The 71,392-nt window shown below is 41.6% G+C and overlaps 5 protein-coding genes across 9 annotated transcripts in view; 1 reads left to right on the top strand and 4 right to left on the bottom strand.

Moving 5' to 3' along the window:
• Positions 1-5,472, bottom strand: part of tcf3b (transcription factor 3b) — a 24,688-nt gene extending 19,216 nt beyond the window's left edge. For both annotated transcript variants that reach the window (XM_029500188.1, XM_029500189.1), the window contains exons 1-2: positions 4,969-5,472; positions 1,778-1,874 (exon numbers count right to left, since the gene is read on the bottom strand). In XM_029500188.1, the coding sequence (XP_029356048.1) occupies positions 1,778-1,852 (75 nt within the window). In that variant the 5' untranslated portion in view covers positions 1,853-1,874; positions 4,969-5,472. The remainder of the gene's footprint in view (positions 1-1,777; positions 1,875-4,968) is intronic.
• Positions 5,473-13,126: 7,654 nt separating this feature from the next.
• On the bottom strand, positions 13,127-34,749 carry zbtb7a (zinc finger and BTB domain containing 7a). Of its 4 annotated transcripts, XM_029500092.1 has the most exons (5): positions 34,613-34,728; positions 32,076-32,144; positions 25,317-25,880; positions 23,407-24,287; positions 13,127-21,413 (listed from the first exon to the last, which is right to left on the bottom strand). In XM_029500092.1, exons 3-5 carry the CDS (start codon positions 25,800-25,802, stop codon positions 20,978-20,980), a joined length of 1,803 nt encoding a protein of 600 aa, XP_029355952.1. In that variant the 5' UTR covers positions 25,803-25,880; positions 32,076-32,144; positions 34,613-34,728; the 3' UTR covers positions 13,127-20,977. The 4 variants fall into 4 exon arrangements, with proteins under 4 accessions (XP_029355952.1, XP_029355950.1, XP_029355953.1 ...); XM_029500090.1 differs by lacking the exon at positions 32,076-32,144 and having other exon boundaries at positions 34,613-34,749; XM_029500093.1 differs by lacking the exons at positions 32,076-32,144; positions 34,613-34,728 and adding an exon at positions 33,419-33,438.
• A 2,545-nt stretch (positions 34,750-37,294) lies between these two features.
• Positions 37,295-45,449, bottom strand: map2k2a (mitogen-activated protein kinase kinase 2a). Its single transcript, XM_029500774.1, has 11 exons — positions 45,361-45,449; positions 44,950-45,160; positions 44,206-44,352; positions 43,971-44,048; positions 43,386-43,437; positions 41,160-41,284; positions 40,353-40,566; positions 40,127-40,191; positions 39,940-40,001; positions 39,164-39,209; positions 37,295-39,050 (listed from the first exon to the last, which is right to left on the bottom strand). The coding sequence occupies exons 1-11, from the start codon at positions 45,447-45,449 to the stop codon at positions 38,940-38,942; spliced, it is 1,200 nt and encodes a 399-aa protein (XP_029356634.1). The 3' UTR covers positions 37,295-38,939.
• Positions 45,450-48,340: 2,891 nt separating this feature from the next.
• Positions 48,341-59,698, bottom strand: pias4a (protein inhibitor of activated STAT, 4a). The gene is made up of 11 exons (XM_029500387.1): positions 59,648-59,698; positions 57,361-57,742; positions 57,151-57,235; positions 57,014-57,055; positions 56,724-56,814; positions 55,843-55,971; positions 53,844-53,949; positions 53,532-53,605; positions 53,265-53,425; positions 51,946-52,097; positions 48,341-51,814 (listed from the first exon to the last, which is right to left on the bottom strand). The coding sequence occupies exons 1-11, from the start codon at positions 59,672-59,674 to the stop codon at positions 51,540-51,542; spliced, it is 1,524 nt and encodes a 507-aa protein (XP_029356247.1). The 5' UTR covers positions 59,675-59,698; the 3' UTR covers positions 48,341-51,539.
• A 3,215-nt stretch (positions 59,699-62,913) lies between these two features.
• On the top strand, positions 62,914-64,689 carry foxq2 (forkhead box Q2). The gene is made up of 2 exons (XM_029500096.1): positions 62,914-63,393; positions 64,315-64,689. Exons 1-2 carry the CDS (start codon positions 62,914-62,916, stop codon positions 64,687-64,689), a joined length of 855 nt encoding a protein of 284 aa, XP_029355956.1.
• The last annotated feature ends 6,703 nt before the right edge of the window (positions 64,690-71,392 follow it).

The following is a 71,392-nucleotide window of genomic DNA, read 5'->3' as shown; positions in this document are numbered from 1 at the left end:
TTTAGGCTTTTTTGCCGAACAAAAACACATACATTTTGAAATGAAAACTTTCAGACGTATACTTCGGCAACACTTTGGTGAGGCCATGAGCTCTGTCAGCAAGCCACTGTGGGCTTTCCCACAGTGTGGTTTAAATATCTGCAGTGTGGTATCTTTCAGTGATGTGCTCTACCATTCAAAGCAAACCTTTTGGAAAGTAGGACATCGTAAAGCAATCTGCCACTACCACACACCCCCCCCCCCTCTATTTATTTATTTTTATTTATTTATCTATTTATTTAAAGAGCAATCTAAACCAATCCAATAACCAATTTGGAAACCATCTTTGTTTCCATTACATTTGGTTGCAGATATCTCAGACATGTTTCACTTTATTCCACATCCAATCAAGCATGCATTTTCTTGACAAGCCAGCAAATAAACATTCAAGAGGAAATTTGTTTGTACAATGTTTGACAGTTCCTCACCCATATTACGAATGTCACATTTAGAAAGAACATCTGCTGATACAAACTGGCAGCTGATCAATCTGAGCTTTTCTAACACAAACCCAACTGTCTAATGAGAACCTCCCACAAACCCCCTTCACACCAAGGAGTATTCTTCTTTCATGGGGTAAGATTTCCCTTAAATACATATGGCGTGGCAGAAAATGACACTACATCAACAAAGCGGCTGAGTGAATAGTGCAAGTCTCTATAACAGAACTCTACCAATGATACACATCAAGGCATTTTCAGAAAATCAGTAAAATAAAGCTAGTCCTGTTGGCCTATTGTGCTAAAAACCTCAACGCCTCTTGGAATGACATCAACACATTAATATTAATCAGCTGTAGTTTTATCAAAAGAAATCTCATGGGACATTAATTCTGCTGACAATATTTATTAGGAGTCACAGTTTGGAATTAGCTATTGTGCCCCAAATGTAACATTTACCCAAAGCTGCCAATTTAGCCTTACTAGTGCTTCAATTTACTTAGCAAGACAAAAATAACACAGCTCCATTGGGCCAATGAGATGTTTATGTCAGCGTAAAGCTCAACAAAGGCTTCATCCAAAAAAAAATAAATAAATAAATAAAAGCAGACAGAAAGAAAAGGAACACAGGTAAATAAAGCAGAACAAAATACCTTTATCCACTTTTTAGACAATGTCTGGAGGATATATCTGAAAGCATCAATGAAAATGTCTTCCTAAAGACTAAAAAAAGAAATGCAGAAGCTGCCTGCTTATACGTCACGATTTTTACCCCCCACCATCCCTTCAGACTGCTAACGAGACGAAAAGGGGTGAAATTTACATCCACTCCTGCTGTCATTCTGGACTATTTACATTTTACAGTGGACATCAGATTTGGTTTAGTAAGGATCCGTTTCCTTGTTGCTGTCTCTCTGCATCAGCTACATAATGGGTATTCTATATTTAAACCCTGAATTTATTTGCACCAATCACCCAGAGGTATAGCAATATTTTACCTGCCATGCTTTGATGTAACAGGCACTACCTCTGCATGCCAAGAGTGAAAAATAGAAATGCCTTAAGATGATACAAACTATTGTTACAAGGGTTTCAGATTTTCTGGTTCAGATTTTGAGAAATGAAGCCTCCTACTGAGTTTCCTTCCATGCCCCTTTCCCAACTTCTCTCATTCAGACCTCCATCTCCCCTCTGCCCCTACCCCAACCTGTATCGCACTCTCTTTAGCTCTTTCGCCCAGTGCCACCCACCTACGGCTGCCACCCAGAACCACCCAGACTGCTCTCCCACTCTCTTACCGCACTGAAATCCAGGAGGTCGCTGAGTTCCTTGTCAGTTCCCACTGCAGCCATTCTTTGCTGCTGTTCGTTCATACCCTTCAGTCTCTAATAAACCCTATGAGAGAAATTTGCAGATACAGGATTTTAATGGCACTAGCAAGCACAAAGAGAACTTACATGTAGTTTTTAAAAAGGAAAAATAAATAAATAAATAAAACACTGAGGATGATTGTAATGAATGCTTCAAACTATTTTAGCTTTGCTATATCACAACCTTTAACTTAACCTGTCAGGTGATCTGTGTTAGCAGGTCCCATAAGACACCAGTGCAAAATATCAGCATTTTTCATAAAAAGTAGGAACAACCTTCTCACTGCTAATGCATCCCATTCATTTTACTAATTCAAAAACACATTTTAAACATAAAAGTAGATCGCAGTCATGGACAAATAGGAAAAATAGGATGTTAACACACAACAATCAGACATCGTCGATTGAGTCTCAGCCAGCTCGAAATGTGCAGCTCAAATTACGGACCACGTGGGGATACAGACCGATGCAAGAAAACAGAGAGCAAGGGCTACTTCAGACAGACTTGAAGCAGGTCTACTTAAAAATGATAATTTCTCTGAGACACTGCCTTTCCATCCGAGCAGTAAAAGCGACACTGCCACAAAATGATGAATACTCTGCCTTCAGTCAAATTGCTACCAAGTAATGACTTAAAAAATTGTCTTTCATTTTACGCAACACTGGCAAATAACACAGCCATATGTCGATCATTGCTACATAAAAGAGAATGTAATGCATTTACAATTACAGACATAATTGGGACTATTGTTAGCCCAAGGAAATAGTGGTGAAAGGCAGAGCTAATGACTATATGCAAACACGTCATTACCAAATTACCATATGTCAACTCAGAAACAACCTTGTCAAATGACACAGTAAGCATGAATACTGGATTTACCCTGTGTTTTGCATTCCAACGCAAGCCTGAGGCCGCTCTCTGATGCTGAGCAGCGGCTTTGCAAGCTTCACAAGGAACTAGTGGTTAGGAGAGGCATTGGAGGAATAGAAGCACTTGGACACCAACAGGTGGTGTGCTTTTACAGCCTCTTTTGTATCACAGCACTAGCATAAATTGATGCAATCAAGAAACACAAAAAGACGCCTTTAAGAGAAATGCAACTTATGTAATGTAAACAAAGGGAAGACACTTAGAAGGCTTGAAATTATGCCAAGAAATAGAAATCTTCAATTTAGAACCACTTGCGAGGAAACGATTTAAAAAGTATTAAATTCAGCAGATCTTCTGCTACATTTATGAAAAACAACAAGTTGCTTCTTGTGTGACAAACCAATCCAACTCAAATTAACTCAGGCGAGCAGAACCAATTTAACCTTGAGACAAGGAAAGGAAGTGAACACACACACACACACCGCCCCAAGTGTAAACAGGTTTGGCTGTCATGTCCTTTTCCAAACTTATAGATAGGATAGCCAACGTAGGACCAAATAGGTCATACACACTAAAATAAACTTAACATTCTCAGATACAATTTAACCACTGAGATGAATGGATCAGAACACATGGAGGGGCTTAATGTAACAAAATGGCATCTTCAGCTAGTGGTGGATCAATATTTGAAGCAGGCAGATTAGGGGTCTTTGTCACCCCACACAAGGCAGGGAAGGCAGGTCGTTCTCCACAAAAGAGGCCGCACTTCCACAAAAACAAAAACACTCAGCTAAACAGATGAGGAACATCAAAAAGTTATTAAAAATACATTTGAGTGTAAAGCCGAATGAAATTTTGAGGCCTGTGTCGGTTTTTGAACCCCCCCCCCCCCCCAAAAAAAACAAAAAAAGAAAAGAAAAAACACAACACATCAAATTAATTAAAACGCAATTTTAAAAAGTACAATTCCGTGCGCACAACTTGTCTAGTTTCCGTCGATATTAAACACGTCAAATGGTGACATAAAAGCTAAATAAGTAACTATTAACATATGTTTAGGGTCAATGCTATTACTGCTGGAATAAAAACGGGCTGCCATTACTGAACAGAAAAAGGCATATTCAACAGTTGACCCAAACACTGGCCGAAAACACACGGATGGTTGCGTCCTGTGCCAGAAACACAATTATAAATGATAACCACTTTGGCTCAAACAGTTTATAACAACGACAGTAAACATCTAGGGCACCACAGGATGTAGGCTGGCTCATTATTTGATCATCTCCGCTAGGCCACATCCAGGGCCGAGCTACTGCGGACAACTAATCCATTCTGCATTTATTCTGAAACTATGTTGACATCATCGGCAAAACTACACCAAAAACAATACACAATCTCTGGTTGTGACCCCGCTTCGCGTGAAAACAAGATTATGCGTAAAAACAAGTGCAACCGTCCCGACCCCCCCCCCCCTCCTCCGAGAATAAAGAGCAATGGGTGAAAACTTCATGCAACAAAAATACCGAGCTCCTTCTTCCACATATTAGGGTTCAAGTCGTGCATTATGAGGGAGCTGGGTGGTGGAGGAGGTGGGGGTGGGAGCAGGAGGAATTTCCTGCCAAATGTGTAATAAAATAAAGTCTAGCTGGTGGCCAGACACTTCCATAAAGGAATGTTTTAAAAGGCTACCAAATGGCTTTTATGGAAACTTTGTCTCGGGCTCGTGTGGAAAATAGGCGCAGGCCCCACAACACAAAGTTTAGCTAAAAATGCTCGGCAACGTTACACAACGTAAAGATTTCATATTTCACACACAGAAACACACACTCTCTCTCACACACACACACACACACTCACACATACACTACGGGCTAGAGCTAGTGGCGGACACACGGTGGAAAAAAAAAACAACCCAAAAAATAATAAATAAAACGGAGCTTGTGAGGCAGCACTAAGATTTAGCGTTAGTGGAGTCTGTCCTTTTTTTTTTTTTTTTTTTTTTGCAGAACAAAGGAGTTAATTTCCTCCTCTCCTTGGTCGATGCGGAGACCATCGCACACTTAGCTCGCCACCTCAAACCAGACAAAAACTTACATCCCCCGCTTTTACCACACAATCCCGAAAACTTTTCGGAAGAAAAAAATCTGCAGGCGTCGAAATAGGCTGTCAATTAAAGAAAAAAAAAAAAAAACACATCGAATTCATGCTACTTCCACCGAAACGTGAAACCAAAAGCGTGTGTTTTTACCTCTCCTCTCCAAGTGCCTGATATCCCACAGTGAAAAGAAAAGAGACTCGCAGGAGGAAAAACATAAAACTTCAAGAGAATTTCGACCTCAGTGCATGAAACGCATTGGAGCACAGTAGATGTCTTCCTTTTGTCCCGGTGAAGCCCGCTTTTCACACAGCGCCCACGTGTTTGCTTCAATGTAACAAGCCTGTGTGCAAACAAATCTATTATAGTAACTAATGTCGCGTCTTCCTTTTTTGTTGTTACAACTGAGATGATTTCATTCTTCTCGTAGACATCTTCACCACCTCCGTCCACATTGTCAGACGCAACAACGTATCCCTCCGCACAAATGTGAGGGCCTCAAACGCCAGCGGTGTCCGATTTCAAACGCCTTTGAGAGAAGAGCCGTTTTTCAGGAGGAAATAAATGTCGTTTCTTTTGTTTTTGGAGTCTTCCGGGGACCGAGTCGTCGGGGATGTCTGATTCCCGGGGTTGGGGTTGAGTACAGTATCTGCAATCCTATCCCCCCCCCCTCCAAAAAAAAAAAAAACAAAACCAAAATGCAGGAGCGCTGCGAGGACTAGGTCGTCCGGCGGAAGGCTATCGGAAGAAAGTTACCTGCGATCACACAGCAGCAGCTTGACGAGATGGCACGATAAATGCAAAGGCGCTCAGCCAATGGGAGAGCGAGCACGGTTGATCGACAGCGGCAGCGGCCAACCACGGTGCGGATCTCGTTCGTTAGCCCCGCCTTCGTCTTGACGCTCACTTTCCCTGTGTGCTCAGGGAGGCTGGCTGAGGGGGCTTCGACATGCCCGCTGACATCATTTTATCGCTGTGGTTGGTGTGCCCACTTAGCTCTTTTTTCCAAAAAAAACAATTTACCCCCCCTCCCTTCCTCCAATACACGGCCTTAAATTATTTTTGTTTTAGTGAGAAAAACAACAGCAATGCAAACAAAATTGCACTTTAAACGTTACTGTCAAACTATATCAACAGGGTTAATGTAAAACTAGCTCCTCTACAAAAAAAAACAAAAACAAAAATGTACCCAACAATTATTGTTTTTACTGATGTATTTAATTAGCTTGTACTTTTTGCTCTCAAAAAATATCAGTAAACATTAAGGAAATAGAAATGGGAAAAAATCAACACGATTATCCAAAACCAAACAATGTTGTTTTTATCGTATATGTTAAAGAAAATATAAAACCTCACTGTTAAAGAAACTGAGACAAATAAATGTTTGTCACTTAAAAAAAAAAAAAAAAAAAAAAGGAAACAAAAAGTGCCAGTTTAACTCCGAACGGCCAGTCAATTCAGTAATTTCCACACAGCCAGCCAGTTTTGTGAATGGGGTGATAAACATGAGACCAACGCAGCCCCAGTAACTGCCTGCTCCGGAGCGGAGTGGAGAGGAAGGAGAGCAGAGAGTATAGGATCACTGGGGGGGGGGCAGGGGTAGGTGCAGCGGGGTAGTTCAGAGAAAACACTTCCATGATCAACGTACATTTGCCTGTCCTGTCGAAATTCTGCTTTTCTAGATTGGAAAACGAGCAGAGCAGTCATGATAAGGATGAAGCATTCAAAATGGAATATGGTAGAGTGTGTTTAGATGAGTCTTCATGTGTTTACTAAACGTGTTTCTGCCTTTATCCAACATACACACCTCATCCCTGTGCAATTGTTCACATGAAACCAGACAATACGCGCTCTATTGAAAAGTATAGAGGACAGCTGTTGTTTGTAGCCCGAGGGCAAACCTTGTAACAGAAGTGGGAAGTTAAGATGACCCTTATTTGTTTCCTGTCTACAACCTTCAAAAAGACCATGTTATAGATGCTTTTTATCATTTTCAGAATTTTAGAAAGACAGGAAAACAAAAACCACAAAAACTCATGAACAACTTGCACACTGTTATCACTGTAAAACACTACAAAAACCACGGTGACTTCAGGATCTATTGAGTAACCATGTGGGCAAGACGCACCATGTCTTGGTTCTGAGCTGTATAACAAAACAAAGACATGGCAAATGCAAAGTCTGCATAGCTCCTCGTTGTTATGATACTCTCCGAGTGCCCTAAACTGTCTATTTGCATAGAGGTTACCAACATGACAGGGGATTTGCTGTCAATAGGACATATAGGTAAATAATCCACTGGGTGTCCCCAGGGTAAAAGAAAAGCCCCGGCACACAACATTAATTAGTGTCGTGGACCGTCTTAGGAATGTAATGGGGTTACTGCTCGGAACAAACGCACATATGGGCCATAAATACCTTCACAAACATACCATGTGCACACTCACATTTGGTTGCACATACGCAGACATGCACAGGTACTCATATAAACAAACAAAAATAAAAAGACAGCCATAGAAAGAAAAAAAAAATCACATCACACGACGGGGCATCTTGAGTTATTTATCTCACACCTATCTGAATTCCTTTCATTGAGGAACGTATGAATCAAAAGATTAGATTTAAACAGATGGAAACATCTGTTTGGGGAAATAAATTTCTTGCAGAGGCAAAGAAAATCCCTCATATTCTTGCTTTTTCCAGTAGACGTTAGGCCTTGAGTAAGAATAGTGCTGTTGTCAGTATTAGCAATGAGGCTTGTAAGCCCTCCAAGTAGTTTGTAGTAACAGCTGGGTCTGACATGGAGAGCATGTACAAGGGCAGCCAGGCTGAAGAGAGGGAGGGGGTGGCAGAAAAAGAAGAATTAAAAAAAAAAAAAAAGAAAACATATATACTGAGGGTCTTCGCCCTAATGAACAGAGAGTTCACCTAATGGTGGCACCAAGTTCAACTGAAATTAATTGTAGTCTCTAACAGATGACTGAAGATGCGCTCCAAGGCGTTATTCTTTTGAAATATGTTAAAATTGTGCCTATAATTCTTATTTACCAGTTAATTAAGGTGGTGCCACTTTCAAATTGCAGACCATTGCAAAACCTGCTTTAACATTAACAAATCCAATTTTATATGCAGCTGGTACAGAATGAGCAGCGGAGCCTGGAATAGGTGATGTATAATGCTCCGACGCTATCACGACAATGCTGCTGTCAACTATTTTGTTTGTTTACAATTAACACTCACAAACTGAAAATTAACACTGCCATAAAAGAACAGATAATGACCTCTAACAGCTCAACTTTTATGCCGAAATTCTGCTTCATTATTTGCTGTCCACTATGGGTAATCTACCAAACGGCAGCCTCAAAGCTTACAGCGTCATTATACAGTGGGGGCCAAACACAAAAACACAAACATGTCATCTATAATCTCAAAGTACATTCACAGCACTACGGACAGTTAAAGGCCGGGTGGGGATGGATGCTGTCACACATGCCCCCAGTGATTCCTTCTAGCAATTCCAGGCTTCATATCTGTAATTAACGACAGATGCACGTGGAAAATTAGCATATGTTTGGTACATTGGTGCTAATCGGTCATATATTTGTGCATATTAATCAAATATTTATCTATGTACACATATTTTGAGTAACATAAATTCACACAAGAACTAAAGGCGTGTAATAAGGTGTAATAATCCGCACTAATTAGTTGATCCTCTTTGATTTTGTTTTTATCTATAATGCTTTGTTAAGAGCCAAATAATGAAGGCAATGCCACTTCATAGATAAATTGCATATGTTACCTTTGAGTCTAGCTGTTTTAATCTCCAATCAAAGAGCAATGCTTTGCTTCCACAGTCTCACAGCTGGGTTTGTTGTTTATTCCTCAACACGCTCGCATGTTATACACATTTATCCCTCGTTGCCATCCTGCTTCGCTCGTATGAAGTCGGCCATGCAAGCCAGACCACATCACTCAGTAATATTACATACAGTGATAAGCCTGGAAACATACAGTATAGGCAGCACACATAGTGCACACGGAGCTCACTGGTGAGGCAAGCTGCTCACCTCGCTCCATACTGAGCCCCTCACAGCCTGTAATAGTAGAGGCTTAGGTTTGGTTGGGGGAAGGGCAGAGGTGCACAGGTTTCTGATCAGACAAGAAAACTAGGCCAAGACCAACAATCCCTCTCCCTGAGCAGCCTCAGCCCCTCCTAAATGCTACAACTTTGTTACAGGGCTGTGACAATCACTGGTGAGGTTGTCATTAATGGCAAAGCAACGGAGTGATTTTGAGCGACAACACGTGTATTTAGAGGCATAACGGCTTCTCATAGCCAGGCTATGATTCATGCTTCCTTGCCCCTTTGGAAGCGGTCCTCCAATAAGAGTTAGAGGCTGGGGGTAGGAGCGGATAGATTGATAGTGTTGGCTGAGTGCCCATGCTCTGAGTCTATCTGTGCTGAAGGGGAGGAGATGGGGGGAATCTATCTGTTGTGCTCTCTGTGCTCTGTGATAAACTGACTCCCGTCAAGCTTCGTCCCCCTATTACAGCTCTCCTGGCAGAAAACACCCAAACTTGCACCGACTTCTAACATGTCAAACAACAATAAAATGTGTGGAGAAGGGGAGAGAGTGATTTAAACAGGGCAGGAATCCACAAGGTTATACTATCTAATTTCAGCGATAGTTTTAGAACACAAGTGAAACGAAGCGATTGTTTTGGAACAGTTTATCTTCCCGAATTCACCCAAGTATTCAAAACAACTGATGAACGTAAAGGGACAATGGCACAATGAACCCAGGTTTCACTTCATCACAAAATGGGACCATCATCGGCAGAAAATGCAAAGTCTGCCTCCTTTATCCTGAAACTGTAATTCCCTCAGAGCTCCACAGTGAGAAAGAAAATGAGTTTGAGGGATTGTCCATGACATTAATCCCCCCCAAACACTACACTTCTAGACAGGATCCAATACACACAGACAAACACAAAGCAAATCAACAATCTATTTACTAAAGGAAAAACTAAATCAACAATCCTTTTGGCTTCTGTCGGCTCTCGTTTGACAATGGCTTTCCTGCGTGCTCTCTGGTGATTTTATGGGACCCCTCCCTGCCATCTTGGATTCCCATTATTGTGCCGTTGCATGGGTGCCCCTGTTCTGCCACCCACGCTTCAGGTACAGCGAACAAAACACCAGCTTCCTGTTTACAAAGCTGGGCAATTGAGAAGCCCACCACCTCACTGTACATCTGAAGGAGAGCGCAGAAAGGAAGCTCCACTGGTGGTCGTTTCTGAGATGATGATTTTTTTGTTGTTGTTGTTTTTGAGAGAAGAATAGAAAGGTGGGAGATATAGAGAAACCAAGATAGGGAGTGAAGTGAACAGGCAAGGAAGTGCCAAGTCCTTACCTGAGTCCCAAAATCTATTTCAATCTGAAAATAATACAACGGTCATACATTGAGGGGGAGGTGTGCAAAAAGTCACATGATAACTATCAGATCAGGAGCTGAATTGACTCTAAATCAATTGAAGTAGGCATGTCAGGGCTGCCCAGGACAGGAGGGGGAAGAGACGGAGTGAAAAGGGAGATAGATGTGAGTCTGTGTGGGGGAGGGAAGTAGCGATTGTTGATGTAGTGGGAGCACTGCAACAACAATAACAGCAGTGTGTGCATGCGTGTGTGAGTGTGTGTGAGTGTGAGTGTGTGTGTGTGTGTGTGTGTGTGTGTGTGTGACGGAGTGAATGAGTTAGAGTGGAAGTGGGGATGTGTTATGGCTCACAAAAGTGATGAAATGACATCTCCTTTGCCTCAGCACACAGCTGCTGTTGCAGCAAAGAAGACACTGTTGAGTTATCTGACCTTCTATTTTCTTTGGTCAGAGGTGTCTGTCTTCCTGTCATGTTCTTCCATAATTAGCCATATCTACACAATTACTGCACTGTGTCCATTACAAAGTGATTTCTTTCCCACTGATGCCCATGTCATTAGTCTAATTTTATTTACATGGGTGTTTACTAAGCAAAATGTAAAAATCCATCTCCTAACTTGATATAAATGTGTTTAATTTTCCAGCACTATTCCCCTAAATGCAAACGATCTGTATACGTATCATCCCGTAATTGTCTCAAATAGCCGAGTTAATAATTCAGAATGCAGCATCCACATGACAACAAATCTGATATAAAAACTTATGGATATGACAAAATTTGGGTTGAAGCGTCTCCTTTTTGTTGTTTTCCCTATTTCTTTCATCTCTTTTTCTCCTCCCCTCCCCCCTTTCTTTGCAGATTAGAATTCATTAGCAATCAAAGAGCCTCCAGAGAGCTCCAGCTCTTAATTACCCACTCATTTGCATTTTTGCATATTAATGACTGCAGGGTTTTGGTAGGGTTTTTGCCGCAGTGGTTTAAAGGCACCTCAGTCCTCTGTTCTCCGGGGAGGAGGAGAGATGGCTAGAGGCAAGACTCCAAGCCTGTCCAATCCCCCCTCTATCCTTCCTGATGGGAGCTGGACACAGCAAGAAGAAGGGGGGCTGTTGTTTGGGGGCATATGGGATGGGTGGGGTGCGGTGGTGGTGGTGCGGGGGGGCTACAGGGTTGCACAGGTTAAAGGTCAGTGTCCCTTATCAACATAAGAAAGAACTTGTCTTCTGTGCTGCCTAATTATTGTCATATTGAGCAGTTTAAACACCTGATCTGAACAAAATATACCCCGAGAGAAACTGGAAATCTATACTGCAGAGATTGCTCACGTGGGTTTTATTGAGGACGGCAGCTAGTTTGGATGAAACTCATGTCCCACAGTGTGCAGAGGCAGGGGCATTTTATATCCCTAGAGGAAGGTGTGTACTGTTGAAAATGATGCTAGTGTTCGAGTGTCACTGTTTTCCTTTACATTACAGCCTGTCTCCAACTGCTCATTGTGAGGGCAATAAGATGCTCATTTACTCTGCGCCGTAACGACAACGGCATGCATGCACATGTGCACGAGCGAGTAAGATTATAGAACCACACCTTTGTGCACAAGCATTTGGATAAACATCTTAACAGTTGCAGGTACGTGTATATACACATGCGTGCACATTCATTTGCACAGACTGGGGGAATAATACCACTAGAGACGCCAGACAACAGCTCCCAGGCATCTCCTAGCACCTGAAGTGCTGCTGTTCTTCTTATCCAATGTGTTTTGACTGCAACAATGATGTCTGAACATGGAAAATAACACCATATCCCACTGTGTTTTTAAATACCTTACAAACATAACAATTAATGACTCAGAGCCCCAAGACATCTGGCCAACAGGTCCAACAAGACTGAATAAAATATCTCATTCTTTAATATATTATTCTGTGGCTATGTACTGTAATACTGGTTTTAAAGATGTTTTAATCCAGGAAATATGCATTAGTAATTTATCTTTCATAGAAATAACAAATATACAAGTGTGTTGCATATGTGGTGACAGGATGCAGTGATAATATATACAACATACGCAAGACATACGTGTGTCACGGTGCATCTCTCAAAGCATACTGCTCAAGGAGCGGGTTTACGTCGACTTAACTGCTATTAGTGGAGCATTATAAAATGTGTGTGTGTGTGTGTGTGTGTGTGTGTGTGTAGCCAGGGCCCAAGGACTGCAGCAATGTGTGGGCTGTTGGGGTGGGGTTAATGAGCTGTTCTATGACCTCTGTCACCCCACAGGATCGCCTCAGGGAGACAGACTGAGACAAACAAGAAGACAGGGTGACAACAAGCCAGTGGTTGCAGTCTACCACTGGACTTCAGGGACAGATCAGGTTTAAAATAGGACGAGTGGCTTCAGATCAATAGATATATCTGCACACATGGCCATAAGCGGAGAGTGAATAGCCTTTGGAAGCTTTACTACATACACCGCTCTGTATGTCAGCTGGAACTGTGTCTAGACAGGAAATACTTCATCCGTAATTTATGATTTGCATGAAAAAATGGCCGCAAATGTGTTCATGTTGAGCCATCAGGGGAAATGTGGACATTAACTTGGTCTTTGCTGTGAATAGGGTGAGTGTGTGAGCCGAAGAATGAATGCAAGGGGAAGCGACACACTCACACACACTACTGTTGTGTCAGCGTTTGCCAATCCCTGCATCATAACAGGGGTAATACTGCCACCTTCTGGTCAGCGCAGGGAACTAATTTGTCACTCGTGAACTGACTACAGTGATAGAAAATACAAAACAAACCACATTTTAAAAATGTTGAGATGTCTTCCGTCGCACCAGTTATAATTAAGATACAATTATATACACAAAAATTCTGCAACCATTGTTTTTAATAGAAAGATTTTATATTCTTAAACCAGACAACCAGATGCCAGACACTTTTGGATATATTAAAAAAAGAACAAAAACAAAACAAAACAAAAATGACACAAAATGGAATTATATGGTTTAGACTGTGTGGATTTAGTGGTCTCATACACAATACAATTTCTTTTCGTCACCAAAAAGTGCAAATTCTCCCAAAAAATATCACCTATACTCATCCAAACACCCCCTACCCCCTGCAGCTTCAAACAAATATGGACTGATAGACCGCTTTGCTGAGAAAAAATAAAATAAAATCCTTGTGATGAGGAAGGGATTATTCCAAAAGCAAATCCACACAGAATCATGTAGGACAGAAAACGGCTGCTGCACTGTGTGTGTTGACGGGCTGGATGATGTTGCACTTTCTGGCCACACTCAGTTCAATTAGTGAATCCACAGCAGGTATTCTGCCTTTGGGATATACTTGTTGTGGCACACAGAGTGTATCAGCGTGGGAGGGGAGGGGGAAGCGGCGCAGGGGTATCTAACAAGCATTAAAGTTTGAACTCAGACAGAAGTGGAGCAACAGTTTCCTGGTTAAGGTGACTCTGTGTGCATTCACAATTACATGTCCAGATTGGAGAACTGGGACATATTCCACTATTTTAAATGTACATCAGAAAAAGTTCTTTAAAGAATTACCATAATAATCACAGTTACAAATCAATCTATTATAAATAGTAGCCTATTTCTTTTTGCACCAAAGTTAAATCATTTACTGAACTAGAAATTTATTGAATGCTTATTATGGTCAATATCATTCTTTCCATGCTACTGCAATAATCTTGATTTGACATAGATGTTAAGGCCAAATAAATTTCTGTTCTGATTTGCAAAAGTGCATGATGGTCATTTGGCCATTTCATCCATCCCCCATAATCATTTAAGCTCTATATGGATACCAGATCCAGCCTTTAACTGCACAGACAGGGCGTTATTGCAGACAAAGAGATTCTGCAGTGGATACAACACTGCATGTTTAACATTCAGCACAGCTAGCCTTCTCAGAAAGCTTTGCGACTGTTATACAGGTTTCTTTTCCAAGAAAAGGAGTCTCCCAAAATGAGCTCAAATGACCTTTCTCCCAACAAGATCTGAGACAGTAAGCAGACAGCAGGTAGTGGGGAGATCCATCCTATGCCCCCTCCTACCATTGTGTGACTATGCAATAAGCTGCATATAATAGTCGGGATGGTGGTAGTACAACAGAGATGTGTTTGTTTATGTTCAGATGGCGTGGTAGCTCAGACCACCTTTAATCCAGATACCAAATATTCAAGTTTTTAAGTTTTTTTTCATTTTCAACATATTATCATTATTATTTTTTTTTTTGCATTTAAATAATCGTTTGCACTGAGAAGACAAAACAAATAAGACATCAACAGGAACAACAAATTAATAACAATAGTGATAACCTTAAAATAAAAGCACAAAAAATTCAGGATGGCCTTTTCGCAAAGTGCTTTTGTTACAATCGCAGAAGCTGAAAAAAAAGGCAGTTGGATAGCGGTACACTAGGGGCCTTCCGAGCTGTCTGTCTAAATGTCTGTCTGTCACACAGTAGAAGAATAGTGACACTAGACAGACTGACTGAAAGAGCCAACGGCAAAATGTTGACCATTTCTTCCTGCCGTCTCCAGCTCAATTCCTTTACACCTGCCATAAAACTCCAAAGTGGGAATCACAGTATGAAGTTAAGGAATGTATCCTAAAATTGGTTTAGGTGACTGAAAACTGAAACTGTGTTTTCCTCCAGACATTATCCAATCCTCTCTTTCCCTCCTTTCTCTCCTGCTGATTCTCCTGCTGAGGGTGTGTGATCTTTGATCAAAGGCCAGTCAGCAGCAAAGATGTAGACTCTTGAGTCCGGAGAGAAGAAAAGCGAGGGGAGAAGAAACCAAGGGAGCATCCAACTCCCTGCCTCTGTGCTTTTCCAAACCCATTTCTTTTCAAAAATGTTACAGTCCAACTAATAAGACTGAATCTCCAGTGGCCTCCTTCCCTCCAACAAACAGTTCACTGGATCAATATCAGATGGAAAATTATACATTTAACTTTAATAACTTGACAATGAGGGAACTGCTCCTGCTTTTATCATTCTGGGAACTATTATGTTGAATATTGGTACGGACAACAAAGGCAAAGACGCAAGTAAGTAAGTTGGGGGGGTGATCAGACATAACTACAAACTGAGCAGACATTGAAACCAATGCATAGCAGTGTATTTTCCACCTGAGAAGTACTTACATAGAGACAAGAGAGATCAGCAACATTCTCTTTGTTGCAGTACAGCAGTGTGAAATCTGTGGTGACCTCCTTTGTGTTACAATTCTTATCGTATTGTGGTCATGCAATTCCTACCAGCTTAGAGGACCAACACTGAACCATTGCTCAGCAAATAGTCCGTCACCCGGGCGTTCTAAACTCATCCCTGAAAACAACATCCAGCCTTCCCCTACCACCCGTATTTAATCCTCCTCCCTGTATGCCAACCTTTGTATCCCCAGAGACTGAGAAAAACTCCAAGTGCAAACTGTCCCCACTTGGCTGAGAGCAGCCAACAGACAGCAGGCTGCCTCTCTGAAGGACCCAGGGCTGTCTGTGCAAGTGCCAGAGCCACGCTGCGCATAGTGCCATACTGCATATGCTGCGCTCAGCTTGCTGTGCATCAAGAGCCTAATGGAAAACACAAAAAAATCAGGTGTGTAGCAAAATGATGAAGCAAAGCAAACAGTCCCCCCCTCTGCCGTCACGAATAATAACAGTCACTCTGTCCTGCTTCAGCTGATTATTTACAGTTATTGTAATCATAGTTGTTGGTAATTCTGTATGCCCTTCTACGATAGATAGATTCACCAAAAACCTTTGATAACAGCGTAGGAAAAAGCATCAAGGTCAATTTTTGAAAACATTTTCAATGAAGTTCTGAGACTGTCTCTGTGTGGGCTGCGTCAGAGTGACCTTGGTCTGGGGCTGAGGCTGAGGACGCACCAGTTGTGGAGCCATAGAGGCTGATAGAGACATTGCTCTGATGTAGTGGCTAGTACAGAGATGTTAGGAATTCATTCAAGTAAGCTTAAACAGCTAAATGGTCAATTACACAACCAATCCGACTGACTTTTACAATTTGGTCTTAAGATATGGGTGGAAAATGAGAGCAAAGTAAAAAAAAACAGGAGAATGTGTGAGTTTTGTCTGTCCCCATCCACTTAAGGCACACTGAGGCTCGTGATGTTGCATTGTCCACCTGGTGGGAATGAGCCTCAGCCCCAGACTGCACAATACAACTGCAGGAATATAAAAACAATTCGTTTAGTTCTCAAGGGCCATGACTTCCCAGTCTGCTTCAGTTAGAAAACATTTCAATTAAGTTCAAAATGTAACTGAAATCATCCAATTCAGCAATGATCAAAACAACAGTGTCAAACAATAGTTTTCATTAACATTTCAAAATATTATGCATTATTTCACTGAACATGAAAAAAACATTGATAAATCCTATCTCTCAATTTAAAGAAAGTTGGAATCAATATCTCTGGCACCTGCACACATTAAATCTCAACCATTAAAACAGGACCAACTCAAATGGTTTCTGAGTGGCTTTGCTACTTTTTAAGTGCCTAAATGTTGTATATTTGGAATATTTTTAAGATAAATAGCATGATTTGCTGTTTTCACACCGTTTATAGTTTCCATTAGAAGTTACATCCAGAATCTCTTTTCAAGAGCCTTCAGTTTGAACAGTAAAACTCCATTAATCCAACATCAGATTGGTAGCTTAAAATGTCCAATGACTTGAATACAAGTCATTTTTTCTCCTTTGGTATTTGTCGTTGTCGTTGGATGGCTCCATATTTCTTTATATTCTGTACATGATTATTTCCATGGAGGGGTTGGATGGACTCCTTATGAAACCATTGAGTATTAACCACACTGCTCTGTGCTCATGGAAACTCGCAGGCCTTTCTGAGGTCTCCTGCCCTTCTCCCATAAGCAGGACAAGGACATTTAACATTAGTGCAAACTTTTGCTCTCTCAGCTAAAGCACCATTTCCAGTGCTATCAGGCTTTATATCCATAACCCCACCCAAGCACCCATTTACCCCACCCTCCTGGCACAGCAACCCAGAACCACGCGCCCACCCCCACTCATGCACACACACACACACACACACACACACACGCACGCACGCACACACACACGCGTACAGCTGTGTGAAATTGTTAGAAAAAAAAAATAGCTGTAGCACAACACATTATTTTAAGAAAAATTTGTGAAGACAGACAGAAAAACTATACATCCTTAAAACTCTGATTCTATTGTCCACAAGGATAAAAAGAGAAAGAGAAAGCAAACTCAAGTAAATATCTGTAAGACTCCACACACCTCTCTGCATATGTATTCAAGAGGAGGGCATCTGTGTGTGGCTTAGTCAGGGAGGCCCAGTCTGGATAAATTATGGACATAATTTTCTCTAGTCTACAGTAGACTAAGATTGAGGGCAAAAAGCTTTGGTTAATCAACAAACAACTAAGACATTTGGGGGAATTATTGAGGTCCAGCAAAATATATGTTTAAGATGGCTCACAGGTCTCAACAGATACATATTCTGCCACAATAAGACTACCTGGGTGGAAGGACTCCATCTCAAGTACCACTATACATAAATATCCAAATCCAGGTTGACATGCCTACCTTACATTGGTCTGCTCCTGGGAGTCAAACTGTGAAGCACTAAACCCATCTTCATCATAACAGAGAAGCAGAAATAGACACTTAAACTATCAAGACCTGGCCAGCCCCTAACAATGACCAACAAGAGTAAACGAAGAGTTCTGTAAATCTGCACCAAGAGAGCTCGGAAGTAAACAAGCAACTATCCGGTGAGTTGTTTAACAATATGGTAGTTTTGCTTCTGTGGTATACCGTGGACCTATTATCACTGCGGTTCCTCGGAGAACATGTGTAGTTATGAGAGTAGCTGGTGAACAGATGGGGTAGACACGAAGTTTGTTTATCCAAGCTTGTCCTGAGACCCTCCAGCCTGCCAGCCAGCAATGCATGCTTGTGCACACAAGAAATGTGTGCGCACACGCAACCCTTTTTTCTTCATCTGTCTCCTCCTTCTACCCCCTTTCTTAATGTTAAGGCATAAAGATAACTCGCTTGATGTTTTTTTTTTTTTTTAACTAACTTCAAGTGCAATCAGCTACATGGATTAATTCTATGTTCCGATTCCCAAAAGGTTGCTTGCACCTCTTTTTTAGATGTGAACTCATTCGCATATTTCCGTTGTTGGTTTGTTTGGGTGTTTTTTTTCCCCTCTCTCTCTCTCTCTCTCTCTCTCTCTCTCTCTTTGGCAACTTGTCATCAAAACCAGAACAAAACCAGTGAAGGAGCTCTACTTCACCACCACAGACTGAAAAAGGGAAGGACTGATCTAATTCTGAACTGGTTTGTACCCGCTTTGTTAAAAAAAGTGTCCTCCTCAATGACAAAGTGCATTCAAAACCTGCCTCTTTCTAGTTAACTTGCAAAAGGGACTTATCGTTGGACCACAGCAGATGCACTGCAGAAATGATGGAATGATGTCGAGGGAGGGCTGAACCGCGTTCTATTTCAAAAGCTCAATGTGATTCGTTGGAAAATTACACTGGATTGGAGGACAACACACGTATTGGATATTTTAAGACTAACAAATCCAGATGCATGGAGTCACTGACAATATTCGAACAGATATGTCAGCCCTGGTATTTTCCTTCTCTACAGAATACTTGGACTCAATGAGCATGAGTGTGTGTGAGAGAGAGACAGAGGAAGTGCATTGGGGCTGGCAGCTCAGGGTGCATGTTTGAACAGGCTGTGGCTGACTCTCACAGTGATGATGTGGCCAGAGGGACCCTGGCTGCCATGCACACACATGCACACACATGCACACATGCACACATACATGTAAACACACTCACGCACTAAACTGCCAGCACCAGGCATCCTAACCACAGTAACACCATACTCTAATATAATAATATCCCCTCCAGGCTGGTTCAGGGGCATTAGAGGACTACAGAGGGAGAGAGAGGGAGAGGAAAGGCCTGATCTGATCCCCTCCTGCCTGTAAACGTGGCTGAGCTGGGGGAGATTATATTTTGGAATGCAACAGAAATTGTGAGATCCCCCTCCCCTTCCCTTGTTCCCCTCCCCCCGTCAACCAGCTGCAGCTGCGCTCCTATTTGGCTTCCCAACTTCGACAGGTATTTATTGCTCTCTTCATCATACAGGTTGCCTCACGGTTGTGTGGTCCCAAGGGCAAAACGATTGGAATAAGCGTGATACATAAACCTCCTCTCACTCCCTCCCCAACACAAGCCCACTTCCTTTAAATATACCTCTCTCTCGCTCTGTTGGATATCTTTAGTAAAGCTGTGCAAACATAGAAAAAAGGTGCTCATCTATCATTTCTTCGTACTCTTTGTCACTCTCTCACTTGGCCTCCCTGCCATTCCTTTAACCTGCAATTGGTTAAATGCTACCCGCGCCTTGTCACACAAGGACAGATTCCGAAAAACTGCACAAAGTTAAGCACATTCATTCAATCGACCTCCTCATCCTTTGGGCAGGAACTATACATCTCAAGTGTTAAGTTTAGGACAAATGGGTGATTCAATGTGTTTTTTGTTTCTTTAAACATTCATACAGTTTTTTCGTTCACCCACAAGTTTCACTCTGTGAGAAATATGACATCAAGCCTAAGAGGAAAAACCCGATTGGTAAGTACACCTCAGCATTAAGAGGGGACCAATGTCATATCACCACCTGCTGTATATACATGTATACAATTATAAAGTGTCAAGTACCCGAAGCAGTCAACAAAAAGGAACAACACAAAATTTAAGACAAATCAAAAGTGAAAACAGAAATGCTAAAATTGCAGAGTTTTGAGGGATAAGAGGCAATGTAGTCAAGCCAACAGATACTTTGACGATGGTAGTGCTTTAACAACACGAACTCTCCACCCCTCATTTTCCCTAGTCCTGCAATTGATGAGCCCCCATTAAAGTGGATTTGACTCAACATGAATTTGTTTTTCAATAAGACAAACCATAGATTTTTAAAATTCAATTTATAGAGTAAGTAACACTTCAATCAAACCCTTGTCTGATTCTTTCTGGAACATTTAGAGAAGAAAAACTGTTGCATCAAAACTGTGGTGAGTTTTCCTTGCATATGCCATAATGTGGCAATGTTGTTTCTATGGTAACTGTACATTTCAGACCTGCTAAAGAATAGAAAAAGAGTTGTTTTCACTGGGAGGATTTGTCCTCGCTTCACCCGTACAGCAGCCAGAAGGTGTTTGACAGACACCTTGCTTAGAGCTCGAAGGCTGTGAGGACAAAACCAATAAAAATCTAAATCAACTGCATAGTTGCTCAATTTCTTTGTATCTATTATACATTTGCCTAAGCACATATGCCAATGTATAAAACCCCTAATATTATAAAGAAAGAAATGGCCCAGAAAGCGGACATCATGGGTGTGTGATTTGAAGCGCTCTTTGCTCTTAAACAGATAAACCGACTCAAGTGCCTGCAAGTCAATCTGTTTCCCAAAGTAAAAGGACAAAGAAATACAAAGATTAGATTTTTGTGACACCCTGATTTGGTTTATAGAGGAATAGTTAGTTGTTTCGTTTTTTTTAAGTTTGCCTTTGTGTGTTTCTTCTCCTCTGTTCACTCGCCTGTCTCACAGGCAGTGCAGAGTGACTATGGTGTCCAGCAGTGTCCTTGTTGCCCCTGCAGTCTCAGGGCCCTGCCTCTCCTGCCAACTCCTGCAGCTGAGGACTGTGTGCATGGGCTTCAGCACCCCCTCCCATTTCCGCCTCTGAGGTTGCCTCAGAACGCCGCCGTCCCCTGATGGTACGAGGCCCAGGGCCTGTGTCGGAGCTGGGGTTCAGCAGGCCCAGGGGGGGCTCAAGAAGCCCTGGCTCCCGCACTCGAGGCTTTCGGCCTCGCCGAGAGGGGATCCCGTTGCAGCCGTCCTTCTTGAGGTGGCGGTGCAAGTGATCTGAGCGCACGAAAGTCTTAAAGCAGCTAGAGCACTGATAGGGTCGCAGGCCGGTGTGTACGCGCATGTGGTTCTTCAGGTCGTAGTTGTGAGCAAAGGCAGCTCCACATTGTGTACACAGGTAAGGCTTCTCTCCTGTATGCTTCCGCATATGAACCTTGAGCTTGTCCTGCCTGGGAGGGAGAAAAATAAACAATCACAATCAATACACAAAGTAAAAAAATGTAATGCACAAGAAGACATCTGCATACACTCAGGATACCCAGTATCAGGTTTTCCTTTCAGTCAGTTGCTTACGTTCAGGCTATCTAATGTCATGCACAAAATACATAATTAACCTTAAGCATTATACATTTTCACATTAACCAGTAGCCATCTTGATATACTTTGGATGGCATTAGTACCTATTTAATAGCTGTCTTTTGGCTCTCCTCCAATAGAATTATTTTTGCAGCCGGACCAGCTGAGGAGAAGCAATAAACATTTACATCTTTATCTATGTAATTGCACACAAGAGCTCAGCTGTGGTCTGACAAGAAAGCTCAACATTCAGATGGCATTTTTATGGTTCCTGTTCTTTTCTTTGAGGAGGAAACCATGATGGATTGCAAAAATGCTTGTTTTTTTGTGAATAAAAAAAAAATAACTAAACTGCAGATGTACATTTCCAAAATAATAATAAAAAAAACCTTGATGTGAATTGTTGAAGTTGTCAATTTAGACACCCAATTCTATGCCTGTAAGCTGAATTTTGTACAAGAGTAGGTGTCACTTCCATACAAGTCATTTGCCATTATGGGAGACTCAATTTTCAATATATGAGTTCTAACAGTTACGCTTTGTTTCAAAACATAACAAAATTGGAGTTGACTTCTCTCAATCTAATATAATTTCACTATGTCCTGGAGCCATTTTTACTTTGCATTGATACGACGTCCACTAAACTTTATCAGCCTGCCTTGGCCTTTATCTAACTCTGTCTGTCGGTCCCTCCCTTCCCCCTCTTGCCCTTACTATCTCTCTCGCTCCCAAGCTCTTAAATTGTCTAACCCCTCAGCATCCAGGGCAGAGGGCTTCTCAATAAACAATTCTAGTGAAAAGAACTCTATTGGGACACACACATACACTTTCCATGTAAGTGGATTAGCTGTGATACGAGCAACGAAACCACTCCAGCCATTATAGGTCTGTACAGACTGTGACCCAAATATAAAAATTCTAACAAACATATATAGTTGAGGTTAAACAGACAATCGCACGCACACACTGGCTGTAGACTAGGAACAAAGTGGTAAACTGACAGAGGTGAATTATTTAAAGGACAGGAGTGATTTATAACTGTGCAAGGCACACTCTTAACCCCGATCAAACAGGATTAAGATTACAATACCCCTTCCCTCTGCCATCGAATTTAGCTAGAAGGCAAGTTCGAATTGGTCTTCCCCACCTGCCATGCCAGCAGAGTATCTGGGTATTTCTAGCCCACTGCATCTATTTCCAGCACCAGTCCACTGATTAATTAATTAAAGGAATGATTTCAAGGAAAATGCAGGACTCCGAAATACAGGAAAACCATTTGCACTCATGTCTCCTGCTGGAGACTAGCCATATTTATCTGAGCGGCACATGGCAGATTTCATTAGAGAGGTAAAGGAGTGACAAAGAGGAAGGGGGTGGTGTAATTACACTGCTGTGGGCAATAATCAGCATAACCAGAGATCAAAAGTTCAAATTACTGCATTGGAGAACATAGAGCACCATTCAGGGCCTGTGATCCCCCTCTGTATCAGAGCATAGCACTTTATAGCAGCCCTCCACTAGATAACACTGCCATGGCACAGCCTTCTTTTATAGGACCCCTACGCTGAAATTCCAGGACTTTGCTATGAAGACTGTCATAATAAAACAAACTTTTATAATCATCTGACCCCACGCTCAGAGCTAGAATATTCAGCTCATCATTCTGATTGGCTAAGGACTCAGACCACAATCAAGGTAAACATTACACGGCACTGCTTTCTTAATGCAAAGCTAAGTTAGTTAGCGCTAATACTCCTACTCTTGGCTTTATGGTGTTTCCCTTTGCTGGGTGGTTTGTCGACAGCGCCAAGTCCAAAGCTATTAGTACATGTGACATGGGGTAGTCACTTCATTAATTGGGCTTACCTTGTAAAGCGCACTTTGCAGATGGCGCATTCATAGGGTTTCTCTCCCGTGTGCGTTCGGATGTGGCGGGGTAGCTTGCCTGCTCCTTGAATGACCTTGGAGCATATGGGGCACTTCTGGAAGGCCTTAGAGCGCATCTTCCTCTCGCCACCACTTCCTCCTCCACCCCCACTGCCTCTCTCTCCAACAACCCTTTCTCCTCTAACTCTGTCTTGGCCTGTACTGGCCCTTGATAACCAGAGCGGTGGCACTCCCTGTGTCACAGCAACAGGATTTGTATCCTCTTGCTGCGTGCTGTTAAAATAATTCAAGTAAAATTCCATGTCTGGGTCGTCCCCATCTCCTGGTTCCTCCCCGGTTGTTGCACGCTCCTTTTGCCTCCCGATGGAGTCCATCATCTGCTGCAGAAGGGCACTAGCTGAACCCCGTTCCCTCTCTCTCACCATTGCCTCCCTACCCCCATCCTCAACTTCTGGCTCCAGGTGCCTAGGGTCAGCAGGGACGTAAAAGTGCCCATTTTGGGCAGTAGGGTAGTAGGACGACCCCAGGCTTGCTCCGTTTCTCTGCACCGCCTCTCCATCCTCCTCTTCCTCTTCATCTTCGTCCTCTTCCTCTGGTTCTTGTGTTGGAGCTTGGGCCAAGGCGAGGGCCAAGGGAGAGTAGTACTCACCAGGAGCCCCATTACTGGGGCCATTGCCGTGGTTAAAGTGCAGGTGTGTAGGCAGGTCCCTGAGCTCTGGGGTGCTGCAGCTGCTGCTCCAGTGTGCCCCCCTCTGGAAGTACTCCAGGTACTCCCGGGCCCGCACCCGGTTCCCCTGCTCCTTGCCACCTCTGCCCTTTCCCTCCTCATCTTCATCTTCATCTCTTCGCTCATTGCCCGCCTAGTGAAAAATGATGGGGAGCAAAAAGAGCAATTGAAGAAGAAAATTTAATTCAAGATAAGTTTGTGCAAGGGATAGAAAATGAGAGATGGAAGGACAAAATCAAAATACAAAAGAACACGGTAAATTCTTGAATCAAATTCTTTCAAGTACATCAGCTAAGGGGAAGGCTGAGTACGGAGACTTATATTTACATGTGATCAGCATGGGCAGATTGCTATCTGAGTATCCTGGATGCACACCCAAGGGCACAGTATGCTCATGGGTACATGTATGTGCAATGCGAATATAAAACCTAATTGGAAGAACACGTCACTAACTGCTGTGTGTATAAAAACAATACAGCAAACCAGAGCCCCACGTACACTTTCACATTCACCAAATTCTAAAAAAGTGTCTGTGTTGTGGTCTTTAACAGTTGCTCGGAGAATAAAATATTTGCTAAAGGCAACATTAAAGCACAAAGTGCAATGTTACACTCATTAAAAATCCAGCAGGCTGTGAAGTTTTTTTGTGATTATGAAAGTAAAGTATCACATGATGGAGTGAAATATGTATTTAGACACACCATATCACAGCTATACTTGAAGGTGTTGAAGTGTAGCTGCAAAATGCTGCGTCTGTAGTCTGTGAGCAAGCCCACTGACCATCCACACATGCCATTGGCTCAGAATGAGTAAGTGCTGAACTAACCCAAGGCTGTGGGCGTGTGTTTGGCATAGTGAGAGAGACTGATAAAGGCCATGATGTAAGCCTGACTATGCCGACTATTTAATGAAAGGGATGGTATAATGACCAGAAACCTCATTCCATAAGTACTTGAACCAGAATAACTAGATAACTTTTGAATTATTCCAGTTCCACAACATATGAGCTACCTTATATGAGATGATTTTGTTCTGGCACTAACTGAATTCAGCACTTGGAGTATGTTGTTAATGGTGTTGTTAAAGACATAGCAGATCATATATCTCAAAACTTAGATGCAACTTAACACATGCCAACATGAGATCAATAATGATATTGTACCGGCGGGGAGAGCACTTTGGTGTCCAGCAGATGTGTACAGACGTCCTGGACGGGTGAGATCTCCAGGAGGTGTGCAGCGGCAAGGATGTCAGCCACACTGCTGTGACTAACTGTCAATGTGGCTGTGTAGGCAAAGTCCAGCAATGCTCCCAGAGCCTCTGCTGCCACAAAGTCGATGTTGTAGATATTCTGTTGGTCAGCAGCAGCCCCTGAGGTGAAGAGCTTGTGGAAGTATGAGCTACAGGACGCCAGGACAGAGCGGTGAGCTGGGAATTCCCGGTCCTGAGTAACCAGGAGCACATCACAAAGCAGGCCGCTGAGCCGCTGCTTGTTCAGGCTGCCCAGGATGTCTGCGCTGTGCTCAGGGAAAGGGATCCCCACAGGGCCTTCCTCTGCTTCTCCTGCCCCTCCTCTTCCTCCTCCACCCCCGCCGCCTGCTGTCCCTCTGAGCCGCCTTCCACCCCTCCCACCGGCTCCTGACGACATCTTCCACCAGCCTGCCGCCGAGCCGCCTAGCACAGCCCCCACCCGTGTATCCGTCCTGCCGTCTGTCCGTCTGCCCTTCTGAAGAGAAAAGAGTGGGATAGAGGAATGGGATGAGAGACAAAGATAAATATGAAATACCACAGTCAATTCATGGCAGACTTTAAGGAAAGAGATAGAAGTGAATAATGCTGTTCAGTTAGGAACACACCAAAACGCTTCAGAACACACCCAGTACACAAGATCAAAGTTCCACATAGTACATAGTTTAAATCTAAAATCTTAAGAAGAAGGTGCGAGTGGACAGTTTATAACATACACGAGTAGACAAAATAAACAGAAACTGTCACAAAATTTTGAAAGTTGGGTTATACCAAAAAAAAAAAAAAAAAACTAGCCTGATGGCAAAAGTCACTTTATTATGGTAAAATCTGTTTTAAACTAAAAGTCTCGTAGAATTATATGGAAAACAGAAAATATACAACAATGAGAGAAAACTGTAACAACAGTATAGGGTGTTATAAAACAAGTCAGTGGTCCGCAACCTAATACGACTCAACTCCCAACTTTGCTCACGATGTTGACATTCGATAACAATTTAAAATTATATCATTCCGCTCAATCCTCTATACTACATCCTTACTTACTTATTGACTGAGTCTCCTAATAAAATGTAAACTTTAGTTTGGATGGAATTTTGTATTTTATATAGAGTCAGCATTCTCAAATTCCCCCCATTATTTCTTACATCAAGAAGGTACTAATTTAAATTAAGAAAGCTTGGAATGGGAACAATTTACATTTGCCACATGTTTGACAAGTTTGTTTTGTGAAGGATACTTCATATGAGGAAACCCCCCAAAAAAGAAGAAGAAGAAGAAAAAAAAAATCAGCCATTACAAATTAATTCAAACATTTCAGTCCTTTTTACTGTATCCATGTGCTCCTCATTATATCTGCCTCCAATTGATTTGAAAGGAACTTCACTGTCTGTACAGATTTACTAGAAAATTGCTCAATTACACAAGAGTGTTAATTTCCAATAATTTCGTTTTCTGATGGCAGTGAATATAAGTGGCATTTGGCTAGGCTTTCCGCCACCATGAGTGGGTGAATAACCGAAGGATGGTGTTAATGACTATATATTTGTGTGCAGGTAGGCCAGTTTCCTTGTGTATATGCCTACATCTACAGGGTGTGTGTACATGCACTAGAGCGGGAAATCATGCAAGAGGTCGTGCAGGACAAACAGACAGAGGGCAGTGGGAATCAGGGTGCATGCTGGGAGATGTACTGTGCTGCTTGTGTCAGTCGAGAGCCACAGGAGAGGCAGGGAGGCTGGGGGGCCGCCAGCGCGGACCCTGTAGAAGAACTCCATGGGAGGAGGAAAAGGACATGAAACAAGCAGCAAGGGAACCGTATTAAAAAGGGAGGTTTTCAATCCAGTCTGAGCTGGTTACCCCACCCTGTACTATGTGCCAAGTTTCAGGAAAGGCTGTCCCCTCGCTCACGTGTGGGGGGAGATTAAAATGATCGACTGAAGCCGGCACAGTTGGAGGGGGGTTTCGACAGAACAAGCCATCCTCGATTTCTCTTACTAACACACTCGCACACAAACAAATACTGTAGCATCACAGAGACATCAATAACGTGTGAAATACACGTGGACATGAGCACATATAGGACATCCATCCCCTCCAACCCTGCTACCCCCTTCTCCATCTGCCAGGCTGTCACAGCAGGGGATGAGGTTAAGGGTGGGGGTGGGGGTTAAGGGTACGTTGAGTGAGTTGCTCTCAAGTAGAACAAGACATTTAAATAACATTCCTGCAGACCTGCCCACCTGGTATATTTGTGTGCTGCACCTCACTAACAAACCTGCCTAACCTGGCTGCCTCTCCTCTTTCATGGGTGTTCACCTGTGTTCACCTCTCCTTTTCTCTTCTCTCTTCTCCGTTGTAAACAACAACGCCTATCTGCTTCCACACCTTGAGATCTGGTGACATATCAGCATTTGGTAAGGCCTTTAAAAAAATAGACATTTGCTGGGAGGAGATAGGAGAGCGGACATTTTCTTCGTCATCTTATGAAACTGTTAATAATTATTTCATTTAAGGCAAAGTGGTAAGGTATGGTAAGGAGATTGCTTAAATTAAAGTTTGTACAGTCAAGTAACAGACTATTTCAGATTACTGTTTGTTTGATCAATGGTAAAAGTGGCTGCACCACATCTTTCCCTTTACTGTCCATCACCTTAGCTCAATTAAATTTTGATAGGCAGCTGACCACAAAGCAAATGCAAACACTGCCAATGTCATTCACAATGCTCTGATGAAAACTGTCCAGCATGGCATGTGCAAATTTTATTACCCAACCCCTCATCTGAATATGCTGAGAGAGGGCAGGGCAAAGACAGAGATATGGCACAGGAGTGAGAGGGAGGGAGCAGAGTGCAGTGGAGATGGAAGAAAGAGCAAGAGAAAGGGCAAACACATGGCGACAGGTCATGTGCTTCGCAGGTGGAAATAGATCTCTGTGAGTCCATCCAGACCCAAGCCAACCTGCTTTTCACTAACACAGACACACAGCACCTGCAGTAGACCAGCCATTGCTGCAAGCTTGTGTAGTGCGTTATCCCCAGGACACACAGCTGACCCTGGGTCACGGCTTTGTGGGTAAAGACGCTGAGCTGAGAGGAGATAAAACACACACACACAGTTACCTGGTGTGACCTGCATGCACGCATGCACAAGCACCAACCTGATTGTCCCAACAAAGCATAGAGGGACAACTACTACTCCGCATGCAGGAGCCACCTGTCCCTGACTAACCCGCAAAGAGCACTAAGAAACAGGAAACAGTACAACAAACCTGATCCTGACACCTCCTCATGGCTTGAAACATTCCTTATCACTAATTCATGCCCATGGGTGACAAGGCCCGCAGCCCAGCACAAAGCAGCGCAGCAGCTATCCGTGTCCCTGGCGTTCCACTTCCAGGGAAGGGCTTTCTCTCAGTGCCCTGTCCATGAGCACTCAGGCCTGCTTTGCAAGTCAAACAACCGCCCTAACACAGTGCCTATCCATCCTATCTCCGCCCTCATCACCTGCATCTTATCCATAACATCACTCTACCCCTTCCCATATATCCACACACAGCTGGAACAGATATGAAAGTTAGACTGCAGGGGCAAAACAACCAACAACAGCCTTCTGTTTAGCTGTTTCGTCAGTTGACTATGCTGAGCGTGTGTCCATAATATCTATGCCAAGATAGTCACACCCAATTTGCTTGTCATTCACAGACAAATACGTTGACATCAGGCTGTGCTAGTAAAAGCAGTTTCATTTTGCTTAAGATGCACTGCAAAATTTCCACTCTCAAAGTATCTCTCTCTTTGGCTGACACATACCAGTCATTCCTAAATACAAAGGAACAAACTGTTAACCCTGTGCAACCTCTGATGTTTTCTAACTAGACAAGGTGAAGACTTCATACATTCAGTAGCTTATGTTCCATCTGAGTACTTTGTATATTTACCACCCAGAATTGTTTGGGTTAAGATTAGAGTACAAGGGAAACACAACAGCTAAGCCAGAACCAAAAACAAATGAAGTTGCTTGATATTTGACAGTAAGATGACCAATTTGGCTGGACCTGTGCTTTTGTCTGTGCTTGTGTTCCCATTTTACCTTTTCCAATCTTTCTATTTCTACTGGTCTCCATGCCAGCAAGCCTGCCTAGCCTGCAAGGCAATCACTTCCATTAGGTCAAGAAAGTTCAAGGTTGGACCAAGATGACCGTGCAAGATTATCAAAATGGGCAGGGGGCAGGAGTTCCTAGGAAAAGTGGGTTTTGAACAAGTGCCACTGTCAAGTGAGTCACTTCTTCCAGTAGTGAAAGGAAACCTGATTGGTCATATTGGGAGCAAAGCAGGAAGAGAGCAAGGGGACTGATAAAACTGAAGTTGCAAGGGTTGGTCTGAGCCTGGCAGCTTTCACTAGAAACTAACCAGGAAGTGCTGCCAAAATACAGACACAAAGCCAGTGAAAAGGTAGTGGGCGAGGCAGGGCGTTAAACTCTCAAGCTCGCTCATAACTCCTGAGTGCAGGGTGGCCTAAGAATCTGGCTCAGATGTCAATGATAAACTCAAGGGATCTCATTCAGTTACCTGGTGTAACCTGCTTCAATACGTGGAAAGGTAACCGCCCATAAGTTGGGCAATGTTAATGTGAGGAAGCTGGCAGGGGGTTTTATGGTGTCCTTATAAAGGTTTGAGTTTTGTGGTGCCAGGAGGAAGAGTGAAATTGGTAGCAAATAACTTATGAAAGTCCCAAAAATGTTCTAAAATTGTCTGAATTTTGTTTTCTTTATTGTTTGTAACAATTAAAGACACAGTGATTAAATTCTGTATTGAATTTCAAAAAGGTTTTTTCTTATTGATGTTACGTTGTTGGGATAGGGATATATTGTATCAATGGAGGGTGTTCAACTAAACTAAAAAGCACTAAAATGACAACATCAGAGATCATTAAATTAGTGTTCAGACAACATATAGACATATAGGGGCTAAGCAGTTGTCTCAGCCTGAATTTAAATAAGATATTTTACAGATTAGTATTGTTTTTATATTGTATTGTCTCTTTAGATCACTGCATATAGAGAAAAACAACTGAGTGATAACTTTATGTAAAATAAATCCATTCATTCATTTTATGTTAGCTCTTTAGAGTATTAAATCAACAGGCTGTATTTTTGTCTTTCATTTCTAATTTCAATGTGAAGCCACGAGTCTTATAAAATATTTTGAGCAGTAGCAGTTTTCAAACTCCAGTGTAATAAAACCACATCCACAGTCTGAGTTCCTTTTAGCTTGAGTAACATCCCCTGATACTGCCATACTGCCAACCAGGAAATGTAACAAAACCTCTAGTACGTCTCCAGAAGCAGCATTACTCCCCAGTGCAGCTTCGTCCAGCAAAACCTAAGCTGGCCACTTGGTCAGTCCATAGGCCCAATGTGTCCTGGCTGCAGCACTCTGTGCATGCGCAGCCCAACAGGGAAAGAGGACTTCCTGTGAGTCTGTGGCAAGCGTGTAACAGAACCCGCTCTGTTATCAGATGACCAGCTCTCTGCTTGCTTGCTCTCTCCCTGTCCCTACTGTCTGACCCCCTCTCTCGCTGCCTCTCTCTTCCTCTCATCTGTCGCTCTCATCTCATCATTGCTCCATCTCTGTCTCACACTTTACTGCACAGTACCCACCACACCACCCACTTCCCCTTTCCACTGCTGAGGAGGCAAAGCAGCATAGACCCACCCACCCTCCCATGTCTCACTATCCCATAATGCAAACCACCCATCTCCTCTTCTGTTTCATCCTGAACCAATTCACTAGATAAACATGCAGGCAGTGTCATATTGGTCATATCCCCCTGTAGATCAGTTGGCCTTTCTGCTCAATTAAAAGTTGCCTCTGGTTTGTAGTCCTTTGTTAATATAAGAGCTAATTTGCGTGGGTTTTTTTTAACAGTACAATATCAAAATTAAAAAACTCTCCATTAAATCAGACATCTAAAAGTGTCATAGAACTCAAAAGAGTGAAAATTTAAGTCTAGCTTTACCCCAACTCTGAAAAAACAAAACAAAAGCAAAAAATATCCTAGCCTCTTACTCCTCTACTTTAATTAATCAGGTTGTATTGGCCTCTCCATAATAAATGTCCCAGAAGAGAACAGAAGAAGCCCCTTTACTCCCCCTAGACTTCAGCACAACAACAGAAAAACAACAGAGAGGGGTCTGTCTGTCTGCCTAGTCAGGCTGGGAGCTGTGGTATACTGAACAGCTGACCAGGAGAGCCGAACATTAGAGGGGAGCGAAGCTGCATTTACCAGGGAAGAGACTGATGAACGTCTTGAAAATGAAAAGTATGAAAAACGTATGTGCATGCAAACATAAAGAAACAGAAAAGCAGTAGAGAAATGATGTGGTTAGGTATGAAGTACAAAAAACAAAACAAAAAAGGAAAAAAACAAAAACAAAAAACACCATATCAACCACAATACATAATATCACCACATCAAAATATCTTTGAACAAACATAATGACTATTACATGTAGAGTATTGTATGCAGCCAACATTTCACTCTAAAATAAAGCCTCAAACTGCCACGGCGACATCACGCAACCTGTCTTCTCCGTCTGTCTGAACCTGCTAGTTTCAGGCCATAGTGGTGTAGGCACAAACATACAGGAATATCAAACTGTACTCAGCCTCACCGCCAAATTGATGGGTGGTGTCTTGGACCTGCCCACAGCCACTGAAGTCCCCTGCAATTCCCCTGGAGTCTATTGTTGGTAACACAGACGCAGAAGCACACACACACAAAAACACATATGGCGTCCTAGGTTAACCTCTTGCTGGAATTTATTTGAACCAACCACATTTTTCTTTACCATCTAGCAAGTGGCGATAGAGGATAATATCAGGCCAATAGTTACTGTGTCTAATATGTTCTGTGGCATTGGCTGGATAAAAAATGCCATCAGGGTTGTCTGTTGCCACCTTCCAAGAAGCATTTCAAACACTTTCCCAGAGTTTGGGCGTCTTCATGTACTGTGTTCTTCATGTACCCTCACCATGCCCACATATTTAAAAAAACAAGTTCAACAAGTATGGAAAGCCAAAACTTATGCATCTGGTTATTGAACAAAGCAGTTACAGTTCCTGTAAAGTCTTTAAACTATGAGTGGCAAGCAAGCAACATGACAGGCAAGATTAAAATCTACTCTTGACAAGATGCTGGTGAAGGGGTGGGGGCCTGTAAGCGGACTGGGAAAAAAAAAACATGTCATGAGATTGACTGGTGTGAGTAACTGAGAAAAACTGTCATCAACCAGGAAACACGCAAGTTCACCAGCTTAGTGCACAAATATTAGGTGGTATTTTAATAAAGCATAGACACGGCCCAGGCAGCTTAGCCAGCCAGTGAAGTCTAGTTGTCAGGATTTGTTGTATATTCGTCCCTTCACAAGGAAGACAGTTCACTTACTGAGGTTTTTCAAATAAACTATTACTCAATACTCTACCTATACACTATCAGATACCAGCATGATCGCTCTGCTATGGCCTAGAAAATATTTGATGCAGTGGTTTTTGTGGAATTACTTCAGCACCCCAAAGAAGCAGTAATACAGGATGTGAAACTGTCTTCATCTTTTCATTCTACTAATAATAGCACCAGTGCCATTTAATCACAGCAGTAGATGAAAGCATAAAAGAATTCTGGACCCTAATAGGATGACGACAACACAGATGCACAACGAGTTTACATGCCCGTGAAAAGTTTGCCCAATGTGGACACAAAATTTTAAGACAACAGCTATTTATTTGAGTAATGTGCTGTGTAGCACCTTGCACTCAACACTGACCTATATGCCATTCCCTCCTTTATCTGCAAGTGGGTCAAGAACTCTGAACTCTATCAAACCCCAGCTCTCTCACTCTCCTTGACACACAGGACGATATGGTCTTTATTTCCTCTTTTTGCCTCTCTTCTCCTCTCAGTCATAGTCTGAAGACACAGTGTGTGTGTGTAAGTGGATGTTTTTGGCATGCTTACCAAATAGGCAGAAATGTTTCCCGGGACCTATCTGCCTCCCCTGCCTGTCAGCCAGCTCTGCTGCCTCCGTCTTTGGGCAGGGCTAGAGCCTTAGCAGACAGGAAACTTACGAGTGGCCCTAGTCATACAGGCAAGCCCTTGCCTGATCCCCACAAACAGACACCTAACCACCCCCCCCCCCCCCCTCTATTTTCAGACCACAACTCTGCTCCGCATCCCCTGTTGTCATTGGCTTAACAGCTGCTCACTCACCACACCTCCTTCTTGGGATAGGCTGGCGGCTGTTCACTTTTCTGGATGGCCAAGGGCAAGGCACTCTGGGATATAGAGTTCTGAAACCTCATTTGACCTGCTTTACAGTCCTTGCTGTGGACTACGAGTCCCAGCTCTCTGTGCCCTCACCACCCCCACTATCTCCAAGCCTGCTCTAACGTAAGCACTCAGGGCTGAATTATACACTACAGTATGTTGCTAGCAGGCTGCCAGGTATTAAAGTGCAGACCAGCCATCAAACAGGGCCGCGCTTCGTCAGAAAAAAAATAAAAAAAAAAACATTTTAGCCTCAACTGTCACAGCAGTAAGTAAAGATCAGAGGTGGATTCTCTTATAAGCTCACATTTGAGTGACATTTCAGACACAATCAAAACTCCTGACCTATATTATGAGTTATTCCTATTCCAAACAGTCCAATGCCACTACAACATGCTCTGCGCGCATAGCACCCAACTTGTCCCACACTGAACAATTCAATCGCCCCTGTCCCAAAAAGTTGTTGCGATTGCTTCTACCTTGTCCAATGGAATTATTTTTGGTTCCTGCTTCTCCTCGTTCGGTACCCCCCACCCTCTCTCGAAAGCCCCCACCTCCCTCCTCCTTCTCCTCCTCCTCTAAGTGCTTCCACCTGCCTGAAAAGTTAATGCCTTGAACACATCCAATAAACTTTATCTCAAGATTCCCCAGAGGTAAAGAGCAATAGAGAGGAAGTACTTTAGGAGGATTAAAAAAAGAGGAACCTTGACTGGGGACTACTGCTGCGACCCACCTCTCCTCTCCGGCCAACCCCCCCACCCTGCTCTCCTTTCTGTCCCCCTCCCTCATTCCTCCCTCTCCTCCCTCTCCTCCTCTGCCCTGCTCCCCTCTGGTCGGCAGGCCCAGGGCAGACAGCGCGGGGATGGCAGGGTGCCTTTAGCTCACCTGCGATGGCCGTGGTGGTGCTTATTGTGGGTTAGCTCAGCCCTCTCCTCTCCGCCTCTCTGGAGCTCTCTCTCTCTCCCTCTCACTGTTGTGCAGCTTAAAGCCCCGTATGCGCTAAACAAGCAGCAGCAGATCAACTCAATTCCCTTCCTGGTTTCTGGAGGGCAAAGAGGTCCCTCCCTTTCTCTCTCTCTCTCTCTCACTCTCTCTCCCTCTCTCTTAAAGAAACAGCATTCGCCCTTCATCTCCCCCTCCTCCCTCTATGAAGCAAAAGTAAAGTGGAAATTTTTTTGCGCTCATAAGTGGACAGTTGTCAAAGTCATAAACTCAATCAGAGATGACACAAATCATTAACCCATACCCTCCCACTTTGTGGTTTCACACTGAATGTCAGTCTGTGTTTCTCTCTCCGGTCACTTAGATGTCTTGTTTTAAGGTAAAACTGAGTTGCAAGACTTTTGTCTCTTCTCACATGCCTCATCCCTCTGTGCTCCTTTCCTTTTCTATGTGAGTCAAGTCACACCCACCCATCCTCTCGCCTGAGGTCATGGTGTCCCACCCCAAAAGCAAGCCATGGCACATTCAAGCACATACAGTAGGGGCTGCCAGCAACCCCCTTGATATGCTCTCTGGCTTGGCCTTGTCTCTACATAATAGTTGCCAGGCTCCAACAGGTGAGGTATCACAGAAGACATTACAAATTCAAAGAGTGCCTTATCCTCGGTTGGGAATCGCAAGTCCCTATGTGTAAATTTACAGCTCATGCACTTGATGTTGCGCCACTTCCAACCGCCCACCGCACGCCCCCTCAGTGAACGCAAGCCAGCCATTGTGCCACGGAGTGGGATGGAGCACAAGATGTATTCAATGATTCCATTGCACCATAAACAATCTCAGCACACCTCTAAATGCACCTTAAAGTCAATTACTTCATGAACACACATACGTATAAATTTATACACTGCGTTCTGCCAGTCTCATAGGAGGTGCGTCCCACTTGACACTGGCTTGACACTGCACAGATAACCTTGCAGGGCAATCATTTGGTTCTTTGGCAGGGAGAGACAGTGACACTACCTGTAACTAGAGGGCAGTGTTCAGCACTGTCTGTGTAGGCATAAGGGGGTTAAAGGTTCCAGACTTCTTTAGGACACATTAATTTTGGCATTTGGGATTTTGCTTCCAACGCGTTTTAAAAAATTAACCAAAAGTCCTTACGCCAAATATGGACTATCACATGAATACGTACTATTTAGAAAAATTGCCCTTTATTCAATTTTGCCCTAATTATGCAGTCAGAATTAGTTGTTGCCAGCCCATGGCAGTGTGAGATGATATCAGACATTTTTATGGCGGTGTCGCCCTTCACTCCAACATAATCTAGTCTTGTACAACTCCAGACACCCGACATCAGCTCTGTGTTTGTCATTACAGTCTAAATGATGGTTTTGATTAAATCTTGCTTAAAAAAAAAAAGGGTGCCAATAACAAGAATCCCTGAATAAAGATTGCTGCACGGTGGAAACAGAGGTAGTTAGAGCAATGTAGAAATCCTCCATTACCAGTCTTGCATGAGAAGGCCTAGTGAAGCAAATGTAGATTATGCTTTAGCCCTGAAATGTAAATATTAAAATATTAGAACTGGATTGGTCACATTTTTGAAACATTAGATAATTAATACTGAGACATCAGTATGTTACTCTAACATGGTGGAGATAAAGCTTGTTTGAATCACTTGAGGTGATTAGTGGCGGAATAAAACAGGAACGTTCAGAACGCAAAGTTCCTCGATCGTCGTTGGCTGGAAGTGGGATTATTTTAAATATTTCTGAAAACCTGAGCCCTCGGGAGAGTAAATACAGAAGGCAATAGTGTGCGTTTTCTCCGGGATAGGGTGGAGGTGGTGTGCAGAGTGAGAAAAGTAAGCTCTCATTTACCTTAAAAGTGTACTTAAGCACAATTCTTCCCGCTACTGCTGAACACTGAAGAGGCCTACATGTGTATGAACAAAATCACTTTAGCAAATACTCACGTAGTAACTATTAAGGGAATAATGGCGATTTTAAACGGGAAAGTCGCCATTAACCGTATCACCGCTCATTGTCGGATTAATAAAGATCCCAGACACACACACACGCACCCAAAAAAAGACAATTATGACAAAAAGTCCGTATCTTAATTGATCAAAATGTATGATTAATTATTAAAAGGTGCACTTACCATTTCAAAGTTCGTCAGTACCATTTCATAAATCGTAAGTTTATCCCCAATTAGGTAGCTGGCCCAATAAAGCGGAAATGCTGTTGCTATGGTAACGTGCTAATTAGCTGAGTCGCACAGGCAGTCAAAGATGAAAGAGCTGGAAGATAATTATTCATAACAAAACCCTCCGTTTCACTTTTATAAATATAATAACGTCTAATTATCTTTTCAAAACATTTAACCTTCCAGGGAGATGCTACTTTAGCCTTTTTGATACATTCAAAAAGTTTAATTTTGCTGGGGCAATATATAATTTTCCCCCCCCTCCATCTTATTTATCTGGAATATCCTAGAGGCCCACCATCAGCAGTTAAAAGGCTAAGACTCAGATTTCCAAAGCAGGTGTTCTCAGTGGAGCATGTAACTTTGTCAACTGACAGTGGATCTTAATAGATGTCATTAATGAGTAACAACCTGAAGTACATTCACAAATAAGTTTTATTTTTATCTTTTTATACATTATAACCATATCCAACACATTTTTTTTTATATTATAATAAAATGACTCTTCTCCCTTGTCATTTACATAAATCAAAAATTTGTATATTAAGACTGCAAAATAGTACTGCTGTAATTTTTGTATATAGCTTTGTACACATACAAGTGACAATGCATCCAGTTTGCTCTGAACGAATGCACATTGTTGGGGGAATAAGAAAGGGCAGCCATAAGCAGAGAGAATACAAGAGCTCTAGCAAGACGGCAGGCTAGCATGTAACACCACCACGTGACCAACACTGACCTGGGTTAAAATTTTGCAGTCAAACCCTTTTGTACTACTGAAGTTACACTTACAGTTGGTTTGTACCTGTTTTCACAAGCAATTGGGTTAAATCACAATGAGGAGGTTTTCAATGCCATTTAACCCAAGTCTTTTCCAAAAAAAAGCACACATCTGTTCCGGTTGTGTCCCAAGAGAAAGCTTGGAGAGCCACACGTAGAAGTACAGTGAAAAAGTAACCAATTACACTTCAGGAGAAGTTACAGACCAACAACTAAGAGAACAAAAAGTTAGATTAGTCAATGTGATTGAAATTCCATATTGACATTGCAGAGATTCAAGCTTTTGATAAAAACACCAGCTAACAACCCCCACCATGATCTTGGGAAATAAAATACACATACAATATAACAAAGATAATAAACCATGCTATATCATCCCATGAATACATTTTGATCATTGTTTTCACAATATCAAGAAAGACATTCTGGCATATATCAGGCCTCCACAGCATATGCCGCTTAGTATGTGAGACACGCAGTGTGGGATGTGAAACGAAATGTTTGTCAAGGAAAGAAATTAAAACATTCAAAATACATCGATATACTGTTCATGACTGTGCATACAAAAAAGAAGGAGGAAAAAAAGATTGAAAAACCTTAGTAGTCATGATGAGTACCCTCTTTGGTTTGTGACTGTTCACAAAGTGACTCCTTATAGGCCCATTTGTCCTGCACAGACTACTCACAAATTTGATCATTATATTGGAGGTAATTGCAAGGTCTCTTCAGATAACATTTTAGCATGATTGACTTGGACATGGGGAATTTAAATCAAAACTATCTGCATTCACCTTCAATAAAACCAATTTAGAATTTGCAAGTAGATAATTTGTTTAGATTTCTCTCTGGTCATTTTAAGCCTAACAAATCTCTACAGCAGGTTATTTTAATAAAATACAGTCCCACAAGCCATCAACTGTTGCCATAGAAAAGAGATTAATACAGAATAGTCAACAATACAAAAGAACTTTGTCAATCAACGCAAATTCAGCTGATACACTGGCAGCCCTTCAGTGCTTCACATCCTCTGGAGCAGTGTGGAGAAGTGAGCTGTGGCTATTCTTGACACTGGCATGGTGAAGCTGTGGTCTTACAGTACAATGACTCAATGGGCCCTGCTGCTGGTGAAGATATAAATGGGGGGATGGGGGCAAAACCATTTTACCCAAGAGCCAGATGAAAAAATTGCCAACATGTGTGATGGCTTGTGTGCGTGTATGTACAGTATATGTATGTGTATGCAAGCAAGACCCAGAGGTGTGTCAGGGCTGTGGGGGCTTGTTCACTCGGTGCTTCGGGTGGGGGTACTGGGTTGGTTGAGCCCCATGGTTTTGCACAACCAGCCCGCAAAGTCCACTTCTTCCACTTCTGATCGTTTGATGAATGTGTGACTCTGAAAGAAAGCCAAAAGGAAAACCTTTGTTTGCGCTGGTAGAACTGTTAACAGAAAGTTCTGATTCTGATTCAGTTATCAAACATTCAGGTAAAGGAAAGTCAGATACAGACCATCAACATCTTCAGATCAGCTCTCTCAGCTGGGTTTTTAATCAAACTGCAACCAAAAAAACAACACAATTACTGAGATGAAAAATCTTTTAGAGAAATATGTTAAGTCTCCTTTCACTCAAAAAAGCATTTTCCTTAATTTTACTTCACTTTTATGTTCGTGCTAAACTGTGCAGAATATTGTGTGCATTAGTTTGAGACTGGATAGCTGCTTTCACATCTGTCGAAGTTTCTTGGTACGAGTTTGTGATCTTACAACTATTTCGGATGAATGCTGTTCCTCAGTACTTCCATTACACAGATATAATGTTGAAACTTGAAACCTTCAGTGCCAGTACAAAGAATCTGACTTTACAGCGAAACATGAGGCATCACATGTCTAACAGTTAAACTTTTACAATAAACAATATTTGTACATTTATGGACTGAATTTTTTAATGAAGAAGAACAGATGCAATTTTATGTTTTTAAATAGGAAGGGTAACTGTGATGTGGATAAACATTAAAGTTTTTCTAATGTGAGCAGTTTGTGCTCACATTTCTAAGTGAGGAATCTTTGGGGAGTGAGTTGAATTAATATTTCTAAACTAGCTCTGTAACCACCTAATACAGAACAAGACTGCATTTCCTTCAGCTGTTGTACTTTACTGTCAGAAGACAATTTCAACATTTTACTGTGATAAACTAATTTTATACTTCTGATAAGCCCTTATTATCCCTTTTTTTGAAGAGCAGTCTAAATATAGCTCAGTCAAACATGTCATTGAATCGCTCACCATTTTGTCACAAAGTCCTGGAAGTCATTGGTGAAGACACCATGTGGCAGTTTAGGTGGTGGCTGAAGAAGAAACAAGGGGCAAAGATCAAGACAGTTACAATGCTGTGCGCTTCTGTAGGTTTAAGAGGCAGACAGTTGTGCGTGTCTTTCACACAGTATATTGTGCAACCTGTTATTTCTCACACCTCATTTACAATGTAGTCCAAAAGTTCAAAGATTGCCATGGCAGGTCTACTGTCCATCCCATGTCCTGTGAACAAGTTTGCACAATTCAACAAATGAATATTTATTACACATATTAAGCAATGTTTACGATCAGATTATATTTCAAAATGTTTGCCACTCAAAGATTAATGCAGAAATGTCGTAAACACGGCAAGTATGACTTTTGTGTGGCGTCAGGTTTCATACCGCTCACAGGCCTGCCTGGTGGTCTGGGCCTCTGCATGTTGGTGTGAGGTTCTCCCTCAGCTCCATCCATAACAACACGTCCAAAGATGGCTTCCAGCTCTTTGGTGTCTGGTGGGGGGATGGGGTAACGGCCAATCGCCAGCTCCACCAGTGACAGACCCATGCTCCACACGTCAGACTGAACCGAATAATGAGTGCCCTGCAGTCTCTCCGGCTGTTGAGAAACACACAATCTACGTCAGAGGGAGCAGGTAAAGCCAAGATACCAGGCAGGAGAGAGGCTTGGGCAGGGAGCTGGGCGGAGTAGGCACAGGAAATAGAAGAGAGGATAATGGAAGAGGAAGCAGAGGAGGGGGTGTTATGGAGAGCTTCGGTTGAGGCAAGAGGACAGAGGATGGCTTGGCAGGAAGTGAAGTGTAGCTTTGCACTGCTTTAGTTAAGAAGGAGTGCAACGACCGATATGTCATAAATTACAAAGAAAAAACAAGCGTCTCTACACTGCTGGTGTTCCATAGGTGAGTATAGAACGGGATAGGCAAACAGCTTTCGGCACTGCACCCACCAGGTGTCGAAGAGTGAGGGAAAAGAAGGACAAGAAAAGTGAGCACAGTTGCCTAGCACTTTGCCAAAGAGTCCTTTCCTGGGCACAGCCCTCAGTTCTTGGCAGGGAAGTGAGGGAGGGCCAGAGGAAGGGAAGGCAGAGGGTGGGGCTAGTGAACAAGAGCAATGTGAGAAAAGAGGAGAAGGAAAGTGGGGATAGGGCCAGAGGAGAAGGGGTGGGGGCGCAGGCGTGCAGAGCTGACTCACCGACATGTAGGAGCGCGTTCCAACAAAGGAGTTGGCCATGGAATCTATGAGCTGGCCACTCACACCAAAGTCACACAGCTTGATCTCCCCACGAGAGTTGACCAGAATGTTGGAGGGCTTCACATCTATGTGGCAGAGGGGATGTGGACAAACAAACATATGTCAATTTTAGTGCAACTCTTTTTCTTGTTGTATCTCAAATGTTGTGCAGAACACCTCACGATGAACTTTAACAGTCAGTCTTTGTAGTTGTCATGATGAAAAAAAAAAAATGCTTACATTGACATATTATGATGGAGCAGAGAGCAACTAAGATTGCTCCCAGAATGATATGAATGTGTCTACACATTAATATATTAATACATTGATACATAGGGATTATGCATGAGGCATGAATGTATTTGTTCATATATGACTATATCAATTGCACGTATTACATGTAGATGTTAACATGTTCAAGGAAAGTAAAAACTATAGCATGAAGAAATTTTAGAGATATGACATATGTTATGTTCGAAGAATAATATTTGTCAAAACAATTATTCAGAGACAAATGTTTTGACCAGAACTAGCAGTGCAGCATGAGGTCTGTGGGTGGCACGCTCAGTACCCCCAAGTTATGTTTGTGGTGCCATGTTCTTCAACCAAGGGCAAAAATGGCCAGTCTCTTGCTGAGCCCCTGTTGTAGAAACAACTCCGGTCCTCCACATTTCCCGCTCATCACTAAAAACATCCTGCAAAAATAATGGGGTATGACTGTGCCCTGCAATCTGTCCTCTGCGGTGACTGACCCCCTCCTACCGGCCAAGGACACGTGAGAACTAATGCAAAAGAGGTGGCATGAAAAAGTGGGAGAATCATGGAGGGAGACATGGTGGGAGGGGTCGACAGGGTGCGGCTGCTCTATAATCACATTTGAGAAGCTGTAATTATTGCCTGAGCTCACAGACAACTCTGTCCTAGAGTACCACCGACCCTGTGAGACTTCTCTGCTCTGCACTATGCAGGTCTGACCGCTGCCTTCACCAGTACTTTTCATAACAACACACCCATGGGTTGCTGCTTTTCTAAAGAAAATTTGGCAGCTTTTGGATTTGCTATGGCCTGCACAGATAATGGTTTTTACTTTTTTCCCATGTAACATTTCTTTGATCAACAAGTCTTGATATTTCCAAATAACAGTCAGACTTGTGGTTAGCATGCTAATTGTCTGAAGAAGTTGAGGCAATGCATGTGGAGGAAAATACATGAAGTAATTAATCATATTTTGAATAAAAAGTACATGGAGGACTGGAGCCAGTCTCATTAGTGTGGCACATTTGAAGTGGTTTCATTGACCAGGAAAAAAAAAAAAGAGTTTGGAAATATGAATCCTACATAAATACTTTGTTAGCATGTTTCTATTTGTTTCAGAACATGGGGTAATGCGAGTGGAAAATTGTGCATGAAAAGGGGAAAAAAAAAAAAAAAAAAAAAAAAAATCAGATGTTTAGACTGTAACATTCTCTGCTGGTTGCTTCAACCAAACATTGAATGGATGGGACTCATTATATTATCATTATTACAACCATCTATAAAGAAACAAAATAAACAAAAAACCCCAAAACAAAAAACAACAACAACAAAAAAAACCAGAGCAATAAATAAATAAATAAATAAATAAATGGAGGGGGACAACTACATTGCACTATTACTAAACGAGCTGGACTTTTTTTTTTGTAAATGGCCGAGCTTCCCTTATGGTATGCCAACTCCTAAACATTTTATGACAATTTCCAGACAAAAAAAAAAAAAAAAACACATCTAAATATATTTCCGTTTTAGCTTTTTTGTTACAATTTATTTATTTATTTATGTATTTATTTATTTTTTTACAATGAGCCAAATGTCAGGGATTGGCAAAGGAAACCCGATTTGCTTGCCTTTAACACTGCATATTACTGAGAACTTGAATGGCAAATAAAATTTGTATCAAAACCTTTCATCATCATGGTCACATGGTTCCTGAAGGCAGTTATCAGGAGTTAAGACAATTAATCTGAAAAGAGTGCCGATTAGTAACATAACCACAATATGAATGTACGCACCCCTACATGCTTCTCATCTGTTAGTCAATCCCCCATTATTCGATTTTCTTAATGATGTCTTTTATACTGCATTGTTGAAAATATTGCACAGTAGATTTTCAGATCAGTGTAATTTATTGTGACTAGAGTACATCTCTACCTCTGTGCATGATCTGGTGCTTCTCCCGCAGGTAGGCTAAACCTCTCAATACCTATAAAGAAAAAACACAAAAACAAAATCAGAACAGGCCAAATCTTTGACAACAATGTGTTTGTGGAAACACACACATACATTTATGAACTTCCACCTGCATTACTACCAAAAAAAAAAAAAAAAAAAAAAACAAAAAAAAAAAAAAAAAAACAAAACCAAAAAACATTACTTTAGCAATTCCTTTTTGTACTTGGGTTATTTAGACTGGACACACACCAAAGTAAAAAAAACTCACGTCTATGTTGTTTGTGACTAATGCATGACTGGTTAAGACACATATAGTGAAGCAACACCACAAGTGACACACACCCACAATGGAGGAGCAATTCAAATGCAAAAACATGTGTGGTAAGATGCTACTAAACACTAAACCATTGGACATTTTTTAATTAGAAATTAAATTAGAAACGTGTTATAACTGATAAACTTATCTTGAGTTAAGGATTAAATTCCCAAAGGAAACATTTTTATCAAAAACCAAAATGTAGAACTTATAATTTAGAGAAGTAACAGCATGAGAGAACTACATACAGCTATGCTAACTTTTCCCAGGATTTCTTCTGGGATTCTTCTGGCTTCCTTCAAGACCTGGTCCAAGGATCCACCATCCTGTGATAACAATAAACACAATTGAAATGCAACATGACATTTAAACATCTAAACGCCTTCTTATTATCTATTACTTATATTTTGGACAAAGAAACACACTAAGACTCACTAAGTCGCATTCAACCACCTAAAAGCAATTTGAGTGTTTGTCTCTCACCATATGCTCCATACAGATGCTGATCTCTCCATCGCTGTAAAAGGCCCCATAGAAGCCCACAATGTAGGGCGAATTGCATTCATGCAACACCTGCAGCTCTCTGATTATCTGGTTTCTGATGGCAGGCTTGATTTCCAGATGGATCAACTAGGGGGTGTAAATGAAAACACAAAGTGTTTGTTTAACAAAGACAAATGCACTGGATGTAGCGATTCACTCACAATATAATAGCTCAAAACAACACGCATCACAGGTGTTGGCTGACCCTAACTGACACGTGGCTTTATTAGAAATCGCAAGATAGGTTATTTTGAATTTCACATTTATCTTTTTAAAATACTGTTAACTGCAACAAAAGAAACAAGTCAATGCACAACTTGACAGCCTACATGCTTGAGCTTGCTCAAATTGTTACTGCAGACTCCATATGCAGCCCCAATCATTTACTATCTCTATTCACTTGTTCTGACTAAAATGGGTGGAAAAAAAAGACTTCCCAACTTTCTTTAAGTATTCAATACTATATGAAGACAGTTCAAGTGATTTAGCATTTTTTTTTTATGTAGATACACATAACTATATTTGTAAAATATAATTTTTCTAATAAAGCACTGAAGTATGTACAATCTGCATAGTTAAGATATAAATTGTGATTTATATAGTGCATATTGTGTATTCTTGTATTTGAATCTTGTGTGTTTTGAGTCACCTGTAAGAAAGCATTCAACAAACAGTAATTTTCACCTTTCGAGCCATGACCAAACCAGACGGTTTGTGGCGGACCTTGTTGACCACTCCTCCGTTCCCGGCCCCCAACTCGCATATGGGATCAAAATCCTCATCTTTGAGCTCCCCAACCTGAGCTTTCTGGGTGAGGAAGGCTTCCAGTCGTTTCCTCTGCTGCTCATCCAGGTCCAGCTCTCCCAGTTTCTTCTGTAAAGCCTCAAGGTTGGCTCTGTGAGTAAGAGACACAGAGAGAGAGAGAGAGAGATGACAGATGCGACTGACACATTAAAAAAAAAAAAAAAAAACTCCACGTGGAACAAATATTACACAGTGCTGATAAATTGGAATAATTTCTAACCCAGGACAGTAATGGTCATTCTCCCTTCATCGGAAGTTCAAACTATGTGAATCCAGAGTTGTGCTACTCACTCAGATGCAGCATCAATGGTGTTGGAGGTGGCCTGTCCCTCCCCAATTGGCGTTATGTTCAGGGGTACTGGTCTTCTTTTGGGAGCCATGTCGACAACTGCCCTAAACGACTTTTTCTAAATAAACCACTACTCTGTTATGAGCCGAGCTGCTGCTGCTGCTCTTTTTTTATTTTATTTTATTTTATTTTTTACTTGTTCAAAAGTCTAGAGGAGGGGAGCAACAGGGTCAGCTCTAGGTGGCTAGTGAGTTAGCTAGCTAACGTTAGCAAGATCAGTATACAGTCGGTAGCATGTCAGTAAACCAGTGTGATAAAAACCTATCGCTTCCGGGTTCTTCTTAAGTGTCACGTCGTTATCCGGCGCATTTAAAGCGTCAGGAGTTGGCACATTTCTATTTTTTTTCTGTATCTTCTGGGTTTTTCTACCGGCTGCTACTAGCCATTAGCCACCTAGTTGCTACTAAGCTAGCACCAGCTCTAGTATATATATATATATATCTAAAAAAAATCGTGCCCTGCCTCTCTCCCGTCCGAAAGAGCGGCTTCCTCGCTGCTCAGCGTCCGCAAGACGGCGAGCCTCCACGGGCTTTTTTTTTTTTTTTTTTTTTACCGGCCGCTACACCGGGGCTTCCCTCCGCAGGACGGCGGCGTCCCAGCAAACAAAATCCCTCCGGGTTACGAGCTCGGGGTGTGGGGCTGCGGAGCGACAGGAGCTTCGGTACAGGAAGCGGCAGCTGCAGCATCAGACCTGTGACACCCACAGGGAGAGCCCTGCATTAAATAGCGCGAGACTGAGGCCCGCGCGGCGGAGCGCACGGGAAGGCAGCGGGAGGGGACGGACGACGGCAGCCGTCTGAGAAAAACACCATCGGTTTGTTTTTGTTTTTGTTTTTGTTTTCTAATGATGCAAACAAAAAAAAAAGACACTTTATCCACATCTCAGCCTCCCTCCGCTGCTTTCTTATGTGTTTAAAGACAGTTAGACAACAAGCGGCGAAGTACGTTACTGCCCCCCAGTGGTGAGAAGGGGCCATAAAACACACGTTTGGTTATCAATGTACAACAAACTTCAGAGTTTCGTAAATCTGCCCGTTTGGCCTGTTTATGTGTTAACACATTTCTTGGTCAAATTCTGACGTACAACTCACTGTTTTACTCACAAGGAAGTGAGTAAAATACAGATATAGGGTTTATTTTTTTATGTTGCCATCTTAGATCCACCCTACGAAAGAGATTTGTGACCTCTGAGAGATTTACCAGGTTGTATAAATGATAGACGTGACACTGTAAGGGCAGGTAGGAGAGAGATCCTTGTATTTCTGTCCCTATGGTAGCGTGCATTATACCATTTGTCACCATATTTGTTCACTAGTATGTCATGTCATCCCCGAGACCCGGGAACAGATAGGCTGTAGAAGATGAATGAATGTAACTGCTTCATTTCTTTGTTTGCATCCCTGATGCTACTGAAACAGTGTGAAGATTTTCCTAATACTGCAAATCCTACCCTCCTATCTGTACTTTCATCAACTCACAAATGTGTCTTATCTAAAAAAGACGATATAATCTTGAGAATACAGCAGCTAAACACCTAGTTAGAACAAAGAATCTTTCCGCATTCTCTCAGTTGCTGATGCCTATTTTGATTTCCTACGAGAAGTGTGGGTAAGTCCTTGCCTTATCCCTCCAAACAGCTTCACATTTTCTAGTGTTGATGTCACAGCGTTTTCCTTTGAGATTCTCTTAATATGACTGCATTATATCACTTTTGCAGATTTCTCAGATGCTGTCAACTTCCTGTTCTTCTACATCCCAAAGGTGCTCAGTTGGATTCAGAGCTGGCGAGTGCATGAAACTCGTTTATGAAACCAACTTGAGACAACTTTTACTTTATCACACTTTACATCATCGTACTGAAGATGGGTAAGTTGTGACTAAATAAAGGGAAGCAAACTTTTGGCAAGAACATGTGGCATTCCAGTGATGACTAATATTCAGGGGCCATAACTGTGCCAAGAAAACATTCCCCACGCTGTTACAACACAACCACCAGCCTGGGTAACCAAGGCAGGTTGAGTCCATGGACTGCTGCGATTGATGCCAGCCATCTGCATGCCTGAGCAAAAATCCGAATTGTGTGAGCAGGCTGTTTTTCCAGACTTTGGCTGTCATCTGTGTCCAAGGCAGCTTAAGTTTTCTGTTACTGGATGACAGAAGTGGAACCAGATATGGTCCTCCACTGTTGAAGCCCATCTGCTTTGAGATTCAATATGTGTGCAGAGTGGTTATAAAGTACCAAAACCTTCCTGTCAGCTTCATCCAGTCTGACCATTCTCCTCTGTGGCCTGGCTCATCCACAAGGCATTTTTAAATCTACAGAGCCGCCACCCACTGGATGTATTGTTTGTTGCACCATTAAGTAAACTCAAGAGACTGTTGTCTGAAAATCCCAAGAGAAAAGCAGTCTGGCACCAACAATCTTCATTTCTCAGAATCTAGTTTTTGATGTGAACATGACCTTATAAACTCCTGACTCTTTTACAGTTCATTTTGTTGATTTTAGGCAGCAGTCCATAGACTATTTGACATTTGGTTACAGGGGTAAATGATAAAATTTAAGGATGGCACACAACTTCACTTTCAAGCTCTCTGCCATGACACCTGAACATTGTCCAACTACAACGATTCAAACTGTTGACTTCAAGTTGGAAGTTCAATAATAAAATGTGGATCAAGTCAGTGATCCAGATTGACAATACAATCATCTCTGTATTTAAAGAAACAGAATATACTATGGTACACAATTTTATTTCCATTTTCCTGAAATAAAAATATTATGGGTTAAGTTGCTGACAAGGTAATCTGAGCGACCCCACGCATTTTTCCCCAAGTAGATTTAGATATCAACTGTTGCTGTCTAGCTGAAAGCATTTGACCGTTTTGTTTTTTGTAAATAAAACAATAGACGGGATTTTAAGAACTGATTTTAATTAATTCCACACGTCAATAACAGCTGTTAGAATACAGTCATTTTAAATTTTACAATTTTATCCTCAACAGGCATCAAATGTATCCTCAGATTTGAGCATTTGGTACAGGACATAAGAATCCACCCTGAACCAGTTCTCTCAGTCGTCAGCAGCATCAGCTGCAGTTGCTGCTGCCCTCAAAAGCTTCTTATTGTCTGTTTGCCTATAGGAACAACTGGAGGCAATTCAAGGCTTAATAAAATATTATTTAAATTTTATTGTCTTTTAATATGAACATATATAAAAAAAAAAAACCCAAAACAAAACAAAAAAAAAAACAAAACACAAACATTTACATCATGGATTGTAAGCCTCTGCCCATGCTACCTTATGCATTATAATAAGAAGGAGATGCCACTACAAAAAGACCAGACCCTCAGCTCTCTCCAGCTCCCAACCTGCAGACGTATCTGGCTCAGATTCACAGAAGCAGCCTGCACCACCTCTAACGTTTAACCATAAGGCAAAAAGTAGTTTCGGAGATCCGTTCAAATAATGACCTTCTATATCTAGCAACAACTGAAGAATTTCATTTTCATGTATAGCAGTTACTTACAAATACAAATTTCCTAGTTAAAGACAGGTATTAGAGTTCTTTACATTATTTTGCTTCAAAGCGCCTTATATAGCGCCTAATATCCTTCTCAGGGACACACTCTGATGTAGTACAGGCAAAGTGCCACAGATCCATTTTCACCACTATACTGATTTTGTAACCTTTGTCAATGTGTCAAAAGGGGGGAAAAAAATGGAAGACCATATTTGACCAACGTTTTCAGTCTTCAACTCGATCGTAGGATGCACTTACCAACAGCAGGGGCCTGGATCAATGTGTAAATGTCATTTCTCTATACATTTGAGCAAGGCAAAAGAAAACCAGATTGTGTGTGATTAAACCACATCAAAAGAATGACGAAAGAGGGAAACATAACATGCATAACTTATGAGACTACTTTTCCCCTCCCAAGTGTCTTACAGTGGAGTAGGACTGCTGCCTTTCTAGGTTCACATTTTTTAAATTCCCATGCATGAGATGGTGGAAGAGATCAGCTCAATGGTCACTGATCCTGACTTAAAATGGCTTTAAAATGAAAACAAAAAGCCATAAATTGGGATGACTTAGATGAATGTGCAAACAGCTCTAGAAACACAGCAACACCTTTTTCTCTTTAAGCAGCCAATGATGCCCTTCCTGCAGGAAAACCTACGCCTGGACATGCAGCCCATTTATATCCTGTCTGAGGAACAGCAATCAAATTCTTACAATACTAGTGCAGGTGCAGAAGAATATTACTTGTAAGCCTACAGCATGTAGCAATTAAAGTCCAATTCTATTCCAGCAAATAGATATGACCTTATCTACATTGAAACAAGGCCAAGGGGGATCGTTGGTTGAAGCAGTTCCACTTGTACCAGACAGGACTATTTGTAATCCAATCAATGGCTTTAAGCTTGGTGGGGTCGCTCTCACTGACACTTCATTACGTTTTGTTGTGTCAGACATGGTGAATCCTCCACAGCAAAATATTCTTTGCTGCTTCTTTGACCCAGGTCAGATTCATTCACAGGGAAAGAAAAGGAGCCTTGAGCCTCTTGTCTCATCGCCTAGACCACTGCAGCAGACAGGACCTGCTTTCTGCAGCTCCAATATCCTGTTCATTCTGAACTACAACAATTTATTATAACTATTAAGAGAACATGAAGCAGTTAAATAAATATGAAGCTTGCGGAGAATGATGTCAAAATGCTTTATCCTGTTCCATAACTGTCCGTTACCACAGATGTTTTTCTGTCCATTTGTTGAACTGGAAAAGCCTCAATAATTCACGACTGAAATAAAATACCTTTAAGACTGGGGTCTCATCTGTTGGCCAGCTCAGCTAGTCTTAGAACACCACAGCTCCAAACTTCACCACTTAACAGAGGGAAAGGGGGGAGGCACTGAAATTTCAAAACTGTTTCTATTCAGTGAATTCTTAATGGACCCGCTTTGGCACAACTGCCGCACAGTAACTTTGATGAGTTACATCCATTTGCAATGCTGATATTAATGCTAATGAATCATGTTACAGCAAAAATAACTGCAGTAATGTTGGACAGTGGTAACCAATCACTCCAACCATCACCTACAGTTAGCTCACTTATCCACAAGCTTACTTGCCCTTCAAAGATCTAGTTGCTGCAGAGGAAACAATTGCATGGAACAATGGAGTTAGAAAATAAAAAAAGAAAAAGAAGGAAAACAAAATCTCCAGTGTAAAATTGGCTTCAGAAAGACTCAATTCTTCTGTTCTCTGCTTCTTTCTCAGCTACTCTCTGGTCAGTCTGCTAAGTTTTTATGACTGAGGTAGGTTCTCTTATCTAAGGATAAAATAAAAATGGAAAGCATCACACATTGAGGCCAGTACTGTGTGCTGCCCTTTCAAAATTAAAAGGATAAATTCCTGAAAAAACCCTTTCAAGCTTTGATTTAATTCTCTGAACAAAGAAATAACACAATAGGAAAGTTTAAATTTGCATCACACTCCACATACCTCCACATTGTCCTCCCCCGAATTATTCATGCTCTTTTTCCATTAGTTGTTTTTGACCTTTTACCAAAAACTACTGAGGAACCTCCACTTTCAAATCGCCTGTTCATCACTAACGTGACAAAAGTCAGAGACGCAAACATTGAATGGCCACGGCTAAAAGAGCCTGCAATTCAGAGTCAAATATAAAGAGAGATGGGGTGGTAGAGAGGAAACTGTCTAGAGAGGAGGAAAGGGGGTAGTAGTAGTGATGGTGGTGGTGGTGGTGGTGGTTTTGGGGTGCTTGATCCATTCAGTTTCTTTAGTAGAGGCAGGACGGTACAGATATTCACTGCAAGGTGACGATCAGCCAAAAAGAGTTAGATTTGCTTCCAGTGGTGTACAGTACAAAGAGGAATCCTAATCAATCTAGATTGAAGATTCGTTAACAGTGCCTGTTTGAGTGTGTTTGTTTTGTCTGGATACAAACATGGGCTGCTAAAAGGCTCTGATGTTTGGGCATAAGGAAGGGTTGTTGCATTTAGTGGATTACTGTGTTCCTGTCCTCAAGTTTTTAGCCCCCTGCTGCCTCTCTGTCTCTGTGTGTGTGTCAGTCTATGAGGGGACAGAGCTGTGGGGTCAGTAAGCAGTGACCAGGTCCTTGTCGTAGTTGTATCGGCCCCTCTTTGGGGCAGGACTGTCAGCGCTGTCCTCTGTGTCCTCACTGTCTCCTCCTGCCCCGCCCCCTTCCTCCTCAGATGAGGAGTCAAGAGTCAGATCCACCACTGCACCTCCTCCTGGTGCCACAGCGGGTCCTCCTGTGACTCCTGCCATCCCCACAGAACCACTCCCAGATTTGCCCGTCAGGCTGGTGCTGCTGTGAGCCGGTGAATGACCGTTCGCTTCAGGAATGCCTGTAAACAAAAGATGCCGTTAGAAAAAAAGATTAAATTACCAACAACCTCAAGCAAACTAACTACAGGGAAACACAAAAAAGGGAACAAATGCAGATGACGCAGTAAACGTTATAAGGTTTGACACATACATATATCAACAACAGGGTACTCTGGTGTGTTGCTGCGTTCCCTTTCCCTGTCCCTCTCCTTGTCATCTCTGATAGGTCGCCAGGAACCATCAGTCAGGTACTCAATCTCTTCGATGTCCTCACTTGTCTCTTTCAGAATCTCAGAAAGCAGCCTGAAATACATAATAGCAGTTAGAGTTGTTTTACAGGACATCAGAAAATGAGTTGAGAACTAAATTGGAGGATCATTGTTTAGCAGGGGTCTGCATGGGTTTCCTGCAGTTTGCAGAGATCTCTGTCTGACATGGTGAGCATTCAAGTTTCTTTCATTCATTATCATTAAATAGCAATCTATTACACTCAAGCTACACTCCATGACAAAATCATCAAAATACAAAAGAATCTTTGTTTCTATGGTTAAAAACTTAATTCGATCTGAGAATTTCACTGCCTTAAGAGCCATTTTATTTACTAACCTGGCAACATTTAGTGATTAGGCCTTTGAAAATGAAAGCTAGAGCTCAGTTAAAGAAGGGTGTTTAACACAAGCTTAACTTGGGCAATGCAAATACAGCTCAAATCCAAACTGTAACACAATACCTTCAGTCTTTGTAGGTAGTTAGGAAGCACCTAAAAGAGTCGGTTTGAATTTGAGAGAAATTACACGCCCAAAAAACATCTTCGGGAAATGATTGAGGGACAACAAGAATCTGCAATTCCTAGGAAATCTGCACTTCTCTTGTCACTAAATCCTAAATAAGAGGGTGGAGTGCAGCTCTTTTGTTGGGAAAGTCCAACAACATTAGACTACTACACAAAATGTAATATGGCCAAAGGCAGTATCCAAAAGCTCAAGCTGCAAAAGTCTGTCACAACGCGCCATTATAAATGAAATACTATGGTGCTTGTACGCCCTGGCAATTCATTTCTGGTAAATCCCCCAGCAAAAAAAAAAAAAGTATAAATCTTTTTTGTTCCTCTTAAAATGGTGGTCCATTGCCTCCAAGGCATTATCTTCCAATATGACTTTTTGCTTATTGTTCAGCCCTCATTTATAACACCACATCAGCTGTAGAAATATAGCAGAGTTGATACTTGAAAATTTGTTACAGGTAATATATACAAAGCTTTTGTAATGAAAACACAATAGATACATTCATTGTTCAGTTGTATGAAGAATACTAAAAAGGCTTTGGCATTTGTGGAGCTTTAATAGTTTTTCTCCAACTCCAGCTTCAATAGAGAGTTGTTAAAATTACTGTTACCATTTTCAGAATATATTAAAACGAGAAAAATGATGCAGTTGCGGGGCAAGTTAAAGCATGTTTCTGTCTGCTTACCCATCAATAGTGAGCAGCTCAAAGGGAGCAGGTTTGTCGCAAACAGGGCATGTCCACGTGGGCTTCTTTTCATTCATTTGCAGAAAAAAGACTGCGTCGAAACACTGAAGATGGGCACAAGTTAAAACTCGACATGGCACACCGAGCCGCATCTTTACCAGCTAGGAAATAGAAGAGAAAGTGAGGCGGAAAAAAGACAACAATATTAAAAGTCAAACCTGATTGCAAAACAAACATTTAGGAAACTTCTTGTGCAAGTATACTCACTGGACAGATAAGAGAAACCCGGAGCCCTGTGGTTGCTATTTCACTCTCTGGGTCAAAACGTAGTTTGTCTTGTACTGTACATAAATGACAGACAATCCATTATGACAAATCATTTTCTATCTATGTTGCAATGTATAACAATAAATTCACAGCCTCAAGTCCAACCAAAAAGTGCCACAAAGGTCTTAATTAAAAAAAAAAAAGGCTTGAACAAACATTATCTGTACAAACAAAAAATCAAATGAGTGATCTTTAGGATTGTAAAGTTGTAAAACTGAAAGCAGGCGATAAGGTTTTATGAGTAACACTTACTGCGTTCACGACAGCGTTCTGCACTCTCAACAGAGCAGAGTTTGAGTTGGCTGAAGAGGTCTGCTGCAGTAAAGACCCTCACTAAATACACTGCCACTGAGTACCGCTGAAAAACAGGTTCACAGCTTATGAGCAGGGAGTTCAGAGGGAAAGCAAACTTTAAAAAAAAAAAAAGTCAAATAAAGTTGGCATTGTTCCCACCCAGTTGGGAAAAAAGCTGATTGTATTAACATTAAAAATGAATTATGCAAACACATAAAATGCAGGTGAGTTTCCAGCTATAATATACTGCACACATTATAAAAGAAAGATGCCTTACAGTATGGAGTCAGAGGTTCATAATTTATCGTCATTATGAAAGTAAAGACGAGGACCTCAGTTGAGCCAGCCTGCTGTTAACCAAGTGGTAAAAAGCTATTTTCAAGCCGTCTTCACAGTAATCTGTAGTAAACACATGAATGAAATACAATACAAGGGGTCTCTGCCTATGGGTTTCTCATAACATCAGGTTTCTTTTCATACCCCTGAGCTGCTCCTCTCCTATCAGCATGGAAACTAGAGGACAAATTACAAATTTCACTTTCATACGAAAGAAGTCTTTTGATTTTCTCTCATTTAGAAAAGTCTCCACAGATGTTTAACTTGTTTGAGAGACCCATGAAAGCCTAGACTCAATGATGAATAGAAACAGTCCTAAAGCCATTCCAGCATTGTCTTGGCTTCGTTGTTACATGCTTAGTTAAACCATCTAGCCCAGTCTTAGGTCACAAGCACCCTGTAGCTTCTCTGAAACTCAATTATCCTTCCCTCAACTACACCCATGTCTCCCATCACCAAGTCAGGTGATATCCAGCGGCTGGTGTTTACCAGACAGCGTTTGGACTTCTGCCCAAAAGGAGTTAGTCCTTCAAATGCCATTTGGCAAGCTCCAAGCAAGTCCTTGAACTTCATGGCTTGTGTTTTGTCCTGACATGCAGTGTGATTTGTGGGATCTTATATCCACAGCTCTCTACCTTTATCTATGTCTAGTAAATTCAATTTAGGGCGATATCGTTGTAGTTTGTGCTCAAGCAGTAAGGCTGATTTATTTTTACTGAAATTTTAGGTTTTTCCATTTTTAGCTATTTTGCAAAGAAAAAAAAAACAAAACAAAATAAAGTCTCACTTTATTATATTCTCACCATAGGGATTTTCTGATGTCAGATTTTAAAGTAGGGTTAATGCAGGCTGCCGAATAAGAAAATCCACAAGGCTGCACGATGCCTTCAGATGTTTTATCCAAATCCCAATAACATTCTGTTTGTAACTGTATATCATCTCAAAGTTGGAGCCACAGAAAAAGATCAAAACGTTTTCACTTTAAAACTAGCTCAAAAAGATAATCTAAACACATACGATTATCTTCTGATTAACTAATTACGTCATTGATACAGAAAGAAAACTGCAAACAAAAAAAACAAAAACTATTTTACTGTGTTTCGTTTCGTCCTTCACGTTTCTCATTCCTAGTTGGGTTACATAAGAGTTCTACTCAAGAGGGAGGACCAGAGGTAAGCGTGTATTCATCAGTTTTCCAGCTGGACAACAGAATCAGGATTTTAAGAGGTCAAGAATCCAATTGATGTAATTCGGCACTTCACTGTCAAAAGACTTCTTTAGGGGCTTTGCTGGAGACACATTGGATGCTTGGGGCTATAATTAAGGGTCAGAAGGTTTAAAATGTAGCCCATGGCTCATTGCAAGTCCTGCTCACATCAGGATAACGCACACCTTCAAGGAAATGTGCTCTACAAAAAGCCTCTGTGGGGACAGAGGCCAACTAATTTGCATAGTTAGTCAAAATTTAGCTGTATCTCACTCAAGGCCAAACAGTTAAAACAAAACTCTTGATTCATGAGACACGAGTCTCTGAAGCAATGTCTCACTTGGATGTCCTTTGAAACCTACAAATGGAAGATACGGCTCTTATTGCCGTGCTGCCACCATATGAGATTCTGACCTTGCCAAAGTTCCCCCAGGTTATGGTGACTCTGTTGGTGACACTGGAGAGATGCAACCAAGGAGTAATGTTCACAGGTCGACAGGGACGACGGGGTTCCACTCCAGGCTTATTTGATGGATAATAGCCCTGAAACAGGCACACAAAAACATTATAAATTATTATAAATTAAATGGATTTTGCCATTTTCTTAGATCCCAGGTATTGAAATTCCCACTTATGATTTGATACAGTTTAAAACACTAAATAATTTAAGGGCTCTTGAGTGTGATTATTGTAAAGTCACTGTTTTATACAAAGCAAAATTACAATCAGCTTCTGATGAGTTACATGAATTTGAAAGCAAATTTTCCTCCTGTGCAGGAAGAGCATGTTTATTTGTTTTAGTAAATAGGAGAAAATAAAAGTAGAAGAACCATTTTGCCTTATGTTCCACAAATGAATAAATTGAAAAGACATTCAAATCTTAACTGTGCAGACTCATCTGCTTGCCCCTATCTTGATGCCAGTAAATAATATTTCCATATTTGTCACTCGTTTCCAGCTTTGTCTGTATATTAAACTCTGTATATAACTCTCAACTACTGTTGTACTAAATCTGTATATAAATCTCTAACTGCATATTCTTTTTCTTGTCTTGAGGTTGAGTAATCAATCATTGCAAAACGTCATGTGGCCAGTTCGGCCATGAATAGCCAGTAAGTCTCTCACACAACTCCTAAAACCAATGACTCACTCACATTTATAAAACAGGTAGCTCACTGTAATCACTGGGAAAAAAAAACAAAACAAAAAAAAACAGACAACAACAGAACTGCCCTGCTTTAGTTATGTTTGTACTCTAAATGAATGGTTATGGTCAAATAAGTGAATCAACGCACTGGTACATGACAGTAGGACTGGTTAACTTTGACAGCAATGTTGGGGGGATACTGGTCCTCCTGGACACCAATGGAGTCTGTGTAACAGATTCTGCAAAAGTGACAAGAGAGAAAGATTGCCATCATAAGAATGGCAGACAATTCAATCTATAATCATGATCATCTATGTATCTCTCAAACCTGTTTATTAATCATGATTTATTTTCCTTTCCAATTTATTCATATGCACAAAAATTCTGATTCAGAAAACCAGATTGTTAACTATCTACTGGGTTTTAATGGGAACTTACCTCAGAACCACTTGGATTGATCTGATTCCTGGACGAATTTCACTATGAAAATAAAAGGTCAAAGGTTAAAATGAGGCTCAGTTACACCTTTACACTGAACTAGTGATGAAGAGTGCTGAGAAAACGGAGTTTCTTACGTGGCATTTCTGATCTGATCTGCTTGGTTTGGTGTTAACTCAAATATGCATTGACTGTCCTGCAGTTTCTCATTGTTCTGGGAAACTGTACAAGTGCAGACAAATTTATTATAGCACAGTGTATAGCTTAATAATTTATTAGGAGAGAATATTTCTCCTAATAGAATTATTTAAACAGAAGGATAAAAGAAACATAAAGCCTGCACATACTTAGCTCTGTTGGTGGCAACAGTGTCTCCAAAGTTTGGTAGAAGGGAAGCGGCACCAGCTTGACCTCTGCTGCAGGTGTGGGGAGCGGTTTGGAAATGCCATTGAGGTAGTCTGGGCCCTGAGAGGTGGCAGTGGGGGAGGAGCTGAGGGGTGAGTAAGCAACTGGGACACCCTCTGGACGCCGTGCTGCCAGCCAGCCAGATGTTTTGGGGAAGCGCGACTCATAGAGCTGTCTGACATTTTTCAGAAGCTCTGGGCTGTACTCGGTCTGGACCAGCCTCAGTGCGCGTCCCACCAGGTCCTGCTTCAGCCCACTTTTGCTGCGGCCCATTGAGGCCAGCAGCGTCTGCAGGTCTGAGACCCGGAAACTTTTCACCATGTTCTACCAGAAAGAAAAGACAACATTTGGGCTATAAAACACAGAGAAAAAGTTTTTATCTGAAGTTAGAGTGGCAATAATATGGCAAAATAATAGTGGCATTAATAACCAAGACAGATTCATTTTGAGAGCAATGTGCAATCCTACACATATTGATGCTTGACTGAAATGCAAAGCTATTTACCAACAAAGCTCTAATAGCTTTGAATTCCTGCTACTGCTGTCTCATCAGAAACAATTGCAAAGATTTTTTCTTTCCAGAGCTGTTAGTTGTTCTTGCTTTTCTAAATATATTTGTAGTCTGAATTTCCAAGGCATTACTTGCTATGAGAGAAAAAAAAAAGAGAAAGAAAAATCACTAGTATCTAACACCTACATTCCTTCTTATATTACCCTTAAGAAGGTTGGAATAATGCACCACTGTGTATGATTTTAGGTAGCATGTTTGCAGTCTGGCATCAGAACTGTGATCTGTAAGGCACCAGTGTTGACGTCTTTGTGTGACCAAATTGAAAAATGCATTCTGACATGTTTACATCCTGTGGGGTTCAGAATGCTTGTTCTTCAAAAAAAAAAAAAAAGTGTTTAAAAGGCCCTCTTGTTAAAACCTGATATTTTGGTGCCTTGTTGGATTTCTTGCCTTACACATCCATTAAATTAACCTCTGACAGGCTTTTACAACATTATTTAACGAACGTACTTGCAGCATTTTAGATGGCATGGCAGGTGTCTTCAAGTGTTTGATACCTGCTAAAATTAGCACCTGTACTTGGCCCTTTAATCCAACAGAGGCATGGAGGGGATTTAGTAAGATACAGTACGAAGTCACACCACTCCTCTTTTTTTTTTTTTTTTTTAAGTTGCCTTGGGAAATGTTTAGCTTCTACAAATTTCACTTTCATTACAATGTTTTAAAACAGTGGAATAGATATATATTTGTGATCAATCAGATGATTTCTGGATAAACCCCCGGTTGAGCACTGACAACCAAGCTGTTAGACCATCTATATCAATCACTGCATACTGAAAGAAAATGCATGCAAGCCTTGACATCACCAAGGTCTATTTTTCCTCACCATTATGGAGCCACATTACGGGTACTAACTAAACTTCTCTATAGTATCAACTTATTAAGTGGCATCTATTATCTCAGGACATGCCAGATAAGATTAAATATACAATCCACATGAAGATGATTATTAAACGGGCAGCAGCAGCGTGGAGTATTATGGGGCAACACATGGACTGTTGTTGTGAATGGAAAAGCCTGGCCTGTCCGATTTGCTGTAATAGCTGCCAACACTGAGCCTCCATCAATTTGCACACAGCAGCTGTCCATTGAACATTAGCTGGTCGAGCTGCGCAAAAGAATTGCAGCCATAAAGACAGTAGTGTTGCAGAGTCTTCATCATCAACATACCCCCCCCCCCCCCCTCCATGTAGCTATCGGCTGGCTAGCTTGCTTAAAGGCTGGACTGTCGGCATTCAATTATGGGAACTGGACATTTTGACAGGTGCATTGCTCAATATACTGACTAGCTCACTGCAGATGAACTTCACCGTGAGACAAATAATGTGACATGTTAACACGCCGGGGAGCGTGTCGGCAGTGAAGCCCCAAATGTTTGTGTGGTTCCATCATTCATTTTCGGTGTCTCCCCTCACAGCCAGCATGATGCTAGCTCTACCAACGCACTTGTCTAGTTAACACAACCTAGCAGGCTAGCTACGTTAGCAGTGCTGGGCAGTCGGTCTCGTCGTGAATATAATATCCCACATTTCTGAGAGCACAAACTGTTAAACATAGACACACAAAGCCGCCAGGTTCCCCCCACGACCGGGCGGCGTATCGGCCGACATTCCCGCGCCCACCTCCCATCAAACCAAACCTAGCCAAGCTCTACTTGCCATCGCCTCCACCAGTTCGGCCGCCATCTTCGTGCAGCAGTACCGCGAGAGTCAGCGACGACGGCTAGTCTTTCACCAATGAACGACGGAGTCCGCTTTGATGGACAGGTGGCTTCGGCCAATCACAGCGTGGATTCACCCATGGCCCGAAGCGCTGCACGCAAAATGGGCGGGCTCAACGTTTTTTAAAGTTACAGTACAACTTTTTAAAAACACTAAGAGACAGGTCTCATGATCAAAAACAGGCCTCGGTGTCCATTAATGACACCAAGTGTCGAGGTGTTGTGATATCCAAGATGTTTTGCTTTTATAGTGACGAGGTATTGTGACTGTGTACCTTAAAAACTGTTGAAATTCAATGTGGGTGTGAAATAAGGGGCGTCAAGTGGATTTGGTCGCATGGTCCCTCAAAGTCCTCTCCGGGCATTCAAATCCAGTTCAGGTTCTGCATCCAGCCACGAGAAGTGGAGTTACTGCTTTGTCTAAAGTGTGTGCTCATTATTGAGTCAAAATGTGTAAAGAAAAATAGACACCCACACGTCAAAGCACAGACCAGACACACCATGTCGAAAACACAAATAGCACGTCAAGCTGTGCTTTTATTAAAATCTAAATAAGGATACAGGGGGCATCTTTATGAGCTCTGTGGGGATCCAGACCAGATTTTCCAAAATCTCCTCATCTGTGGCAAAGAATGGCTTCATGAACACACAAAAATCAATTGAATGAATTGCAGTATCATGTAATAACATGGCTTGTTTTGTTTTGGCTTTATATTGGATGTGAAACATCAATAAAACAAAACTGTGAGATCAAGAGCATATCTTGGTATGCCATTAAGGTGGTTGATGTAATATGTAACATATAATTTAAATTTGAAAATTTTAATAGAAACTAAAAAAAAAATTGAAATGACACTTTATAGCTGTATGTTTTGGCTTGAATTTTTATTACTTTCTTCCCCCACCCCGATCTAATGGGTCAAGGAAGTTGGCGCCCATCCTGAGTCTGGTTCTGTCGGCGGTTTCAGCCTCTTAAAGGAAATCTTTCCTTGCCACTGTTGTCAGGGGTTTGCTCATGAACGGATTTGTTGGGTCTCTTGATAATTGAAAGATTTGAAGACTTGAAAGATTTTGGTCTACACCTGCTCTATATGTAAAGTCCCCTTGATGTGGCTCTGTTGATTGATTTGGCGCTATAATAATAAATTTGATTTGATTTGATTGATATGTATGACACAGCTGATTGCAGATGATTAGAAAATAAATGTGCGATAATGTAAAGGAAGCACTGCACTTTGATTTGGGCATGTGTTTCATGTTCCATTACTTAAACAGAAGAGGGCAATATGGTCATTCACTCATTCATGCCCTCTGTAACAGAACGATGCAGATTCTGCTACATACCGAACCAACACTCTTACTTAGATCCACATGATGACAAATAATGTGGACCAATAATTAAATACATTCAGCAAGTTCCTAAATTTCTTGAATACCACAGTTCAGGGGTCAATAGGCCCAAGGTTATAGAAAAATGAAAATATGAGACACTTGCAATTTTCAATTTGATGTTAACATTTTGATACCCCTTCACAGAATCTTTAAGAGAAGAAAATTACAGAGTAAAGTATGTGAGCAATGTGTTGTATTATTTTTTTAAATATATTTTTTTTATGTTTTGGTGTATGGTTTGAATAGATTAGATATTTTAGTAAACTTAATAGTTGGCCAAAAAAGCTTCCCAACACATTCCTTCTCTTCATTGTGTATCTTTTTAAAAGTAACTCACTTTAATTATTTAAATTCCAGTTTTATCAGTGCAACTTTAAAATCAATTCATGTCCACATTCAAAAGTATAAATCACAAAAGTCTGATGTTGTGTTGTTGTCTGACCTGATCATATTTAACAATATAAACAAATACGCAGTAATTCTGTGTAAAAGTACATAAAAAAAAGCATTTAACATTAATTAATTGACATTAAATCATCACAAACGAAACACAGACTATAACATTTAAGAAGCAAAATTTAATCAGATACATAAACAAGGTCAGTAGTAAGGTCAGAACATCATTACAGAGCACAACAAAACGATTGTTCTTCAAATTAAGTGAAATGTTCCTTATGAAAAATAAACTATAATTAGTCTGCAAAGACCTTTAATTATTAAAGGTTACAATATTCAATAATACAATGGAGAAGAATAGCTTAGAAGCATTTCAGTTTTTATATTTGAGATGGTTCTTTAAAAACATCAAAGAATACATTTACCAAATTAATTTACAAGAGTTACAAAAAAACCCAGCTATCTACATTTGTGTTGTGCACTGTAAAACAGAAAATGAAAAAACACGACAGATACACAATAAGAGTAGCCAACAATTGAAATAAAGGTCACAGGAAACACAATTTAAATAAGGAAAATATTTATTTTGCTTTCTTCTTTACTGTTTAACTCAACTAATGTGACTGTGTTTTTTTTTTTTTTTTTTGCATAGAATTTGTACCATTAATTACCGCTCTGCAGTAATTGATGTAATTCTTTGGACAGCATCCGCATGGACAAAACAACCTTAACAGGATAAAACTGGCACCTAAAAGGCCTTTGATTCTACAGCATCCAGCCTTTGCACACCATGTCTTACTAAATCTCAAGTATTTAATCTCCCGTAATTACAAAGATTTGCTTAGGTTAATAAAAATAATCCGCCTCAATTGAGACCCCCTACCTGGACCTCCCCTGTGCCTTCTTGGCCCCTTTCTGTGAGGGATAAATTCACAGCCCTATAAATAGGGAGACCTTCACAACTGCGAAACACAGCTCCTTGAATCAGGCAAAAGTTGGTTCATTCTTGAGGAAGAGGTTTTGATCAGATCAGATTTACCAGGGAGTAGAAAACGTTTAATTAAACTTAGTTGGCAAACAAAGTGGCCGTATTTAATCTTAAAGACTGACGTCATTTCCACGAGTTGAGGTTGTGTTGCTCATGAGCGCATCAGGGTTAACAACAGGTGAGAGGCTCATCTTTATCTGATCTGGTCAACAGTAAATCGTCAGCGAAAGAAGCGAGGGACATCGAGGAACTCAGTTTATGAAGGGGCCTAATTTTAAAAGAAAACAGCCATGCTGTGAAACTCAGACATCATTCTGAGAAGACTTTGAGGAGAAAGGCTTTCCATTTATCACCCGATTATTATTCAGTTGTCAGTCAGTTTGGAAGCAATAAAAGCTGTAATGAGTCTGAGATATCTTAATTCAGAAATGACAATGGAGGACAGAGGCGGTCACACTGGTGTCAGAGAGAGACTGGGACTTAGCTTCACTATTGACTACCTTCTGTTCAATAAAGGAGTCAAAGGTTCTAAAGAAGACGCGACAGGAAGTCGTACGGCAGAGCAGCCAGCAAACAACATGCTAAATCATCAGAATCCGAAACCTGAAGAGGTGGGGACTCACTCTGAAATACAGAAGACACAGCTACAGAGGTCAGAGGTAGACATTGAAGAAAGGAAAGTCAAAGAAGAGGAGGGGGACCAAGAGAAGCAAGAAGAGGGGGAGGAGGGAGTGACCACCACCATGTCCGTCAGCAGCAAGCCAGAGCAAAGCGGCACGCCGGACAAACCCAACCAGTCGTATATTGCACTCATCTCCAAGGCAATCCTCGCGTCCGAGCAGAAGAAACTGCTGCTGTGTGACATCTACCAGTGGATTATGGACCACTACCCTTACTTCAAGAGTAAGGTACATTCAAACCTGAATTCTTCTGTATTTCTATTTACCTGTCATGCAGAGATCAACTTATAGGTCACCATCAGAAAACAGCTATTGTAGAAGCTTTTGTATTGACGGAGGAATTCAGAAAGTCAAATTAGATGGTAATGTGAAGTTAACACTATGAAAGGTAAGCTAAGATAAAACTCCATTAATTCTGAAGAGGATACTTCAATACTCCACTTTACAGTAACATGACATATAAACTATAACAAGTGTCTCCAAAAGGTCCAAGTAAAGTAAATACATATACACATCCATAAATGAATAAATAATATAAATAAATATATCAACAGGTGAAGATTGTCTGGGGGAATGTTTTGAAATGGCTCATCCGCTCCCAATTTGTTAACTCATAAGTACTACTGGGAGGAAAATCGAAAACACAGAACGTATATTCACCCAAAGTCTTCATCGTCTATACATTAGTTTATAGTTTGCTGTAAACAAAAAAAAAAACAAAAAACATTGCCGGCCATTTTCAGAAGTGAAGTGACCTATTTGGCACATGTAATCTGTGGTTAGATAATTAGGTTCTCGAAGGGACACTAGATGATCTTCTTGTTGGCAAATTCACAAATAAAGTAATCCTGTTGCTAGGTTGCAAACCGCCCCTGCCTTTACCAGGTGCACCAACAGATTGGACGTAGCCTAGTGGATTAAAGTTGATCACTGGTTTGACGTGCTAAAAAGGTAACTCAGGGTGTCGTGTCTTACTGTGATCATATACGTTCTTGACACGCCATCGTGCGTCCTGCCAACAGGACGAGGTGACATCCTGAGGAGGATCAGCAATACTTAACAGCCACTTATGTTGATTCTCAATTGGGGTCATTCATTGTTTAACTCTTATTCGTTTTTGGCCTAACATCTCTTGTCTTGTTCGAACAGGATAAAAACTGGAGGAACAGTGTGCGTCACAACTTGTCCCTGAATGATTGCTTCATCAAAGCAGGCCGCAGTGACAACGGTAAAGGCCACTTTTGGGCGATTCATCCATCAAACTACCATGACTTTTCTAACGGGGACTATCACTGCCGGAGGGCACGGCGGAGGGCACGAAGGGTGGCGGGACAGCTTCCCCTTTCCTGTCTCAGCTCGCCCTACCACCCTGCCTTCGCTCGCCCCCACAGAACTGCCTGTTGGTGCTGTCCTCAGGCCCCAGCACTCCCTCTGTCCTGCTTGGCACCCAGACTCTACTGGCCTTGGTCCCGTGTGCAGCCACAAGTGGGGTTTCACCCAGGCCTCCATACCTCTGTACCCTGAGAATGAAGAGTTCATATTTCTGAGGAATTCTGTATTTACAGTTGCATTATTAGATGGTGTTAAAAGTTATATGACCCTGGACATTACTGACATTATTACACGATATTCAGCAAGCACAAAGTGATTTTAGTACATTCAATATTGAATAAAATGTATGATACTTTTTAAGATACTGAATGATTTTAACTTGTATTTTGAATGCTTTTAGCACCAGAAATACAAAAATGCAATGTTTTGTTATAATCTTATTAAATCATATTGAATTTAACTAATGGCTTTTTTTTATCACCTGCCTCAGGTGTGGTTTGTTTTCATGCATGTGTATTTGTGTGTGTGTGTGTGTGTGTGTGTGTGTGTGTGTGTGCATACTTCCCTGCGTGTACTACAGATAGTATTAAAAGTGAGCCCAATGGTGAAATACCTCCCGGTATTAGATGCTAATTAGTCAAAGCTGTCGGGATGCAAAATCTTCTGCCTTAAGAGTCTAAAATCAAGCTTCCCAAAGCCGACTCCCAAGGATATGAGGCCAGATAATCTGAGCAATCCCAAATAGTTTCAAGAAATAGGAAGATTATCACACAGTGTAATCTGTAACCGCTGCTGCAGAAAGAGGGGGACCGCAGGAGGTGAGGATGAAGGAGAGGAAAGGGAAGGAGCTAAAGAGAGAGAAGGAGGGGAGCACATGCTGATTTATTGGACAGGTGGGAGGATTTTTAGGGGCTGAGTGCACTTTGTATAAATAAAGGAGTCCAAGCAGAAATATAAGGCAAAAGAAATAATGAAATATAAAGGTTTTTTTTTGCTGAAGGCAAAAATGAAAATAGAAGGTAATGTGTAACATTATTGTTCTATATTTTGTGAAAGATGATCCAAAAAGCACAGCTCATAAAGCTCATAAACTAAAAATATCTCCAAAGCAGAAATAGTTTATTTATAAGACTCCAAAATATTGCCATAATAGGAATCAAGTCGATTCTGTACCTGTCCGGCTTTTACATCAATAATGAAATTTTTTTCTGACTTGCAAAGGTTGGCATTTACATCCCCAGTGCTCCAGCCAAAGAGGATTAGGTCATACATTGACTTTTCTGAAGTTTGTTTGTTTCAGGTCATGTGGGCTTCTTATTTGCAAATTATTGAATATTTGAATAAGGCAATATTTGACATTAAATTAGATTCTGAATAGACAAACAATATGTCAGAGGGATAAAGCTTAAGAGACACACAAACAGAGAGAGAGAGGGTGTTGTCACAACAATTATTCTCTGGTGATGTTCATTACAACAATGACAAATCCATCTGATTAATTTTTGCTCACCAAATCTTCCTATTCAGTGTCAGCAGCTAATTGGAGACCTAATTTGCTTAATTCCCATGAATCGCTCTCTGCATCAAATCCTCTTCAATTCACCAGCTTTAAGGCTTTAATATGGTTGCACATGTTTGCTCCCCACACACACACACACACACACACACACACACACCCATATGCAAGTGTACAGCACACACACTTAACACCTAAGACTCGTCCGTACGTACATACATACGTGCACGTACACACACACACACACACACACACACACACACACACACACACACACACACACACACACACAATTTGCATTTAAAGTAGGAAAATGTGATCATGTTCATTTTTTTTCCTGTCATGTAAATACAAGACATTTTAAAATACTGAGTGGCATCGCAGAATTTAACAAAATCATAGAGAATTACAATCAACTAACTTTGTACAGGCGTGAGATTGAGGTCATGGGCTGTCTTTGTATCCACGTATGTGTGTGTATGCCATTTTGTTAATCTAATGAGATGGGCAGAGGGGTGCGGGGGGCCGTAGATTAAGGCACAAAGATTTGTTCCTGATTAGCAGAGAGTGAGGTAAGAAGATCAGTCCTGTTGCGACGGCGATGAAACATTATGGCTGTGTTTTAGTACAGCACATTTACAGCAGCATTCCAAAGCTGATTCCCTTTGGCTTACATGTATCTCATTGATTTGGCTATAGACCCCAACATGCAACAGTTCACACAACATGGGATGAAGCCTGAACCCGTACATGGACCTACATCAAACAGATAAGCAGGAAAATGGGGGATCTTCCCATCAGTTCAGTGCATGTTAAACTTGTTTCCACCTTGTAGCTTTTATTGTCAGCAACACAGCAGCAGAGATAATTACACCAAACCTTATAGTTTAATATAACCAGCCAAAGTAACCACTAAAATCACCTATAATAACTGAACTTCATTCATAATGTCTCTACATTGATAAGACATCCACTGCTACTAATTTAGTTACACAAATTATAGCTGAGATCCAAGATAAAACCCTTCACAACTATGAAACTAAATTTAAATGGAACTGTTCAGACTTATTTGCTTGGGAAAAGCACAGGACAATATTAATAATAACCATGACAGAAAAATATAAATGATTTAATTCATCTTCAGCATCTGGGGAAGGAAATTCAAATAAAAATCACTTCTCTTCAAACCGTTTATTGAAACCTGACAAAAAAAAACTCATAAGCCTGCAGACTCCAAATATCTTGGTACAATAAGCTTTTGTTAAATATGCTGATTATCTACTAGATTCTTTCATGTTTCAAAAAGAGACCAAAAAAGTCACCAATTTTAATCTTTGTGTTTTTGCTGTGTCTTGACACAACTATTAAAAAGAAACATGATTTTCCTGTGTAGATTAGGAGGATGAGGAGAGATTGTCCACAAGCATGTGCACATCCAAGAAAGCATTTTAACTTCTCTTTTAAAAATGTGAAGAAGGTTCTCTAAACAGACAAGTCTGAGCAATTGAGAATTGAATATTTACCATTTATTTGACATTTATTCACCTAATTATTAGCTTTTCTATCAGATGCTTCTTGGAGCAGCAGCAGCTGAAGCCATGAATAAGTCTCAAAAGGCCCCACAGCCCAAATTGCAAGTCTATTAGAAAACATGATTGCATAGAAGCAAGCAGTATTTGAGGCTTTGGGAGCGCTCTAGTTGAACCAAAACCAGCTGCTATTTTCTGGTTGTGTCCCACCATGAACAATAGCCCGGCGTTACCTCGGCTTCAAAGCCTCCATAATAGTCAATCGATCAGAATGCGAGGCGCTATTCTGCAGATTACTGTTAACAATAATTTGCCTCCCAGTGCACCGTTGCCATCTTTGAAGCAATGTTTTATTGCCTTTTTTTTCCCATCTGCATCTGTCATCCCCGAGGTCCGGTGTTTGATCTCTCCCCACCAGAGTCCGCCTCCCCGGGGTCGCGTTGACCTGTTGATTGGCAGCTGTGATCAGACATATGGTGGGACGAGGCATCGACCCGAACTCTCCGGGGACAAAAGCAGACTAGTTGGGTCCCCCCCCCCCCACCTCCACCTCCTACACAGCCTCGCCCCCATCCCCCTCACCGGGGAGAGCAGCTGGCTCCGGCCACTAGATGACGCAAGATGCAAAAGAATCTCTCCACCTGGGCGTCAGGATCAACCATGTGATGGAAGTGGATGTGGGATTTTTTTATTTGATTTGATTTGATTTGATTTTATCTAACCCATTGTCATTCTCAGTTAATAACAAAGGCTTTTTGCACGTAGTTTATCAGATATATTTATAATCAATGATATTGATACACCATTTCTGTGGAAAGGTGCTTTTCCCTCGCTGTTAACATTCATGTAAGATGATAAAAAAAAAAAAAAAGAGGTGGTGAGAAGAAAGACTTTCTTCTCTTTTTTTCTTTTTGGCTAAATTTTGATCTCTATAATGGGGGCTTAATGACCAAGTCGTGCAGCAGTAGATAACATATGGCCTTTGTATGGAGACCATCCAGGTGTTAGCAGCTGTGTGCTGCTTCACTGGAAACCCATTAGGGGCAGCCTGACTCCCTGTGAAAGAAAACAAACCCACAGATGTGATCCTGAACCTGCTCTGCATGTGTAGGTGTTTGTTCCTGCGTGCATAATTTCCACATACAGAATGCAAAACACCCCCATCTCTCCTCCTATGGTGAGCAGTGTTGCCATGGTGATGCTTCTCTGGCCAGGGTCTCGCAGTGATCCCCACTGACCCTGTATGGGGACCTCTGACATTTAGGCCATGCCAGGGTCAAAAGGTCAGCGATGGCCGGAGGGCAACAAGAGCACTTCTGTGATTGGCACTCGGACACGCTCGCTGTCCTTCCTCAGCCGCAACCTTCACCTCCCTCCCAGTGTGCACCTCTCATTTGCATTTGTTACAGAGAGATCGCCATCAACGGAGGCTGAGCTCACTGTTCTGTGCTGCACTGTAGCAGGTAACTCAACTATTCTGTGGCGCTTAACATTCAAGGTTTGTCCATCTCAGTTTTTTTTTTTTAATAAATGGTGATGAAGTGTAATCATCAGCTAACATCAGGCTAACATCCTGTATCATGAAGGCTGTGAGAGCAGTAATGATCATCAGTATTCCCATGGCCCCTGCAATCCACTGTATGTGAGGATATTTATAGTTTGTCATGTGAGTGTGTGTGTTTGCTCACTTCCTGGGGGGGGGCACTGCACTGCACTCCACACTGGTTCTTCTTGTGGGGAATAATTACAGAATTGTGGGTACTAAAAGTCATGTGACCCAAGCCTTCTGCTCCCAAATAATTTATCCCCTCGGCTGATAGCTCGTCAATATCAATTTATTCATTTAACAGTTCTGGACTGATAAAAGGTAGTGCGCACAGTTAGCTTGCTGAAGCGGGGAATAAGGATGAATTTTACAGTGCAATACTGCGAGAGGAAGAAAAGCGGGAGAGACCGGAGGACAAAGCGATGGGGAGAGAAAGAGCACTGGGGTGATCAATGGCAGCACAGAGTGAGGAGATGTATATTTGCAGTGCAAAAATGGGCCATCATCGCTCATACTCCAAAGTTATTGAATGAAAGTTATGAAAATTAATACACTTATTATCACCATATTAAAAATTAAGATTGAAGACAGGGCACTCATTGTATTGATATTCAAATGTTTCCAATATATTGATCAGCACAACCCAGTTTTCCCCCAACATTTTCAGGTGAGCCTGTCCTACAGCCTTAGAGGAAAAACGTGTTTTTTAAGAAGCTATTAAGGATTTTAATTTGGAACACAAAGAGAATCCCTCCGTCTTAGTTCCCAAGATGAAGATGCTCAGAAGTGTTAGTGTGAGATGATCGTTTCCCGGAAGGTGCATCCTCCAAAAGAAAAGGTCATCAGAAAAACACATAAATGTGACCTCTTATGTGTGACCCCTCTTGACCTCTCAGCACTTCCTTTGCATCCTGATTTTTTTAAAAGGGTAATGAATAAACATCTGGCATAAAGCAGAACACATATATCACCCAGTGTCCACCACAAAACAGTCAACCTGCTACCTAGCCTATTCCCAGAGCCATTACATAATATCCCTGAAGGAGGCTAAAAGGTATTTTAACAAGACCCACTGCTCCATGACCTTTGACCTCTTCTTAGTTGACCCCAAGCTCCTGACCCCACTTACACTAGCCAGTGACAGCGAGGGACAGTCTGTGCGCTTCCTGCCGTGAGAGGAGAAAGATAAAGAAGTTCATTTACAAATTGATGCATGTGAGGAGTCTTAACTCAGTGTCAAGGGCTGACGGAAGGATTCGGTTTGATGATGCATCATTTCCGCTCTGAGTTTTTCCCTCTTTGTCCATCAAGAAACGTCAACAAAAGAAACCAAAGAAGCACAAAATCCAATAACTCCTTGTTCTGTATGTCGGCACATTATATAATCTTTTCTTCTCTGCAGGCTCACCCCTCTCATGGACAATCACTGCAGTGGATTCTCCTCGGTCTTTGGAGAGCTGCGGGGTAGCGAGTGTCAATAGAAGTGAAGTGTGCGAGAGTGAGAGATGATAGACCGAGGTTAAGAGGTGTCAACAAAGAAACAGAGAGAGGACTCAAGGACTCTTCACCGGAGCCACCCTGATGCTCTCCTCAACCTCTCCTCTGATTAACCACTCTAAAGACGCTACTGAGACACAGAAACACACACACAGCATGACGACTCTTGGACACGCTCTTTACCAATCCCAACCTCTTTCCTCAAAGTCACACACTTCAGCAGGAGGCTACATTTCATCTGTGCGTGTCTGCGTGTCAGACACACATCAGCTCTGAGGTGTGGAAACCCGGAGACATGTTGTTCAGAGGCACAGAAACTCTGAAAGGTTCTGGCAGTCAGGAATGGATTTGTTACACCTCTGATCTGCAGTATATGTTCAGTCAAGTGTGAGGTACAGCGGTGCTATCCCACAGGGCTTCGCACCTGTCAGTGCATGTAGTGCAACATACAAACAGCAGAACACACACTCAGACATTGTCTCTCACACACTAAAACACCCAGTAAAACAGGATTAAACGTAGTTTCTTTGTCTGGTTCAGTCTGTTAGAGCTGCGCTCATCTACTCCAGCGACGCTGATGACTCTGGGCTCTGCTGTTGTTGAGCTATGTTGCTTTGGGTTGATTTTATGACAACAGTTTGTTTCTTATTTCTATTTTAGCTGTGTGTGAATTTAGATTTGATGCATTATAACAAGTTTCTGTAGCTTCCGCAGCATTATTACTTTGTACGGCAGAAATCCTTAATGTAAAACCAATATAGAACAAGACACTGAAGATATGCAATGCATCATGGTCAAAATTATTTG

This window comes from Echeneis naucrates, chromosome 4 (genome assembly GCF_900963305.1).
Source record: "Echeneis naucrates chromosome 4, fEcheNa1.1, whole genome shotgun sequence".
Classification (NCBI taxonomy): domain Eukaryota; kingdom Metazoa; phylum Chordata; class Actinopteri; order Carangiformes; family Echeneidae; genus Echeneis; species Echeneis naucrates.
This window is presented reverse-complemented; position numbering and strand designations above follow the sequence as displayed.

Coding starts and splice junctions, on each gene's coding strand:
- zbtb7a (XM_029500089.1), bottom strand. CDS start 28,703: ATGTTTCAAGCCATGAGGAGGTGTCAGGATCAG. Junction 25,881..28,670: donor TGAGGAGGTGTCAGGATCAG/GTTTGTTGTACT, acceptor TTTTCTCTTCAG/AAGGGCAGACGGACAGACGG. Junction 24,288..25,316: donor CCAAAGTGCTCTCCCCGCCG/GTACAATATCAT, acceptor ATTTTTCACTAG/GCGGGCAATGAGCGAAGAGA.
- foxq2 (XM_029500096.1), top strand. CDS start 62,914: ATGACAATGGAGGACAGAGGCGGTCACACTGGTGTCAGAGAGAGACTG. Junction 63,394..64,314: donor ACCCTTACTTCAAGAGTAAG/GTACATTCAAAC, acceptor TTGTTCGAACAG/GATAAAAACTGGAGGAACAG.
- map2k2a (XM_029500774.1), bottom strand. CDS start 45,449: ATGGCTCCCAAAAGAAGACCAGTACCCCTGAACATAACGCCAATTGGG. Junction 45,161..45,360: donor ACCATTGATGCTGCATCTGA/GTGAGTAGCACA, acceptor TCTTACTCACAG/AGCCAACCTTGAGGCTTTAC. Junction 43,438..43,970: donor TGGGAAAAGTTAGCATAGCT/GTATGTAGTTCT, acceptor TTTTCTTTATAG/GTATTGAGAGGTTTAGCCTA.
- pias4a (XM_029500387.1), bottom strand. CDS start 59,674: ATGGCGGCCGAACTGGTGGAGGCGATG. Junction 57,236..57,360: donor GTTGCCACCAACAGAGCTAA/GTATGTGCAGGC, acceptor GCACTTGTACAG/TTTCCCAGAACAATGAGAAA. Junction 51,815..51,945: donor GTACCCTGTTGTTGATATAT/GTATGTGTCAAA, acceptor TTTTGTTTACAG/GCATTCCTGAAGCGAACGGT.